Source organism: Camellia sinensis, chromosome 8 (genome assembly GCF_055761805.1).
Source record: "Camellia sinensis isolate YWXY chromosome 8, ASM5576180v1, whole genome shotgun sequence".
Classification (NCBI taxonomy): Eukaryota; Viridiplantae; Streptophyta; class Magnoliopsida; order Ericales; family Theaceae; genus Camellia; species Camellia sinensis.
Genome location: NC_138968.1, coordinates 179,488,444 through 179,560,532, shown reverse-complemented (window position 1 = coordinate 179,560,532; position 72,089 = coordinate 179,488,444). Strand labels below are relative to the sequence as shown.

Genomic DNA, 72,089 nt, shown 5'->3' with positions numbered 1-72,089 from the left:
CATTCAGAATAGGGTGGTATTAAACGGTTCCCTTGACTAGGAGTAGTCGTTAACCCCGTATTCTGTTTCTTGTTCACTGGGTTATGCTTGCCTTTCTTAAACTTGAAACCCTGTCTCTTACCACGCCATTCAGACGCTGGTGTTTCAGTTTTCAGTGCTTCGATGTTTGACTCAGTCATCAAAGCTCGGTCAAGGACATTCACATAATTCGGTAATTTCAAAACATTTATTCTGTCAAGAATTGCAACATTAAGGCCGCCTTCGAACTTTCTGGCCTTCTTGTAATCAGTGTCCACCATATGCGGTGCATATCTCGCAAGCTCGGTGAACTTTGTTTCATATTCAGTAACGGACATTGTGCCCTGTTTCAGCTGTTCAAACTCAGTCACCTTTCTATCCCTAACACACTGAGGGAAATACTTCTCGAAGAAGGCTCCCTTGAATTGAGCCCAAGTCATAACAGTATTTTCATTACGGATAAGCATCCACCACCTTCTAGCTTCTTCCTACAGAGTAAAGGTGGCCAATAGCACTTTATGTGCTTCAGAGCACGGAAAAACCTCAAACAATTTTTCAGTCTCAAGAACCCATGCTTCAGCCTTTAACGGTTCAAGGCCTCCCTGAAAGGATGGCGATTTCATTTTGCTGAAGTTGTGGGTGAGAGCAATTATGTCCCCATCATTAACATTAGCATTCTGCTCCGGCTGTACCGAAGGAGGAGGTGGGGGCTGTTGATTCTGTTGTTGGTCCAATCTTTCAGTTATTAGTTCCATCATTCTTTCCAGTCTTTCCATTCTTGCCTCAGAGGATGAGGTTTCAGATTCATTTGCAGTTCTCGTATTATCCATTTCACTATAGGCAGTTATAACAGTTATCAACATAGGCAGTCATTTATTTAAACAGATTAACACATTAGCATATATTCAGTCATATCATAGCCACACACTTATCATGCTCATGAAATGCCCTAATTGCTTTTCTAGGACATCCTATAACTCATTTGGACACGTGTGTGCGGTATAACTCGTGGTAAGTATCGCTCTGATACCACTCTGTCACAGCCCAAACCCGCCCCTATGGGTTTAGCACCGTAACCGGCCAGTAATCCGAGATTACCGAAGGCCTGCTTAACAGTAATACAGTAATACAAAGTACAGGGGCTGACGGAAGCCAATACAGTAAATAAACAATGTCCAATGAGCTGTGACAGTCTGTATGCAAAAAGACTTTTCATTCAAATATATACGGTCAGACAAAACAGTATGTACATATATACAATCATTTGGTCAGGGACCTATTCCCTATTAAATAGTACAGTACAGTACACAAATAGTTATAGAGACAGAAGGGGGAACTAAAACACCCCTAAGCCAAAACTTGACAGGCTCGAAACCTCACATTGAGGCACATAGGTTGGCTCGACAAAACTGGAGTTCACCCCGGCGCTCCTAGCTGCGGTCTGGTGCCTGTACACCTACATATATATATGAACAGTGAGCTAAAGCCCAGTGAATAACACAATGCGTAAAGGGGTTAAGAATGAATGTCCTTACAGTAATGAAAACAGTTCATTAAATCAGTAATTCAGTCGTTCAATCAGTACAGTCATATGTGGTACATCCACTAGCATAACAGTACAGTAAACAGTAGGTCTTAAAAGACCGAGCAGTAAATGATGGCCATCAGTCAGTAACAGTAGTGGTTCCAACGAGAGAACCGACAGAGATCTCTGTAACAGTAACAGTAAACAGTAATTGCTAAGGATGCCACAATACAGTTCAGAATATAGGACATACATTCATTCAATTAACAGTAACAGTTCAGAAAGCAGTACAGTTCAATTGTTCAGAAGATAATCATTTTGAACATATCTTTACACAGTTGTTACTCACAGAGTTCTGGGCTATAGTAAAGCTAGAGCGCGTCCCCAGTCGCCAACCCTACACAGTTACAGATTGAACACACACTAAGCTACACAGTTGGGAAAATAATAACTTAATCCCTAATTTGCCTCGATATGGTTCTACATCTATATCCTCATTAAGATGCCTTAAACTAGGACTAAGAATGCCTAGGATGAGATAAGGATGCAAAGATGCATTTTTAAAAGCATTTTCAGACTTTCAGAAAACAGGGGTCACGCTCGAGCGTAGGTTAAACCGCTCGAGCGGACATGCAGACAAAGGTTTCCGCTCGAGCGTAGACTTACCCGCTCGAGCGTTCTGCAAAACAGTCAAAAGTGCTGGATAGGCGAAAATCACGCTCGATTGGGCGCTCGACACGCGCTCGAGCATGAGACACAATGTCCCGCTCGAGCGTCAATTATTCCGCTCGAGCGGACTTCAAAACAGAACAAAATGCTGGGAGCACGATTTCCACGCTCGAGCGCCAGTCACCCCGCTCGAGCGTGAGTCCAAATTCTGGAAATTCCAGATTTGCACCTCAAGCTCAAAACCAAATTTTAAACCATAAATTTCGATCCTCTTGGGCCAATTTTCCAGAAAACACACTCAAAACTCATACTTAATATGATTCAAAGCTCAATTTGTAAAATCAAGGCCCAAAGGTGTTTCAAATAAATCCAATTCAAACCAATTTCCATGAATATGAGGAACATACAAACATGCATGAATCTAACCAATTCAAAGCTTTAAATACAAGCTCAAATGAGCTAACTCTTACAAAAACATGATGAAAACATGGACTTAACATAACCATGAGCATGCATGTGACAATTCTCCATGGAATCAACTCAAAATTCAATAGTATAGGCATGCATGCATGAATTAAGCTAAAATTCAACAATTAAGAGCCATAACTTGGCTCTAGACTTCAACTTGCTCAAAACCATGCAAGAATCAATTCAAAACATACACAAGAGGCAATGAATCTACCTTAGGTCTTGTAGTTCAAGATGTACAAGCTCAATTTTGCAAAGAACTCCTCAATTTACTTCAATCCTCTTAATTTCCAAGCAAGACCAAGCAAAATGAGATGAAATCCAACTCTCTCCCTTATCTCCCTCTCTCTAGTCGGCAAAGGCAAGGAATGAGTTGAGCAAAAGTGTGCCTAGGTGTATACTAAGGCTCAAATGTTGATCATGTAGTGGGCCACTCATGTGGTAAAATGGTAAACAAGGCCAACTTTGCAATTCAACTCATTTTAATCTAATTTAATCATACCTAATCAGTTTTCAGGTAATTACACCATAAAATCACACAAATCACGATGATCCTAAAACACTAATCGGTTTTCGGTTCGGCCGCCAATAAGGCCTTCAATTCGCAATTTAACCATAAAAACACGAACATATAATCAAATAACCAAACAGATAGAATTACAATTAAACAGGTATACTCAGTCAATTCAGTTTCAATTTCAATCAGTCAGTTCAGTATTTCAATCAGTTCAATTACCATTCATAATCAGTCTCAGTTTAACGTTAATCAGTGGTTATTCGGTAAACAGTGACGAGGGTTGTTACAATTTTCTTAGCCGAGATAGTAATAAAGTTTTTTTAGCCTGATTTTTTAAAGAATTTGAAAATTTGTGTGATTGGATTGACCAGTCCTTTGGCGATGTTTCTGATTGAAACATGACGAATAACTTAGACTTATTATATGGCAAAGTTGAATTGTACTTGCATATAATAGAGTTGAACTAAGTTAGCGATATTTCTGATTGAAACATGACGAATAACTTAGACTTATTGTATGGAAGAGTTGAATTATACTTGCATATAATAGAGTTGAACTAAGTTGAAGATGTTTCTTTTTGAAACATGACAAATAACTTAGACTCATTATATGATAAAGATGAAATTATACTTGCCTATAATGGAGTTGGTTTAACATAGCCTTTACATGTCGGCAAAATTAAGCTTAGAATGAAACTAAGTGCATTTCAGTTAGATTAACAAAGAAACCAAGGTCGAGGACCTCGGCTAGTCTTTGTTTGAATCTGACTTCGACAAAAACTATACGTACTTAATGTGGACATAAGTGAAACTTAAGTTTACATTAGGGGGTCAAGAGCTGGAGAATGATAAGTAAAAGTTTAAAGTACTTGGGAGTTGGAACTTTATAGAAAATTTACAAGCTAGAGTTGGCTTAACACTTGTTGAAATTTTTAGAAAAATTTACAAGTTAAAGTTAAATAGAGGTAATATTGCAAGAAGTACATACGTACTTTTCGAGATGACCAGGTTGCCAAACTTGGGAAGTATAGAAAACAACAGTCTTGATAAGTGAGAGTGAAGGGGCAAGTTTAAAACAACACTTGTGAAAATATTTTTATAATGTTTTTAAGTGTAAAGCCAAGGCCAAGATAAACAATTAGAAGTTATGTTCGAGGTATTTTACTCCGAGGAGATTATACAGCTAAAGGTATAAATTGAAGACATAGCAAATTATTCTAAGTATGAAAGTGGTAAACATACATAAGAGAAAAGAAGACATTCAAACACTTAGAAGAAATGAGGAAACTTGCTTTCAGAAAAAGATTACTTGTTCAGATTACAAAAGTGGCACATCGGCCAAATATGAAACTAAACATAGTTCAGGCAAAACAAAATACAAGCAAAGGAAGAAAAAGAATAAAGGGAAAAGATGAAATATCCTAAGTACTAGGATTGGCTTGATCGGCTGGTGGTGTTGCATTCTTGTCGGCCTCTATTTCAATATCTATTTCTTGCAATGTCTGATCCAGACTCTTTTCAGCGCATTGAACCTCGGCCTCAGATGTGGTTGGTTTGGGGGAGATGTCTTTGGAAGCCAAGTCATCCTCCTTATCTTGAGTCAGGTCTATTGCTCATTGAGAGGGGGAGACTTGGCATCAGTGGTAGCCTCCTTCTCCACTTCGTTGGTTTCATTGTCCTCGGCGTCATCTTAGGGCTCTGGTGGGAAGGGCACCTCAAGCTGGTTAATGTCTCGAAGGTCAGAGTCCATGGAAACAACCAATTTGTTGAGGGCCATCGCCTAACCGAGGTAATAACCTCGGTTGCAAGCCAAGTTGACTTGCTGTTTGTATTGATCACGGACGACGGCCTGCCCCTCTTTGAACGCTTTTTCATTGGCCGCCTTTACCTCAGCCTCCTTGGAGGCAAGGGCCTTCTGAAAGTTGGCCTCCAAGTTAGCTGCCTTGGCTTTGACAGCTTCAAGGTCAGCTCTTGCTGCCTCGGCTTCGTCATTGGCCGTTTTGGGCTTTTCCTTGGCCAGACTTTGAGCAGCTTTGGCATCTTTAGCGTAGTCCATTAGAGCTCGATTGCTGTCCTCGGCCTTGTTGAGTGAGGATAGGAGTTTGGCTTCTTCTTTGGTGTTTTTCGCCAACTCCTTTCTCATCATCACAATTTTTACAGCATATGAATGAGCATGCTGAATAGCTTGCAAGAAGTAAAACAAATTAGTGAGATTTTTTCTAAGTATAGAAAGAACTGTGAAGACATGAGTATAAGAGGATTACCAAAATCGAGTGTTGCATCATGAGAGCAAAGTTCTCATACTCATGTTACTCGGCCATGCGGTTCATGTCTTCGGGCAGAAGAACAATCGTGGACAGGGCCGCGCAGAATTCAAGATTTATCGCACTGTCATCGGCCGTAAGAGGTCTGTCGTCGAGCATGATCTCGGGCGCCCAGGTCATGCTTTGGGAGTAGTTGCTGCCTTTTTGGTAGTCGGATCTTGGTTTTTTGGCTGGTAGGACATCGGATGCTAGGGCCTCAGTTGGACGTTTATCAGTGGAAGGGGCACTCTTCTTGACCTCGGCAAGTTTTCAGATAGGCATAGTGTCCTCAGAATCGATATGAGTCATTGTGGCCTTTGTTTTGGCCTTCTTCATTCGTTTTGGCTTTGGAGTTGGTTGGGAAGAGGAGGATGAGGATTGAACTATCACCACCCCGGGGATATTAGTGGGCAGGTTTTCAACAACTATTGGTTTGCGCCCCATCTCTTCAGTAGTGGCGGCTACAGTTACTTGGGTGCCACGGCAGATAGCTAGAAACGCAGTAGGTAGGTTTTCTGGGTCGTAGGCCAATGACTCAGAAAGTCGGCGTTTTCAACTGCGGGTTCTGCCGGTAGAAGCAGAAATTGGAACTCGGCGATGACGTTGACGCTGGGCAGGAGGAATCAATTGTGGAGCTTTAGACACCCCATTTTTGACCGTCCTCAAGACTTAGATGTTCTTACAGGTACATCCAGTGATAAGTTTGATTGCTCGTCGAGTACTCGACTTCTGCGACGGAATGCTCCAGGTTTGATCTTTCCAAACTCTATTTCCATTCTGTCTCATACTTGGACCATGTGTTGGTCCTTTTGGCATGTTGCTTTTGGAGCATTGCCGGCCATGATAGGGCTCTGTCGGCCATGCATTTTGGTCTGCTGGCCATTGATGAGGCCTGCCGGCCATCAATGAGGCACTATCGGCCACCACTGATGGCCGGCCGGTCACCACTGATGGCCGGCCGGTCACCATTGTTTTAGTAGATATTTTGACAGCTGTTTGCACAAATGAGCTCATCTGCACCCACGTGGATGGCTGGATCTCTTCAAGGCTCTTTTGTATCTTCTATATATAAAGCTCATCTATATGTATGCAAAAGGTTACAAAAATTGAGCTGAGCTATATTTCTCTGTCTCTCTCTAGAATCATCTCTCTCTATATTTTGTGCTTGAAAGTGTGTTTTCTCTTCACCTTTGCACTAGCACCCTTAGCTAAACACCTTCACCTTAGTGTTGAGGATCTTGGAGGCCTTATTTGAGCTCCTTGGAGTGGTTTTGGTGTGGTTTTGGCTCAAAAGTTTGCTAATTTGTTGCTGTGCTTCAACGGTAAGAACCTATCTCTTTTAAACTTTGTTTTAGTTCATAGCTTGGCCATCTTTGTATGTTACTTTGAAGCTGGTTTTAGTCTAAAAAAAGTTCTGTTTTTTAAGGCTCAAAAATGTTGGATTGAGCCTTGTGTGGTTAGAGGGTGGTTCCCCTTCTTTGCTCTTTAGCTTGTAAAGCCCTTTGAGCCATCTTTGGTAGCTTTTGAAATAACCTTTGCTTGGCCTTATAACCACTGAAACTTAGAGGAATTTCAGTGGTAGAAAGTTGATTTTGAGGCTCAAAATAGGAGGGGTGATCCCCTCTCCTTGTATCTTGTTTACTTGTGTTGATGGCCTCATACTTGAGCATGCTTTTCTACTCTTTTGTGACTTAGTTCAAACATGTTTTTGGCTTTGTTTTGACGTGCTATAACTCTGTTTTGGGCTAGTTGGAGCACCTCTTGCTTGCTTTTGGTATTTGTGGTGCAATCATGCTTGTTGGCCCAACATGCTTCATGTTTTAGCCTATTATTCTAGCATGTGTTGGCTCCACTCCAGCATGTTTTTGGCTCTGATTTAGCATGCTTTAACTCTGTTTTGAGTGGTCTTGATCATATGAGGCTTGCTTTGTATAGCTATAGTGTAAATACCCTTGACTAGCTTTGAGTTTTAAGGTCTTTAACATGCTATGCTTGAGTTGTTTGCATGTTATGGCATCATTTAGTATGTAATTTGAGAGCATATACCTTTGTCATACTCTCACATACTTCACTTCTTCATTGCTTTTGAGGGTCGTGTATTGTGCCTTGCTTATGGGGTAACATGTGTGCAAGTTCTCTTAGCCTTTTGAGCTTCTATCTCAGCACATTTTAACCACTGTTTTGGCATGTTTGAGGTCTTTCCATAGTTGGTTTGGCCATTTGGGTTTAATATTGCATGCCTCTAGTGTAAGGCTCCTCACTAGTCTTAATGATTATGGCTTTTGAACATATCTTGCATGCTTTGCTTGCATGGTTTAGTGTCTTTAGCATGCCATTTCAGCACTAAAAATCTATCACCTCCCTCATTTCTCCACTTTTGATTTGTTTTGAGGGTTGGTTAGTCTTAAGTTGTGCTTAAGCTTTGGGATTGAGGCTTATGCTTAAATGGCTTTAACCCTCTCTTGAGGGTTCCTCTTAGTCAAAGGCATGGTCTCTCCCATGTCTTAAGTCATCTTTTGATTAACTTTCCTCTCATTAGAGGACTTTCACATTGAACCAAACCGGTTAATGAATGGCTTGGTAAATGCTAAAATGTATAAACAAGAATTGAATCAAGTAAAACATGCCAAGATAAGCATGTTATGTGTGCATTGCATTGTGTTCAATCGGACGTTATATTGAACACAAGGTGGATTGGCCCATTTCATACTCAAAGTGATGAAAATGAGCCAATCCCATTTGTCTCCATTGCCTTTGATTATCCATGATAAGGTAGTGGTTCCTAGAGTCTTGTTTGTTGTGCATTTATTGAAAGTGTACAAGTTGGATCCTTGGCCATCATGCATTGAAATGCTTGATTGGTGGCTTTAGACGCAATGGTGCCACTTATTTGATGTTTTGAGATAATAAGGAGTGGCATGGTACAAACATGTCCCTGGAAGAACCTCTATTTTTCTCTATTTTGTGCTCTGTTGCAATTTGGTGTCACAGCACACCAGTGGCCAGCAGTTTTTCATTGTTGGCCGGCAGCCACCATTCATAGCAGGCAGGCCACTGGTGCACTCCCCAGCATTATTTTGGTAAGATTCAGCATAAAGTTCTTGAAGACACCCTACAAACAGAGCCTCTAAAGAGCAAACTGGAGAGCTTTTCGGGACGAAAACCGAGGCATGCATGTTCAACTTCTTCAAACAGAGCTGAGGCAGTATAAGTTTAGAGCTTTACTTGTTAGTTAGCTTGAATTTGTAATTTAATTAGCTAGTTTGTTAATTAATTAAAGTGTTGTAATAATTAGTAAGTAGTTTACTAGTTATTCGATTGGTTGTGTAATAATTAGTCTAATTAGTTTAATTAGGTTAGTTAACTTAGCTTAGCTTAGATTAGCTTAGCTTATTTATTCGGACCCTCCTGCGAGAGAACGCAATGTTGTAATAAGGGTGCGTGTGTGTGTACATGTCTTCCAACTCCACTTCTTTCTCCCTTTTATTTAACCGCTTTCGATGGTTAGTTTTAGGGCATTTTTCAATTAGCATACCTTATGCTTTATATGTTTGCATCATTCATTTGTCTTGCATGCACCGAGTTCGGCGCATCATTCAAACTGCATTGTATTTTAATACTTACTTGAATACGTGTATCAAATTGTTGCATTCATATGCCATCTTAGATAGTCGAGCCTATTTAATTGCATTTTGCATGTGTTGCATTAGGCATTGTTAACATAGTTAGGATCATGTATGATTTCTAACTAGTTTTCTGTTTTGCCTCGGAGTACACTGTAAGTGTTTACGCTTTAGTATCCTTGCATGAGTATGAGTGCTGCCATGATAGCATGCTTGCCATGAGGCTATTTGCTTAAATGATTAATTGCATGAATGCTTATGGGTGAAGGCTTGATTGCCTGAATTAGAACAACTCGATAAATGCGAGTTTTAAGCCCACTTTGCGAAGTGACAAAATCATGTTTTCAAGCCCACTTAAGGATGGCAAATCCGCGCTTTAGCCTACTTGCGAGTAGCACTTTCAAACCATTTTAAAAAACAAACATGAGTTATTTTGTTCCAATTCTCGCGATTTTTAGTCTATACTTGTATACTACGCGCATCACATAGTAAAGTTAGATAATAACCGGATAAGAACACATAAGGTTTATAAAACAACATATCATGCTTAGTAGAGGCCGATCCTTTGATCGGGTGAGCGGGGGTGTTCATTTCAGGACCTTCCCCTCTCATAACTAAGTTCCCGAGCCGATGCAACTTTGGTGATGACGGACACGTGGCCTTCGGCACGAGTCAGGGTTTCTTAAATTTCTCAAAAATAAAACATTTAGGTGGCGAGTCTGTAATCTGGCAAAGCAGTCCATGTTTGGCGCTTTTTATTCAAAATTAATTTTTCAAAACCAATTGCCAGATTTAAACTCTTTGGTGTTTATCAATCTCACATTGCACTTTGTGAGATTAGATTCAGAACTGTGACAGGAGTCCGAATTATAGTAAGACAAATTCGCACCCCCTCCGAAAGGGGGGCGCGCGAAGAAAGTCGGGTCTACAGGAGCAGATGTTGATGGCTGTTCCGCTGGATCAGAAGTTGAGGCTTGGTCAAGCTGTGGTGATGAAGTGGTAGAAAGAGTTGTTACTGAAGGTGGAGACTTGCTCTTTTTGGGGACGTCGGGCAACGCGGATTTGTAGGTTGGAATGTAGTTGAGCAGTAGAGGGGCTTTGCGCTGGTCAACTGGCAAGCCCAATAGCTTCTTATAGTCCTTGCTGGGGTAGAAGGTTTTACGGAAGTCTTTTGATGGCTGAGGAAGAGCTACAAGTACAAAAATCAGACATTAGAACATATAAAGGGAATAAAGTAATAAAGACTTAAAAGCATGTAAAGTGACACTTGGTTCTTACCATTATCCTCTTTAAACACTGTTCGGCTTAAAGGATAGAAGTGGAGGTTGTCATCAGGTAAGAACTCCCAGTTGTCCGAGACGATGAAATAATCATCTCTAGCACCTTTGTTGGAGTCTGGGAGGTCGGCTATGCGTTTGTACTCAGTGAATCTCAGCCTGAGGTAATAGACATGGCCTTTTTCGAATTTCAGGCCATACATGGTATAACAGTATTGGATATCAGCTAGTGTTATCCTAGCATTTTCTTGGCTAGCTAGAGTGATGATACCATTAATGACTCTATAGGAGTTAATGGCCTGTTGCATCGGGTTGAGCTTGTGGTAATGAAGGACTTGTTGGAAAAGGATATTTAGAGGGAACTTAAGTCCACACTCTATGAAAGCCACTACGGAGAAAGGCATAGAGTCCCCATCAAGCATGATGGAGTCCTCCCTCCCTGTCAGCCTAAGGTGAACATCGGCTAGGATGGAGAACTCTTTCCTAAAGTACTCTAGCTTGGAAAGGGTGTCGACTCTCCACCTGAACATGCACATTATCTCGGCCAAAGTGGGTCCAATTTTAGGTTTTTTGGTAAGAGGTTTGGAAAATGGCAAATTATCTCGGCTAAACCCTAAAGAGCATTGAAGTATAAGTTTCCAAGAATCTAAGGGGGTTTTGGTTCGGTTTTCTTTAAAAACAGAGTTATAGATCAAATCCCAAACCTAAATCTATGCAGATATAGGAATCAAAGGCAAGAATCTGAAAATAAAGCAAGAAAAACAGAAAAGAACAATGATTCAGACTCAAGAAAACAAATATAAATTCAAGAACATTGAATAAAGTGTGTACAGACGTGCAAAAGCCAAGGACAGTGGCAAATTACAAAAACATCAAGTGTATGAGCAATTCGTATGTGCATGTGTAGACCTAAAAAAAGATTGGACAAACACAAAATCGCAAACAAACATGCTCAACACACGAATGATGAAATTTAAAACACAAACGAAGATTCAAGAACACGAATGGATTCACAATGGTAACAAATAACGCAATAAAATTTTGAAATAAATTGAAGACTAAAAATGGGGAAAACAGTGACTTACCAAAGAGAATGATGCCGGTATGAGGTACGCCAGAGTCAAACGGTGACAGCAGGTGGAGCAGGTCAGTGGATGCTTCGCGGGAGGAGGTGATCGGAGCAAGTTGCAGAGCTTGAAAACTTAAAGCAATGACAGTTTTTTAGGAGAGAGAAAGCTTGAGCAAAATTGAAGATGTGAAGTGAAAAGACAGAAAGAGAGAGTATTTTTGTTAAAACACGAAAAGGCAGCAAAACCACAATGAATGTGCCTTGGACGAAGTGCTTGTCAGGCAGCGCACGTAGAAGTGACGTGACTTGATAGCGCATGTCAGGTACGAATCAATGAGAAAAGGACGCGCAGCGGAAACGGTTGACAAAACTGTGCGTGACAGCTCATGCACAGATAAAACTCTTGGAGTTCTTGATTTAATAGAGCGAGAACCTCGGCTAGAGAGACGATCAGTTAAGGGACTTGAAGAATTCGGTTCTCAATTCTTGGTCATTGATAAAGTAGACTGTAGAGTCTTGGTCATGAGAGGCCGGCGTGTGATGATTTTGGTCATAAAGGATAGAGTAAGTCTTAGTCGACATGCTATATGGACAAACGGTATAGGTTCCATCACCTTAGGATGCTGAGGTAATAGAACCTAGGGGGCAGTTGTGGGGACATATTTTGTGAATAACAACACGTGGCCAAGGTGACACCGGAGTGTCAGCTGAGGTGCCGCGTGTCTTGGTCATGTTGTCGAGGTGATCTCGGCTAAGCCGAGGTTATCGGTGGAGATACCGAAATTCGAGATGAGCGGATAGGGGGCAAGAGTCCTAGAATGGGGGAGGACCTCAATCTGGATAAAGATAAGGCTTTTGGAAAATTTATCTCTATCTGGCTGGGAGTCCAGGATGAGCATTGAGCCTGAGTCCATTGAAGCTAGGCTTCTACAGGGATCAGGTTAGTGCTGACTATAAAAGTAAGACACCCTCGTGGGTTTAAGGTACGCTTTTTGTATTCTGGCTTGTGAGTTAAGCACTATTTGCAATCTTTACGAGATAACTGAGTATTAACTTGATTGTCGGAGTGCCCCCGGGTGGATGAACCACCGCCAGAGTCTTATCTTTCTATGATAGGTTGTTTAGGCGTAATCTATTCTGTCTGTGCTCTTCTGCTGAGTTCCTGTTTGGCAGTGTGGTCGGAAATCAGCACCCACAGATTATATACAAATTATATATATATGCATTTACAGGTTTTGTTAGAAATGGTTTTGGAAAAATAAATTTTTTCTCAATTTTGGTCTATTTTTTAGGTGGGATCCATGTGCCAAAGTTGGCGGGTCTAAGTGGTAACGCGTTCTATGCAGCGTTGTGATTCACGTAGTATATTTGGTTGCTCAAAACCATTATCAGGTGAATGGGAAATTGAAGCCAAAGTGAGCTCCATGGAAATAGAGTTTTCGGTGGAAATTCTTTAAGATTTGAATTAAAGGCTTGTCCTACATTGGTTTGGTGGGAAAATTTTTATGGGTTTATAAGGCTTGAGTTTGCAACTTAGGAAGGGCCTCAAGGGGCACCCCAAGTTTGTAGAAGGGAGAGATTATGGACAAAGTGGGCTAACCCATTAGATCCAAAAATAAACACGTGCCGCCGCTGTCGCCCCCCCGCCCATCTGGGGGGGCTGGGCATGGGTGCGCGGTAGAAGGGGCACCCCAGGGCAAAGTGAGCTAGACCCATTAGACCCAAAAATAAACACGCGCGCCGCCGCCGCTCGCTTGTTTGAACGGGCTGGGCTTGGGCTTAGGCTTGGACGCGTGGTGTGAGGTTGGGTTAGGCTCGTCCAGCCCAATACAAATTCTTTTTGGGCCAAAAAAATTTAAATTTTATTTTATTTTTTGGTAAAATAAAATTTGTCCAGTTTTAATTTTAATTTTTAATTGGAAAAAATTCAAATTTGTTTGCACCTCTTCAGAATTTCGGTACAGGTTCCAAACATATTTATATCTGTTTAAATTCTGTCTGAACAGATTCAAATATGTTTAAATTCAAAACCCAAATAGTGCCATATCTGTTGGATTCAAACCGAACAGGTCTTGTACTTGTTCAAACAGGTTTGGTACCTGTTTAATTCAAACCGAACAACCACATTTCCATCTATAAATAGGCAATCCCTCATTTGGATTTAGCATTCAATTTTTGTTCTTCTCTGCTGCCATTAATCTCTGCATTTTACTACATTAATTTTCTGTGAGAAAGAGTGTAAACAAATAATGTGTTTGCTATGTGAATAGTTTGTAGTGCTGCTACTATTCACTGTTGATCATTTTATCCTAGGAGATAGACATCCACAATCTAAAAACACCGTGGAGATGACGAATCTGTCTTAAGGATAAACACTGGACTTGATCAAAAATTTGTTCGACAAATAAATAAGGCTAGTATTTAATTTATTTCAATTTATTTATTTATATTATATTTTGATTTTGTTTTTGTAATAAAATAAAAATCTATTTTATTTTATTTTATCTTTTATACTGTTTTGATTTTTGTAATCAAACAGTCTCTCTCATCTCTTTAATTCTTTAACTACAGTGAAGATTGTCTAATAAGTTTGGCCCAAGAATATATATATATATATATATATATACAGATTGTATATATGTTACTCTTGATGAAAAGTTTGTATGGTTTAGTGGTTTAGGGTGGGGAGGTGGGTTTGGCAAGGTATAGGGAAGAGGAAAGGGACATTGGTATGGGGGAGGTAAAGGGGAGTGTATAAAAAGAAGTAGTAGAGAAAAAAAAAAGAAGATGAATGGTATTTTTGTAAATTTGAAGGTGAATGAGGGGTCATTTAGTCATAAAAATTCACTTACTCTCCCTCTAGATGCGTGAGCCTTACATTCCGTTAACTTGGATAGAAAAGTTGACGATGTACTTTGGTCCAAAACCATATAGGGGTTATGTGATTATTTTCAAATGTCAGAGGGTAAACCACACTTGACTCAAACTACAGGGATAAAGTAAAGTTTATCCTAAAATTTATCAAAAGCAATTACAAGAAAAGCCTCTATAGAGACCAACAATTGTAAAGATAGATGAACATTTTCTGTTCTGTCTAAACACGTTGTCCATCTTCTTCATAAGCTAACCTACATGTTAGGTTTTATTCTTGGCAATCTCGTTTGACCAAACTCCTTTCAGTTGTACTTGTTTTCACTTTTTTATTTCAGTGAGGCTATAAGTTTTTAGATGCGAATCTAACCCGAATTGTGTCTTACAGAGAAGTTTGTGGTGCTAATTCTTTCATGATTGCCACTTCGCTGACTATGATGGGGATTAAGCTGCTCGGTCAGCTCGCGGGGGTCCAAGGGGCAGCATCCTTTGGTGGGTCAGGGGCAGCGCCACGGCGGGTTGAGGGGCAGCGCCCCCGAAACAAAATGCAAAAGTGCATTCAAAGTTGCCTGCCCGCTCGAGCAGCCATTTGTACGCTCGAGCGGAGAACCCTTGGTTCCAAAAGTTTGATCGCCTACAAAAATATTAGCAGTTGCATTTTTCCGCTTGAGTGGAAATTCCTGCGCTCGAGCGTCGGTCCGCTCGAGCGGCCATTCTGGCGCTTGAGCGAAGATCGTGGAACAAATTGTTATAAATATGTGTTTCAGTCAGATTTTAGGGTTATGCTTCCAGATCTTCTTCTTGGATATTAAGGTTTATATCTGAGGCTATTTTGCTAGTTTTCTTTGATATTTTATTGAGTATTCAACTATGGTTTAAGAAATATACATCAAAGGATTGTTTGTTTATTCTATACAAAAAAGAGAGTTATCTTCGGTGGATTCTGGAGAATTCGAACCTGAAGCTTTGGTAGATTCTAGAGTGGCTCATCGTCGTGATTCGACATCGGCGTTGTGGGTTCAACGTTAGGCAAGAGAATTCTGAGGTGAAGACGAGGCTGGAAGAAGCACATAGGGGTTGGTTCAATTTGGGCGTTGATTCGTTAAATAATTGAGAGTGTACCTGTGTAATTCATTTATGTCTTTTTAGTGAATTATTTTGTGACTTTTGTCCGTGGTTTTGTTTTATTACAATTGGAGGCGCTTCAATTGTGATTTTTTCACGTAAAATCGTTGTGTTGATTTGTCTTTAATTGTTTGATTGAAATTATTATTTACTAATTAAAATTGATACATAATCACAAATCAATATCTAAAAAATTTCTAGATTTTTGACTACATAAATCATGTGCAACAGAATTACCTTTCCTAAACACATGACTCACAAAAAAAAAAAAAAAAAAAAAAAAAAAAAGCTTGAAAGGAACGAAACAATCATGAATAGATATTAATAATAAATTTTCAAACATGGACTAAGCTGAAATTCTCCTTTTATTATGTCTACTGTTTTTTAATTATTACTCATTAATTTTTCCATTTTTTTTCTTATTCATATATTTTCAGAAAAAAAATAATTTACATTGGACCGTGTAGTACACAGCTTCCTTCGGTGGCATTGCCACATATTATGCCCACAAAAGACCTAAAATGCGCCAAAAGGAACGTTCACCTATTGGTCGGCTCAAGTGTTCAATAATTATAGATGGAAAGAAGAAAAAATTTATAGAATATGTAAGATGTAAGTAATTTTGTAATAAGATATTAGTGAAATATTATACAGGTATAAATCACACACCTCATTACATTTGTGTAAAAAAAAAAATTAATATAAATCACACACCTCTTTATAGTTGTCTAAAAAAAAAATAAGGAACTTACCAATAAGTCTTATATATAAAATTTAAGATCCATCTAATCATCAAATAAAATAATTACACTAATTAGTCCTATACATTTTTAATTGTTACCAAAAAAATTTATTTTATTTTTTAAAAAAAATTTACAGACACTGTTACACTTTACTACCGTCGGACTTCCGTAAAACGGTCACCAGAGACTCGTCCGAATGTTTAACATCACCGGAAAGTCGCCGGAGTATCACCGAGAAGTCGTCGGAGTATCGCCGGAAGTTCACCGAAGTGTTAAGAATGTTAATGGAAGTCACCATAATGTTCAGAACGTTCATTGAACGTTAAGAATATCACTGAAGACTCACCGGAATGTTTAGACTATTGCTGAAAAAAAAAGAATAAATGGAGAAATTAGAGCGAACAAACATAGCAAAATGTGTTAAATATTGATAAACTAAAAGAAAAAAAATAAGACAGAAAACAACAACAATGGAAAAAACATACTATTTTTCAATTTTTGTAGAGTTTAAGCAAATAATCTCTAATATTGATCAAACTGAAAAGTAAGTTTTAAAACTGTAAAATGTTTCAGTTTCAAAGCAAAAATCTATTAAGCATTTATCCTTATTAATCAAACTGAAAGACATGTTATGAAACTGTAAAATTTTGCAGTTCTAAATTTTACAGTTCTAAAGAATATTATGAAACTACAAATTTTTACAGTTCTAAAGAAAATAATGAAACTGCAAAATTTTACAGTTTTATACCATGATTTATTCCAGCACCAAAAAAACTTGAAACTGCAAAATTTTACGGTTTTAAACTATGATTCATTCCAGCACCAAAAAAATTTGAAATTTGAAATTTTACAGTTTTCACCACCTGTAACTAAAACTCGAAAACAACTTGTTTAGAACTTGAAAATTTTCTCCATTAGAACAGAAAAAGAGAAGTGCATAGCAGAGAAAATGTAGAAAAAAAAATAAGAGATCGAAGGAGAAAGGCGGATATAGAGAGAGAATTGTACTTCGACAATTATTTTTTATTTAGATCTACATCAAATCTGATGTAGATCTACATCAAATCTAAGTAGATCTACTCATCTTCTTCGTCGGAAACATATCTTCTTTACCATCGACAATGGTGAAGTAAAGAGTCGGCGGTCGGTGGTTGCCGGTGAATCCCAATCAATGGTAGTCATCGGTCGCTGGTGACTATATATTGAAAAGAGAAAGAGAAGAAGTAAGATAAGCTTACCTATTAACGATCGCCGAAAATCACAAAGAACAAAAGAGGTAAAGAAAAAAAGAGGCAGAGAAGAAAAATAACGTTATAAGACGTTTGGGCATCAATAAAAAATTATGGGACTAAATAGGCTACACGTTTTTCAAAAAAAACTTCTCGGTAATTTTTTCAAAAAAAAAATTAATATAAATCACACACCTTTCAATTCATCATCTAAATTGGAGGATCTAGTCCGGCTCATTGAGTCTATTTTTGAACCCCTTTTCGATAATCTAAGCTGCACATATTTTAAGATTTGTTGAGGACATTATCTCTGTAAAAAATCACGTCGATGAATAACAGAATCATTTTTTTATGAATCGTTAATTTTTTAACTATCTATTTTTTTTAGATAAAAGTGATTGAATATATAGTATTTGTTATTCAATCGACGTATTTTTTATAAGAATAATATCCCTAACAAACTCTAAAACATGAATAATTCGAATTATTAAAAAAAAATCAAAAGTAAATTCAATGGACCGAACTAAACCGGATTGTCCTAGATGGATACAGTCCGGATCCATTTGTGTAAACCATTACATCTCAGTGTCATTATTGTAATTTTAATTTTGTTTCTATTTTTAAATTTCAATAGTCTTTGTTTTCACCTTCGGCAATGCGCCTATGGCCACCAAAACCATCCCTATAAATACCTAGCTGCAGCTTCTTTTCTCTCTCCTCTCTCGTTTTGCTTCCTTCTCTTGGAAGCAGAGAGAGTGTGAGAGAGAGAGAAAGGGGGACTGAGCCCTATCCCTTCCTTTGATATTTCAATGTCCAAGTAAGCTAATTATTGATTGCATCGATCGTTCAATATCTGAATTGCTTATTTGCTTAAAACCCTATGCTATGGAGCTCAATTGAAATCACAAACTTGATAGTCTCATAGATCAAAATCCATTTTCATTACTCATTTCATTGCTTCTTGATTCAAAATATGCATTGTGTATCTGTTTGATCATATGCGCGATTCTCTCTCTCTCTCTCTCTCTCTCTCTCTCTCTCTCACACACACACACACACACACACACACACTCATATGAGAGTGCTTCATCGTAGATTTTGTTTATCTTTGATCTGATGTGTGGGATTTGTTTTTGAGTTCACATTGTTGCAAGACGCCTCCGCAATCACATATTTTTTTTTTTCTGTATTGTATTGATGGGACTTTAAGGCTTGGTTTGGGTTGGTTTGGTTTGATGGAAACAAATTTAGTGGTAGTTGAGTAACTAGCACTGTATTCAATGTTAGTGCTTTCTGAAAGTTTTGCAATTAAATGTTATTTTTATTTTGATTTCAGATAGAATCAGAGCTTTGGAAATATGGAGACTCTTTTTAACTTTTGTTTGTGGAATTCAATACATACAGTTCCCGTTGTAATTCGGATGTATGCCTGTTTATTTACTGTGTAAAGTCATTCTTATTCAATTTTTTGAGTTTTGTTTCTTCTATAAATACAATAGCTTTGCTCATTTTTATGATTTACGTAAAACCTATAAGATCTGCATCTTCATCACTCTTACTACATTCCTTTAATTTATGCTTAATCTGTATGATGTGTACATTTTATGATAGAATAACTACGCTGAATGATTCTCAAATCCTATATTATGTCTCTCTTATGTTGTGAAGGGTGAAAATGGAAGCACCTACCTCAAGTATTTCAGATTGTGATGATGACAAAAGGGATTTGGAGCTGTTGCTTGATGCCTTTGGTTCAATGGTATCTCTTGAGGACATAGCCTCTGCTTATTGTCAAGCAGGCCGCAACATATGTGATGCTGGTGAAATACTATGTAATCTCCAGGGAAGCACATCTAGTGCTTCTACTTATGCCTCCAAGGACGAATCGAAGGGTCTAAGTTTGTCTTCGGAATTGTCAGACGACATTTTGTTAGATGAGTCAAATTTCCCAGAAAGAAATTCCATTGCATCAAAGCAGAAAAAATGTTCAGTATCAATGGGTACGGTTTCAAGTGTGATTGGAAAAGAGTATGCTCAGTCCAGGCCCTCAAGAAGTGTATCTTGTAGAGTGAACAAAGCATTGAAATTGAATTCAGGGGAATTGCCCATCTCTGAGATTTGTGAAGAGAAAGTTCCACCAAATATGACAACGATCAAAAGTATGCACAAGGATATTGAGGAGTTTCTGTTTAAAATGCTTGGAGATGGCTTTCAACTTGACATGAAGATTATCCAAGAAGTTCTTGGTATGCATCATTAGTTCATGTGCCATCTAAATTTACTAGTGATTTTATTTAAGACTTTACCTGTCCACTAGTATATTTTGGGCTATAAAAATAATGTCATCATTTTCCATGTCAAGTTTATTGTTTAGGTTGATATTATATGTGACATGGTGTTTATTGAACTTGCAGGCCGTTGTGGGTATGATGTAGAAAGGGTAAGTTCACCTTCACTTTAATGTCTAATTTGTTTTGTTCAAAACTTATGTTTTCTAATGAAGTTTTTGCACTCTCTCATATGTTTTCTAGGCTTTGAGAAATTATATTTGATTGTTAATTGAGTTTTGCATGCGAAAATCAATGTGTAAGAGATTTTCTAAATTAAGCTGTCTTTCAATTATACTGTGTTGGAAGTATTTTGGTTTTCGTATAAAGTTGTGCATTTCTTATGTTTCTAAACTTCATACATTATTAATTTGGTTCATATGCTTTCTTGTTATGATGCCTTCTGTTTTGAGTTCCATATATGTATAGAATCTTGTATATACAAGCGGAAAAGGGCATTACTTAATGTTGTTTTCTGTTACTTGAGGGTGGGTGCTGAGAGAGGGTGAGATTGGTTATAAAGCTAACCTTTGCGTCATTCTCTCAAGGTGGCTGCTTTTATACCATTAAACTTGCCCCCCCCCCCCCCCCCCCCCCCCCAGTGTTGAAAGTTATTTAGTCTACACTTATGGGATGTAATTCTTTATTTTGGATATGTGTAAAGTTCCCTACCCAACCTTGAATGAATAATACTTCCTAATTATTGGACATGAATTTGGGGAAAGAATTTGTGCCCATTCTATTTTGTATGCTTATTTTCTCCAATTGACTAGAAGTTTGATACTTGAAAAAAAGAGAAGAGGAAAAAACAGATTATAAGTTTGTTTTATCTTTCACATTTTTAAAATATATCAATACCCACCACACAGACACACACACATATATACATGCATATGAATGAAAGTTTGAGTATCTTAACATTTGTTAATTGAAAGGAGCTCATTCTGGCATAGAACTATAGTACACATAGTAAATCATCTATATTATGCTGGAAGGTGTGAATATCATTATGAGAGATATATTGGCATCCTGGTCAAATTTTCCCTATCTTTAAATTGTTGGGAATATACACTTTAAATTGTTGGGAATATACACTCCAAAATAAATTTCCTTTGGTAGATTTAATACACTAAATATGTATTAGTATTAATCTGTGTGATACGACCGTTTTTTAAACCCAATTACCTTTTGATATCATGTAGATGCTTTCTGGAGTTGGCAATGTTTATTTTAAATGTTTATCTCACAGGTTAGCCTCTAGATATTAAAAAAAAAAGAAAAAAGAAAAAAAGATCACTTTTTTCTTTTTCCTACCTAGTTCATGCATAGATAATTTAATGACATTCTTTTTTGACTCACATGTTTGAATCATGGATCAGCCTCTGAATATTGTTTGCTTTGATTTTCATCCTCAACAGTGGACATGTTTCGTCAATTTTTCATTTATGTTCCCAACTGATGGTTGTTTTTTACTTTCTGGTGTTTTTGCAGAGCATGGAGAAACTTCTGGATCTTTCAGCATCCACTTTGGAGAAGAGTGATGATGTTTCTGGCATTCTTGTTCAAAAAGTAAAACTTTTTGAGTCTTGAATAATACAAGTACCAATAACTTTAATTTATGTTCTTTTTGTAGATTGGAACGAATTTGAACAACATAATAGTGATGAGATGATTCTTGTCATTATCTTAGTCCACTGCATAACTCATGTCTTTCTTCATTTCTACGGTGAAGCAACTCAATTTGAGGCCAAAAATGTAGAGATCAATTTGGGGAACTGATCATTTATAGTTGTTATTTATCTGATAGCCATGCTGATTGCTGATCATTTATAGTAGTTTATATGTTGCTATGAACAATTTTAAGTAATGGATAGTAACTAATAACTTAAGCTTTTGGGATTATGTGAAACGACAATCATGTTCACTTGATTCACATGACACCCCCTTGGCATCCTTTTTATATAATTTTTATGTATTAAAATAAATCTTATGTGAGCTATTTTAACAGCCTATGGAGAAATATTCAGACACAGAATCTATTTCATGCCAAGAAAAACTACAATGCATAGATTCTGCCAGAAGGTATGTTATTTTCTTTTGTGGTGGACTACTAACTCAATTTTGGGATCTATGTTTAGCCAAAAGAAAAAAGGTTTCATGAAGATCAATTATTTGAAATTCAGGCATATTTTCATGCTGTGTAAAATGTCAGTTTTAATTATTTTTAAACTTTGCAGTGGTAAAGCTAAATTTATTTCTAGAAATGAATCAACCAAAAGCCACAAAGACAGATATGATCTCCAGAGGGAGGTGTTAGAAGCATTGTTTAATGTTCCTGAAAGATTTGAAGAAGAACCAAAAAGAAATTTCCCAGTGAAAGACGATAGAAGATCAAGGGGATTTGGTCGTGTTGTAGTTGAACCTTTAAGAGACACTACAACTGAACATAAGACTGCCATTGCAAAACTACTTGTTAATGAGGAGGATGGTAAGCACTTTTATATGTATCTTACTATAATATGAGAGGATATGTTTATCCTTGTAGTTATTTCTGTAGAGGTTTCAGAAAATACAGAGGACATTATCATTATCTGCTTATTCTTTGTCTTTTCTAAATGTCTTGTTGGAATCTTGATATATCTAGTTGAAAGCATCAAGTTTCATTCACATGTTGCTTGACCAAATTTGTGAAACAATTTCCAAAGTCTTCTTTTTCTTTTTGTAAACATATAAAAAAAAACTTATAGCAATCAAAATTTGAAAGACAAGTCTTGCAGGGTTTATTCTATGGTAAGGTCAAAATTTGTAAGGAAAGCTTTATGAAAACCACAACCAGGTTTTATAATTGGATTCCGAGTTATTTTGTTTAAACTGGTAATATGTTTCACGTGTGTTAAGCAATGGATATGCATGTCCCCCAAGTGTCTAAATCATGTTTGGGTCTAAAAAATTTAAAAGATAATAGGACAAGTTTGGACGTATGTTCAACACGTGTTGGGGAAGTGTCCAACAAGTGTCGATGTCTGACACGCCGCCTTCTTAGGAGTGTCCTTGGTTCTTAGACCATGAGTATATCAGGTGCATCACCCCTTCAAAAACTAGCCCCTTTTGGATGTGGTGTTTGTATTTTTCTTCATTGGCTCTACCATGTGATTCCCCCCCTCCCCATGTGCATAATTTAGTGAAAAACTAACTTAGTAATTTGATCAAGTCATGTCAGATGGACCCCTTGTTGCTGAATGATCACATTTGCCTGCATTGCTAATATTCGAGACATGACTCTGGAAGAGACTGTTTCTGTTTAAGCTTTGCATCCTTAATAGGGTTGTAAATTAAGTTTGTGTTATGTTTTATCTTCCCCTGCTCTTTGATTCCTTAACCTCTAATATTAATGCTTTCTGGTGTGTACATGCACTTTTGTGAATAGAAAATGAAGAGGATGAGGATAGCTATCAGGTCCTACGCAAAGCTGTAAAGGAGCATTGGATAACAATGAAAGAATACTATAAAGCTGTAAGTCCTTAATTCAGAATTCTTTGGCATGAGCATATTGTAATATTCAATACTTTCAGTATAGTTATCCACTTCCCCTCTATATATTGGTCCTTTTTATAAAAATCATCCTTGGGCATTACATGATTAGAAATTTGACAGTTTTGAGTTCCTTGGCAGTCTGTCGATGCATTTGCTAAGGGGGATCCTGTGCGTGCATACAAACTTCTAGAAGAGGTATGTAGTTTCTATGCATTTTTTAGTGGTGGTATTAATGCCCAGAGTTGGAGCAATTTCACAATTTTTTTTTCTTGTCTTTTTTCCTGTTTATCAGTCGATCTTTATTAGCGTGGCCACCGTTTAGCTGAAATTTGGTATCCGTCCCTTGGTGGGCTTGAGTTACTATTCTGAAGATACTCATTTTCTTCTCCTGGGTTACTGACTTCTGGAGTAGATGTCAAGTGGATTATTTGGTGAGCATGAGATATCATATAAATTATACAGAGGAGTTTGGCACCTTTTACAGTTGTCATTGGCTATATAACAATTATGTGACTATTTAAGCCCTCTCTTTTTGCTATGTACTGGCAGTCTGGCAGTTGTATTTGCATAGCCTTTAGATTTATTAATATTCTCATGTTAAAGAGCTCTTGTCTTTTTCATTGACGACCCTGTCATGGCATTTGGTGCATCATTTTTTGCGGCATGGCACAATATTTGGCTGAATTGAATTCTTGTAGTATAGAACTAGGGGAATTGGAATAGTGCTGCTTGATGTTGTAGAATGGAAAGGGTTGGTATTTGCTTGATGTAGAATGTGATGGGTCTCTGGAATTGCATAAAATAGTTGATAAAAATTTCTGGAAACACTCAATTAGGGTTAATGATTGGGTTCAGAGGACAAAGATAGAGAAAGAGTATAGGAATTCCTGAATTTTCTCTGAAGGCAAGGTTACTTCAAGCATCACATGAACCTTAAAAAATTCCTCATTATATCACATAACCAACCCTATTGAATTAAAAGGTTGTATGCATTTTTTTTATGGTTCTTGTGTTATCTCCCAACTCTACTAGGAATTAAATGTCAACACTTGAAACTAGGAAACTTGCACTAATTAGAATATCCCGAGGCCAAATATATATTGAATATACAACCCAAAAAACATGACCTTTACTATGGACCCGTACTATGATTTTTGTGCAATTAAACTACAGTTTACAGAACTACCTCTAATTTATGAATGTAATGAAACATAGGTACTGGTACACCTGCATCAAGTAACTTATAAATATTAGCAAGACTTAAATTAAGATACAATTAGATGAGGCCGTAGGTGCTGCCTATGCAAAATTCCAAGTTTCCCTCTCATATGCATGATCTATATATTCCGTTTATTTTTACAAAAGTTAATCAGTGTGTTTGGTTTTAGTTTTCTAGAAATTGAGTTTTTTGTATTTTGTTTTTCGTGTTTTTTTTTTTAGTGAATATTTTTTAAATTTTAAGCAATTTTTTTACTTTTTTAGATGCACCTTACGTAGATGTATCTAAATAGTAAAATATTTGTGAAAAAATATTTTAAAAAATTAATAAATATACAAAAATATGAATAATATACTGAATTTTTTTATTTTTATTTTTTGTATTTTTGGTATTTAATGACTTTTAAAAGATATTTTTTTCACAAATATTACATTTTTTAAGTGTATTTATGTTAGGTGTGTCTAAAAATTAAAAAAATTACTTAAAATATTAAAAAAATACGAAAAACAAAAAAGTAGAATTTATTAAAAAGTGTTTTCTAAAAACCAAAACCAAGCAAAGTGAATAGTTTTTACCTGACATCAGGTGTCAGTAGACAATACTAGAGAATTATGCATTTTCATGCCCCTAATTGTCCGTTCATAAATTCCAATGTAAATTGAAATCATTTGGTAATATACTATCCTTGAATTAAATAACTTGAAATCATACAGCTACCTTTCTTTCAAAGCGGGTTAATAAATAGTGGCATAGTGCATGTAGCCTCCCAAGTATTACTCGAAAAAAATGCTATGATAGCATTATAAATTCAAAGTGACTTATTTTAGCAATGCCCAACATGCTTTAGTTTTGTAAACCATTGACATGCTTTTTGTGCTGGATGTACTAGTTATCACTTGATTATATCTTCTTTCCGTGTATGTGTGTGGGGTGTCCAGGGAAATTTTTTCAAGGAGAAGGCCCGAGAGGCAGATGAAAAATCTGCACAGAAGTTTCTTGAAACTAGGTAAATGTAAAATGTAATTTTTTTTCCTCATTCTACTGTATTCATGGTTAATGATTGAGCTATATCTTCTGTGTATTGATTCATAAAATGACTAAACACTGAATTTCAGGAGGGAGGATGAAATGTCACTTGACCTGCATGAATATGATCCAAAAGAAGCGATACGTCTTTTGAGGGTTCATTTAACCTCTCTTTCTGGGATCTCATGTAGGTCATTTCCCTTCCACCCCCCCAATTTATATATTCTTCAACTGTGAAATAAAAATTATAAAATGACATGGTTTTACATGTTGCTTTTCATCAGCTATTCGATATCTTAAAGTCATAGTTGGTGCCGACACCGAGGATTCCAAAGAAGCGGCTCGAAAACGACTGGTATGTTTGGTTAAAAGGTTGATTAAAACTGAGATCCTTCTATTCCTTTTTTGATCCCATAGGGAATATTGTGTTCATTCTCTTGAACTGCAATCATTAATTGTTAAAAATTAGCTTGGTTCCAAAAAATAATGCAGCCTTGTTGAGCCTTCTAGATACTGCATAGCAGTGACTGTCTTACTTTTTGCAATGTCAAACACTCACACAGATATTAAGAAAATTCCTTTCCTTCTCTAACATGACTGTCTTGAAAAACAGGAATGAAAATGATCTAAAATTTAGAAGAATTTTGGAACAAAAAAAATATTTTTAGGCTATGTTTGGATCATAGATTTATGTAGGGATTTAGAAAGGGAAATGAAAAGGCGAGGGAAATGATTTATCAAATATTTTAAGCCAATGCCCTTCTCCCCGCTTATCTTCCCCATGTATGAAAAAACTGCATACAAATGAGTAAAGGGAATGAAACGTCACTTGCGAGAATTGGAAACGCATCATCCTAATAATTGCAACGGAGACGGGTATTATAAATTAAAATAATTTGAAACATTTTTTGATTCTCTTTGCTAAATTGTTGAATAGGAGTGTAATTATCTTGATTTTTTACTGGTTTACTACCCATGTCACTGAGGTCCTGGTGTTTCACCATGTGTTTACTGAATTAATTGGCACAGGGATCTTCTGAAGCATCAAACTCATGGCATGTTTAACATGAGTACCTTTCTCTCTCTCTCTCTCTCTCTGTGGCTTTGCTGTTGCATGGGTACATCACTAATTCATATATCTATGTAATAAAGATTCCTCTGTCCATGCTCAAAAAAAAACTACTAGTAACACTTCCAATATTAGGAGAATTTGACTCTTCTGATACCCACGCATTAACTTCACTCAATTTGAGTTTTGTGTAATACAGATTCATGTTACATATATGTAACCATCCCCACTTGTTCAGCCAGGGACAATGAAAATTTGATTGTTCTGAAATTTTTGGTTGCAGATTTTGAAGCTTTTGGAAAAAGAATCCATCAAATGGAGCGAGGAAGCGAATGGTCGAACAATTGTGATCCGCCTAGATGAGATTAACCCAAAACATTTAAGTTTTGCCAAAAATCAGTAACAAGCTATCAATGGAATAACTCAAAGTGGTAAATACGTTTTAGAATTTTTGCTATCCCTCGGCAACTTGGATTTTGGGGTGAGATGACCCTATCAAACATTGAGGTTAAAATGTTAGTAGCTGCAGAGTATTTTCCCATACCCCAAAATGATTGAACAAAATGTATGAAAGGAACAAAATTTGCAGTTGTCTTCAGTGATTGAAACGTTGTTACAACTTGGTTGTGTTAGTATAATTAATTTTCTTCATACATTTCTTCTTATTTTATGTAGTTTTTTTTTAAAAAAAAATCCTGTTATTTGCTTGGTAATCGACAAATTTGTTCAGAGCTCTGATTCACCCATGTTGGATTGAATTCTACTTTGAAAAATGCTTGGGAGCACTAATTAGTGCTCCCACTAATTAGGTGGCAGTGGGTCCCGCCATTAATGATGTGATGTTTTGGTCTTGGAGTTGTATTTTTTTTTTTTTTTACTTTTTTAATGCATTAGTGCTATTAGTGATGATGTTTTTAATGGGATAAATCATTGTTGTTCTATTTTACTGGAGGTTGAAGTTGTCTTTGACAGTACAATTCCAAATAGTCCAGGATAGAAAAATTGGAATTTGTGCTGTGTGAATACAATTTTTTGGTGTTTTATAAAATAGTTGTTTCTGAAATTATTTTTTTTTTTGTTAATTTGCTAACAAGGTTTTCCCAGACAGAACAAGTGCCTCCAAAACTTCTTGGAAAAGCCATCATGCTAAGCCCTGATTTGGCTATCATTTTGGGGCTAAAAAAGCACAAGATGACAAAATAAGCTAAACAAGCTAATAAGACAAAATATCACATTTAATCTATAATCATTATAATTTTTTCTCCTACAAAAGTCAAAAAAAACCAAACCAAACGAGACTAAAAAAGCTAAGCTAAAAAAGTCTCAATACAAAAAAATTAGCTATGTCAACCAATGCCAAACAAAGCTTATAATTATTTTTACATATTCACAACCACTATAAGATTTGATCAATGGGTCACCAAAATTTCAAAATTTTCAAGCATAAAATAAAAACTTAGAAACTGCAGAACTAGAAAACATTTTAATGTTTCTAGCATAATATAAACAAAAGGGCAATCAAACAATTCAAAAAGGGGTAAGAATTAAACAAGTAAACTACTTGTGATCAAGAAATTGAAGATGAGCTCAGACCACAGCAACAAATAATATTACAATATCTCTAAGTTCCCTATAGCTAATATAAGAAAGGAAAAACAAGCAATGGCAGGTTTCGAGGGTTATTGTGTAAGTCTTCGCATCTCATTTTCGTCATTGAGAGTCTCAATGAGAAGGGGAGGGGCATATTGAGCGGTCCCTTGGTGCTCGTCCGAATCTTGGCAGAATGAGAGAATGATGGTTTCAATTGACATCTCCACAACAGCAAAGAAAAGGGTAGCGACAACATAACCCAAGCCCCAGCATACCTGCATTAACACCGATGTGATTCCATCACAAGTCTTAATTCTCATAGCACGGTAGAAGATTATATTTGTGCACTGGTAGAAAAACATAAACATTTTCCTTACAAATATATTCATGCATTTTTATTCAAGGTGTCTGAATGTAATCTCAACTAAAAAAAGGTTAAAATCAAAGGCAAGCACACTTTTATGCAGAATGTGCAATATTTTTAGGTGTTCTAAAAGGCACAAGTTAACAAAATCCTTAAATATTTGGTTGACATCAAGACTACTAAAAGCACGTTTATCTCACGGGTTGTAGACTTGGGTTTAAAGGTAGCTCATGTCTTCACATGAGAAACTGTTTCCAAAACAAATTTCTACAGCATCGGAAGAGAAAATAAAATCCTGTTTGATGACTTTTTTCTTCACTTGGAAGTTACTGGCTAGAAATCGATCTAAAAGACTATTAAGTTTGAAAATACCTGTTAACACTCGTATATAGCATAATCTCATAACATTGCATGGTCTTTAGACATGGATTAGAATCATCTAGAACTCATCTAAATAACATCAAGAAAGTGGTATATGAAAACTACATTATAACACTTACTTGGTTTCAACAATTGCTCAGTTATGTAATATTTTTTCAACTCAAATTTATAGCATAAATCTAAGCATCACATCAAGAGACTCTTTTTGCTCCTCTATAATGCTTATTTTCTTTAACTTTTATCTCCACATCCGCTTTCATAACCTTCTTAATTTGGTTTTAAACAGTTAGTCATCAATCCACCATTTGTATGTTTTTTTCTAGTTACTTTTTTCGGTTCATCATGGTGTAGAAACTAAATGATAAGAGGCATACCAGTACAGGAAATAAGGGCGAGGAGATCTTGTTGTGGGCAGAATTGTATTTGTGAGTATTCAACATAAGGAAAGCAAAAACTGCACTTGAAAGGCTCACACACAACTTCCCAAGAAAGAGAATAACATCACCAATCACATTCACTTTCCCTATCCGAAGGATGTTACTGATGATCAGTTCTGTTGCGATCTCAGAAGCCTTAAAGAAGCTTTTGCCCGTTATAGCAATCTGAAAGAGTCAAAAGCATGCATTTAAGAATGAAGCAGATATACAACTGAGAAGCACGGACCAGAAAATATCCGAAATGTATACAACATGTCATAAAAGTACATGTATTGGCATTAAAGGTTTCATTCCAGATGTAATACAGGTTACAAAGGCACAATATTGAAGGGAGGAAAAAGGAAAAATAAATAAATAAATAAAATAAAATAAAAAATTTGCCAAATGCTTAACTTTCATTTTTCTTCGACTCTCACAGGTAACTGGCTCAGGTGGTCAGGTTTCCTCATTACCATGGTTTAAACTGTCTCATGAAACATGCATTGCTTGGCCAAAAAGAAATGAAAATTGCCTTCCTTGGGGCTGTGTTTGGATCACAAATTTGGGTATAGATTTGGAAAGGGAAAGAAAAAGGAGAAAAAATTTAGCTTATATTTCAATCACATTTCTTTCACTTTTCCTTTTCAAATCACTACCAAAATTCATGATCCAAACACAGCCTAAAAATTTCCAAAGTAAGGGAAACAACAATGGCATTCACAGTCCACTGAGTGCAAACTAATGATATCATAGTAATATATAATATCCTTTTAATCTTTTTAGGAATATGTATTTCCATATGAGAATCAATTCCTCATATTAGCCTCCACAGGAAAGTGCACTTTCCTCTCCTATGCCAGCTAGACTATTTATCCACGTGGAAGAACAATCATCGTGTGGCATATGAACTCATAGAAATACATAACAAAAACATGATGAAAAGAAAAGACGCATACTCCTGGAAAATGATTTCACTAAATTACCATAATATAGGCATTGCGGTTCACGGATTTGACAGTCCACTCAATACTCCGTCGGAAAAACTGAGAAGAATGAAATGCCACTCTTCCAATCCGGCTTTCAGGTACTGTATTAGCAACTTTTAATCTGCGACGAATTGCCTCAAGTACAAATCGGATGGACTCAACAAATGATACGATTAGAGAGCCAAGAGCTACAGACCCAAGGCTGTAACGCATAAGCCGCTTCATCGAGGAGACAACTAGAAGAAATGGAATCTCTGGCTGCACTTACAAAAACTACTACCAATCAGAGGAAAGAGATGGACAAGGAGTTCTATATTTATTATATACAAGAACATTTCATTCAAAGATAACAAAAATTTACAACATAACATGAATTTCTAATGTTTGGGAGGATAAATTAATAGGTACAAATCGGTATTGTTTTCTTTTGTAATTTGATCCTAACTAAGTTATTAGGTTCAAACTTGCAATGTGTTTCATGTGTCTAAATGATGAACACATCTATCCCCCAAGTGTTCAAAGCGTTTGCAGGTTCAAAAAATAAAATTAAAAAAACAATAGGACACATTTGAACGTGTTCAACACGTGTTGCAAAGTGTTTGACGAGTGTTGATGTCCAACAGACACACTACCTTCTTAGAAGTGTATTTGCCTCTTAGCACATAAGGGTAAAATTAATACCCAAGGGAGTATTTTTAATAGAAACTTCTAAGTAATAGTATTTTCCAATTTTCTAATTTTAAAGCATTAGGGCAGATTTACTTAGTGCCAAAATTAACAACAAATTCTGCAAATGTCACTGTTGTGGATAACTGTGTAGCCATGTCAATAATATTGACATGTCACAACAACCCCACCTCCCACCCACCCCACAAAGAGAAAAAAAATTCTATTCGCAAGTAATTCCTCAATGACTCTAAGGTATCATATAGGATACATGACTACAGTTTGCTGATTCATACACATGATTGAATAGCTTACCGATGTTTCACTACGAGCCCAATAATAGGAAGCAACTGAACCCGCAATCACCGTTGAAGAACATGCTATAAAAAACTGTGTAGCCCAATAACACCCAAACAGGTGGAAAAGGATTGCAGCACCGATATGAGAAGTATAATGAATTCTATAACCACAGCAACGATCACAGCTCACCCGTTTCAACCCAAGCTCATAGGCACAGCAGTTGGAGTTGCAGTCATTCTCCAGAACTTGACCAGAACTGAAAAGATTGAGAGCAGCCGAAAACCAGAACATGTAAAAAATTGCAAGGATAGAGTAAGGTATAACTGGAAAGATTATAAGCGCCTGAGCTTCTCCAATGACCTTGGCAGCGACCTGCGTACATATTTGGTAATAATTACATTACAATAAGATAAATCGTCAACAGAACCCAATCAAATGGCTTGCGTGTAGAGCATAAAACAAAGAAACACACCAAGTTAAAAGGAGGTGTTGATGTTGCCCAAGAGAGCAAAATGCCCTGTCATGGAGTTTAAATTGGATGCTTGAAGTAGAACTGTAGAAGGGAACTTAAGGGTGACTAAAATTCGAAGGATAATCATTCTATTTTAGCCCTGTAAGATCCTTGACCATTCGAAAGACTACAATATTTTCATTACACATTTAGGCATAAAACAGTATTGAAGCTATGAGGAAGAAACACACAAAGTATGTACATTAATTCTACATAATTTCGTACTCCAAAAAATTCACATTAATGTTCACAAATTACCACATTTGCATGGTGGCAGAGTTTAATCCAAAATCAATATTTAAGGTCTTGTAGAAGTTAAATTAATATTGAGGTGTTAGATGCCCCAATGTTGGTATACTTAAATTAGTTCATGACTTCCGAAGTTATCAGCCTTTGACTTATTTATTCAGTTACCTAGGCAAATTAAAATATTGTTTGGTTGTTATCCTATTGTTTATAAAAGACAATACACCATGTTACCTTGAGAACAGATGTTGCCATAAGGATGCGACGGACAATGGCAATAGATGAAAGGATGGAGATAATCATCAAGACTGTCATGAGAACAGCAACAGCTCGAAGATGACTAAGCTCCTGAAAGATGAAAATACTTTTGAGTAAATAACAAAACAATGATAACAGCTTCGAGTTTCAAAGGATTTGGTCATTACTAACCCACCCTTGCAGATGCGTGATAATATGGATCATGATCACCAATGATGGGGGAGATGGCACTGTTTCCAATCCATCCAGCTAAAGCAAAGGGAAATAAAATAAGGTCATCATTATATTCCATCAACAGTAAGTAAATATTTCAGTATAAAACTCGTTTTCATCCGAATACATTGAATAATAATCAAGCAAAGAAATTCAGAGGGACATTAACTGACAGCATATTCGATGACTCAGAAGAATAAAAATGTTGAAGAATCTACCATCCAAAGGGTTTAGTGTGAGATTCAATATTCCAAAACATTTCCAGCAAGTCACAGTAATCAACCATTAAATTGAGATTTAATGCCCCACAGCATGTAAGCCATATGTATTACTTCAGTGATTCAATAATCAATGATATTCTTAAGGACTTCGAGCATCCACATCAGTCTCAACAAATTTTGAGTCAAATTATAACTAAAAAGTTACTTTTCTATTTTAGCTAGGATTTTTTGTATGTACACACTACATCAAACTCTCTATTCTAAAATTAAATGTTATAAAATATTCATTTTGTATTGTTAAAAAGCAGCCAAGGTAGTATAGGAAAAGTTGCTAATTTTGTATTGCTAGTATATAGTTTCATATTCCTAGAAAAAACAAAAAATTGTGCCAGCAGCGGTTGTCCGGCCGGACATCCAAGGATTTGTATTGTTATTTATATATATGCAGTTTCATATTCCTTCAAAAAAAAATAATAAATAAAATTGTGCAGCAGTCGGTCATCCGGCAAGATGTCCGGTCACTCTTGAGAATAAATAATAAAATATTATATAATCTGTGCCCAGTGTATCACTACATGTAGCAATGTACTGTAGCAAAGTTAACCAAAAGCTAGTTTAGAAATAATTTGATGGAGCAAGAATTTTATGATTTGTTAGCTATATTTAACCAAAAACTACATTTGTTGAGTCTGATACGGATGCTCTTAGATCACAAAATTGCAATTTAAAATTACTTTTACATAAGGCTTTTATAGCTATAATATGTTAGTTTGCCAACTTATATGATCCTACATAAATATAACACAAAATTTTAAAGAGTATGGTCGGTGATTGATTAAATAATTTTTTTTTTATATATATTTATTAATAAGTAACTGACAGACTATGTTAATAATTCATTTGATATTTTCTGCACAGAAATATTTCAACTTCAACAGGCTAGCTATAGGAGAATTGAAACAAACATTTGCTTTTCTAAACAGCCTCTAATGAAAAATAGCAGTAGGAAATGTCTAACCTTTTAAATAGTATAACATTGTAAATGATATTATCAGGACATTAAAGAGGATGACTGTTATCCATGGCATCCCAGCAACAAAATGTCTAATCATCAAAAGCCACATCACCGATAGAAATAATGGCAAGATTCCTCCACAAACAATTAATACACCCCAAGACTTGCCAACATCAGCAACATATCTCTGCAAAACAACAGGCAAGGCTTAATCAAGATATACTCCACAAAGACAAATTCATCTAAGCCTTTATAGCATACGGAACAAGAAATTCTGATCTGATCATGAAGACTTTGTTTTGCACACCTATCAAACAAGAGAACTAAATAATCATTGGGTCAAGATTCAGGGTAGCCACCTATAACGTCTCATCAACAACTCTAATTGTTGGGATGGTTTACTTAGGTGAGCAGCTAGGACCAGTAAATGACTAAATGCACATATCTCGAAAACCGTGACTCGCCGTCTCTACAAGTCTATGACTAAACAACAGCACCTCATCTAATTTAAATTTTCAAGTTGAGTTTTGAAATCCCCCACAAAAGCATTGATTGTTGCAGAACACAAGTCTGTTCTGCAAGACTGCACCACCAATGCATGGATAAACATCATTTTATAATAAGAACTGAATTGGGGAACCACTCACCCTCAGGGGAAAGGAAACAAAACTTTTCAAGCTTTAAAAGGCTGACAACTACATAAGCTGCTGGCAGAGAGTTTTTCAAGCTTCCCATGTTACATTCATGGAGAACATTCTACCGCATGGAACCAGTCACTCTCTTACCCAAGTACATAAGAAACAGCTTCTGATGTCAACACAAAAATTAGTTGCCTTTCTAAGAGGGACAAACTGAATTGGGATGTGGAGTTTAGATAAATGAAGACGAGACTTCTCTCAAAATTTAACACAGAATGCAGAATTGTGATGAAGACAAGATAATCCTCAAAATTTCTACAAGCATGAACCCAAATAGTCAGGATTAAGATTTAATGTTAAGTATTTAGAGCATCACCACTGTAAAGGAGAGACACAGACAAAAAGGCTACTCAACCTTTAAGACGGATGATCGTGAATTGATGGACTTGTGAATGGATTTGTCTATGAGCATGTCTTCAACAATGCTAACTCCACCCATCTGCTGCCAATGACGCAAAGATACATTTGATACACGGGCAATAAATTGGCAGTTCCAGTAAACTGAAAAAAGAAAAATGGTAAGTAACGCACTCATAAATTTAAGTCATAGATTTAACAAAAGTTCAACCCACATTTTTTTTTTTGGATAAGTAATAAAAGTTCAACCCAGATAATATAGGTTTTATCCCAACAACAGAGATTGAATTGAGAAACCTCAACTCCAAATAACTTACCATTTACGCTTGGTAATATAACGGGGTAACAGGGACCTTGCAGTTGAAGAGAGGTGTTCCTTAAGTCTGGAGTAAGGTCTGCAAAGTAATCATAATTCCTATCGATCCACTCTTTAATCGAGAGATGGATATCTCCCTCTGGATAGTCACACACCCAATTGAGTGAATCTTCCGACGGGATAGGGCAATCCATTAAGCAGATACTCCGGGCATTATCAAGTGTGAATTGGCTGTCCTTTAAACCACTCTGGTAAACCTGGTTGGGGTTCAACCAATATCTGAGTTCCAATTCGTGAAGGTCAGGAGTCGCATGCCTATCACCGCACACATTTCCTTTATAGTCCAGCCCATAGTTAAGCCTAATGATTCATGGCACAACATATCACAATCACGAAATAAAGGAAAGAAAAGAAGGGGGAAAAAAGTCATGTAAGTACATTAAGTAAGAACAAAGAGAATGAATAACCATGCACACAACATAGACTAGTTTTTTTTTCAAATTTATACAAGTTACACTTCAAGGGGTTTATGCCCTTACCAACAAGTGACAACTTGTATTTTACCAAGATGAAAAACATCCCAGTTGAGAACTTTTTCTTCTCATGCACCTTGATTTTACTGGTCCATATCACCAGAATCATGTGAAGCAGAATGTAATTTTTTCATAATCTAAAATTTATATATATATATATATATATAAGGGCAAACTTCACTTTAACCCCCTATGGTTTTGGCCATTTGCGGATTACTCTCCTGACGTTCAAATATCACCACATAACCCCCATGTGGTTGATGGACTAAAACGCACACTAACTTCTGTTAACAGAAGTTGTAAATTGACAATAATACCCTCATCTTCATTTTGTTCTTCTCTCTCTCTCCATTTCAGAAGAAACTCAATTCTCTCTCTCTCTCCATCTTCATCTTCTTCTTTTCTCTCTCTCTCCAACTTCATCAGCAACCTGTGACTCTAATCTTCTATTATTATTTTTTTTTGGTCAATAATAATCATCTCTGAATCAACGTAGAAAACATGAAAGAAATCAAACGCTAATCAAAATAATGTTAATTTGAAAGAAATCATGAAAAAAACCCCAAATCAAAAGCCTAATTTTTCACTCAAAAATAGATTTGAATAAATCAAGAATAGAGGGCTCTGAAGTGGCGGGGGTTATAGATGAAGTTCTCCACTTCGTTGGAGATCGACATGCCATACAGAAGGAATTTCAGTTCTCTTCAATCAAAAAAAAAATAAAAAAATTAAAATGAGTTTGGATTTGTATATGTATACAAATATATATATATTTATATATATATATATATATATGTGTATGTGTATATGTATATGTATGGGAGGAATTTTAGTTCTCTTCAATCAAAAAATAAATAAAAGTTAAAATAGATTTGGATTTGTATATGTATATGTATATGTATATGTATATGTATGGGAGGAATTTCAGTTCTCTTCAATCAAAAAATAAAATAAAATAAGTTTGGATTTGTATATGTATACAAATATATATATATATATGTATATGTATGGGAGGAATTTGAGTTATCTCCAATCAAAAAAAAAAAAAAAAAAATTAAAATGGGTTTGGATTTGTATATCTATATATATATATATATATATATGTATATGTATGAGAGGAATTTCAGTTCTCTTCAAAGACGTGTTTGTTCAATTGATCAGAGATGTGTTCGTTCATCCTGTGAGAGAGGATGGCTATGGGTGGTGGTTTGAGGGGAGGAGAAAGAGAGAGAGAGAGAGAGAGAAGAGATGAAGAAAAAGAAGGTTGAAAATAGAATGACATCTTTTGTAAATTTGAAGAGGCAGAAAGGGTATTTTCGTCATAAAAACGGACTCTCTCTATAGGGGCGCGTGACTTTCACATTCTGTTATCTTAGACAGAAAAGCTAATTGGCGTTTTAGTCCATCAACCACGGGAGGGTTATGTGGTGATTTCCAAATGTCAGGGGATAAACTGCACCCAACCCAAACCACAGGGGGGCAAAGTGAAGTTTGCCCTATATATAATTTACAGAATTTTCAAACATGCTTATGGATGGAAAATTAGGTCATGTTTAAAGAAAAATAAGGAAATAACACCATGATGGAATAAAGCCAACCAAGGAGAGGAACCACCACCCAATGGTGCTTTTACGAAAGTATGGTCACTGGTGGTGGCTAATACCTACGGCGGGGACAACATAAGTCAGCAAATATGTGTAAGCCCAGTCAAACATGACTGTTCAAATGGTGTTGGTCCTCCCTGGTAAGGTCTAATTGTTTATCTGCAAGTCTTTAGACACAATACATTGTCTCACTCTCAAAGGTGCCCCTTGAGTTGATTTGCTTTTGGTTTAATATGGTATCGATAGCAATAGTTATTTTTCTAGTTTGTCAGTCCCCAATTATAAGTTCTCGTTGATGGCGACCTCTGATCAAATCTTATTGAAATCCCATGATCCAACACCAATAAGATTTTTTGTTTATTATTTAGAAAAAAAAAAAAGAGAGTCAAAGGGCTACTTCTATTTCCTAGTATAGGACCATTCATCTTACTTTGACATTCCACAATCCTGAACACTAGCATTTTACCCCATTAAGAATAATTATAGTTAATTCATTCAATAGCACAATTCCAGTTACAACCTTCCCATGCCCTTGATGAAGGAACAGAAAACAATGAGATCAGGAACTTGTTTCAAGTCAGCCTGTTAAAATTACTCAAGACTCTGTCTCCAAGATCCTAGTAGTGGAAACTTACAAATCAACAACAGGCTACAGCAAATAAAATGAACAAACCTAATGAGCAGTTAATCTGAGACCTGCAGGCATAATTTGCAAGAAAACTAGGCACTTCAAAGACTGATGATTTGGAAGTGTCCTATATCCCAAAAGCAGAACACTTGGAAGATGCCAATCAACAGCTCACTCACAAACTCCATAAGAAAAACAAAAAACAACCCAAATTTTGGAAGCATTATGTACAGACATAAACACAAGATTTTGGCAGATACTAACCATCTGCGACTTTTAACAGTCCTAAAACATGGAATCATCTACCATTATTTAACAGTTCTCTTTTTTTCTTTTTTTTTACAGAATCACATGACAAGAAAAACCAATCAATAATATAACATTGGGAATATGAGTGAATCAGAAGTTGTTCTGACCAAAGCAAAAAGGAACAGATTTGAGAAACAGTGACAAAGTAAAAAGACCCAATTGGAGTAAGAAAAAGGCAAAAAAAGTACACCTCAATGGGTTTCCCTGGTTGAATCCAAAGCTGGAGTTAACAATCATTCCGACCCAGAAGAGAATGAAGATGATAAGGAACGCCACATCTCTGCATTTTCTGTTGTGGCTTATGATTCCTCTACCCATTTGGGTATTTCCATCGCTTGAAGGGTACCTTCCTATGACTGCCCCCAAAGGACCTCTCATGTTTGACTAGACAGAGAAACAGAGAATTTAGAGAGAGAAAGATGTGAGTGAGAGAGTAGAGTAGAGTAGAGTAGAAAAGAAAACAAGAGGGGTGTGTGCGATTGTGAAGCAGTGAAAGGGGTTTTAGGGAATATTTTGGCAAGTTATATATATATATATATATATATACACACTATAGATGTAGATATTGATATTCTTTTGCAAAGACAAAGATAGTATTGATTATATTGATTATATAATATTATAGATTTAGAAGGCCAGATGGCTTAGCTCGTATTCTGAGTTGGCTCGGCTCATACACATTCCCTAGGTTGTTTAATTATTAAAATTTATAAGATTTGATTTGATTTTTTTTTTTTTTTTTACAAAAAAGACAACTTGAATTGTAATTGTTTTTTAAAAATTTCTTCTCAAAAATTTGAAAGAAAATGAAAATGAAAAGGCAAATGTCAAATAAATAAAAAATAATTGAAAATGTTTTACTGATATCTAAAAAAAACTTGCTAAATACAAAAAAAAATATATTTTATTAAAATTTCTTCACAAATTTTTTACATTTTAAATGTATTTAGATTAGGTGAATCAAAAAAATAAATTAAAATATTAAAAAAATTATTACAAATAAAAAAAATTCAAAAATAAGTTTTGAGTTTGAATTTCAAAACCAAACAAAGCAATTGTGTTTGGTTTCATTATTCCTACTAACAAAGCGCAAGAATTATTTTATGTTATGTACTAATTTTAGGGTTTTTTGGGAAAATTTAGTCAAAATTTCTCATTGGACCTTTATTATGTAAAAATGACAATCCAATTTATTTTATTTCATAAACTCCCTATGGAGGAGGCATATAATGACAAAATATATATATTTTTTTTCTTGGACATTATTGCCCATGCATATATATATATATATATATATCACGAAACTCTTTTGGCAATGAACACTTTTATTTTATTTTAGGCAAGTTTAAAAATCTTATGTATGTGTATTTTTTATTGGTTCATCTAGTATGTACTCTATTTTTTGTAACAATAAAATATTACTATGAATCAGAATAATATGTTACTGTCAAATAGAACATGTTACTATTACGTCAATTTCAACAATATTTTTTTATTTTTTATTTTTTAAATAATTTCACAATCAATATGAATCTTATTTGATAGATCTTAGTAAGAGAATTTTAAAAATTCTAATTTTATTAAAAAACTGACATCTAAATCAAAAGTTATATTATTTTTAAATTTAAAATATTAAATTACTCATTAAATATATCTTAGTAATAGTGATGTGTTAGATTTTTCAAGAAGGGTATGGCTTCTGTCCAGTCCGGGATCAGACTGGACCGTGCTGTTGGGCCCGTGAGGGCCCACCACGGGTCCCATTTTGATAATCTGAACCGTTCAATATGTAGAAATCGTCGATTACTATATGCCTATAAAAAATCACGTTGATCAGATATCGATAGCTATGTGATCAAAACACTTTTTTGTCAACCGTTAATTTGTTCACCGTCTAATTTTTTTTATACGAAACTGATTTGATCATATAGCTATCGATATCCGATCAACGTGATTTTTTATAAGCATATAGTACTCGACGAGTTCTACATATTGAACGGTTCAGATTATCAAAACGAGACCCTTAGTGGGCTTCCACGGGCCCAATAGCACGGTCCAGTCCGATCCCGGACTGGACATAAGCCATACCCTTTCAAGAATTTTTATCTATTTATTTATTTTTTATACTTGTCCTTAATGTTTTATTATAAGGAGGTTTTGACAAAATCCACATTTTTTTTTTGTGTCTGTATGATTAAATTTCTCTCAACTATTTAGATCATAAATTTAGATAAGAATTTAAAAAGAAATAAAAAATGTGAGAAATATTTGAAATGCTACTTAATATATTTTGTTAAAACAATAGCTGGAATTTGTTTTCTTTCTTTCTTGTTTATTTAAAAAAAAAAAAGAAATATTATACTTTTGTCAAAATTTAGAAATAAGCTGTGCTTCAACAGCATGAGCGACTCACTATCCGGCTTTCAACCGAGCTGTTAAAAAAATACTACCAACATATTAGCCTATTATTCTATTTTTTATTGTTCCAAAAATTAAGAAATAAAATAATATAAATTTATTATTTTGTCCTTTTTTAAAATTCATTAATAACATAAAAAGTACAATTATAAGAATTGATATTTCTAAACAAATATACTATAAAAGGATAGTTTTAAAAAAATTAATATTTTAAAAATATAATAACTGTAAAAAAAGTTAAATTCCTCAAAATGATTATTATTTTGGAACAAATGGAGTAATTTAAATTCTTATGATGGGGATATTGGTTTGGGGTACACTAAATAACATAAAAAGTCAAAAAGTCACTATCCTATTTAAGTCACACCATCTTATTTAAATCACATCATCTCTCTAACATATCACATCAAACCCAACCCAAACCCAACCCATATAAGTCAATAACATATCACCACCACCACCACCAAAATATGGTGTGGGATTCCAGTACCCATAATCTTCTTCTACAATCATAGCTTGATTGGCACGAAATTCGAGGTGTTGACGTCCCAAAATCACCCAACGGGATCGGATTGGTACGAAACTTGGCACACATGACCGCCTAGGCACAAGAGACTTGTGGGAGAAGACGGGACTCCAATCGGGTTCCTGGATCAGGAGTTAGAGACGGATTTTACTCTAAGCAAACTAGTTCTTTAAGAAACTTGAATTCGAAGTGTTAACGTCCCAAAATTACCAAAAGGGGTCGGTTTAGCACGAAACTTGGCACACACGACCACCTAGGCACGAGAGACTTGTGGGAGAAGACGGAACTCCAATCAGGTTCCCGGTTTGGGAGTTAGAGCCGTATTTCGGTTTAGGCAAACTAGTTCCTTAAGAAACTTAAATTCGAGATGTTGACGTCCCAAAATCACCCAACGGGGTCGGATTGACACGAAACTTGGCACACACGACCGTCTAGGCACAAGAGACTTGTGGGAGAAGACGGGACTCCAATCGGGTTCCTGGATCAGGAGTTAGAGACGGATTTTACTCTAAGCAAACTAGTTCTTTAAGAAACTTGAATTCGAAGTGTTAACGTCCCAAAATTACCAAAAGGGGTCGGTTTAGCACGGAACTTGGCACACACGACCACCTAGGCACGAGAGACTTGTGGGAGAAGACGGAACTCCAATCAGGTTCCTAGTTTGGGAGTTAGAGCCGTATTTCGGTTTAGGCAAACTAGTTCCTTAAGAAACTTAAATTCGAGGTGTTGACTCCCCAAAATCACCAATTGGGGTCGGATTGGCACGAAACTTGGCACACACGACCGTCTAGGCACGAGAAACTTGTGGGAGAAGACGAGACTCCAATCGGGTTCCCGAATTAGGAGTTAGAGACGAATTTTACTCTAGGCAAACTAGTTCTTTAAGAAACTTGAATTCGAGGTGTTAACACCTCAAAATCACCAAAAGGGGTCGGTTTAGCACGAAAACTGGCACACATGACCGCCTAGGCACGAGAGACTTGTGGGAGAAGACATGATTCGAATCGGGTTCCCGGTTTGGGAGTTAGAGCCATATTTCGGTTTAGGCAAACTAGTTCCTTAATAAACTTGAATTCGAGGTGTTGACGGCCCAAAATCACCAAACGGGGTCAGATTAATACGAAATTTAGCACACACGACCGCCTAGGCACGAGAGACTTGTGGGAGAAGACGGGACTCGAATCGGGTTCCCGGTTTGGGAGTTAGAGCCATATTTCGGTTTAGGCAAACTAGTTCCTTAAGAAACTTAAATTCGAGGTGTTGACGCCCCAAAATCACCAAACGGGGTCGGATTGGCACGAAACTTGGCACACACGACCGCCTAGGCACGAGAGACTTGTGGAAGAAGACGGGACTCCAATCGGTTTCCCGGTTTGGGAGTTACAACCATATTTCGGTTTAGGCAAACTAGTTCCTTAAGAAACTTAAATTCGAGGTGTTGACACCCCAAAATCACCAAATGGAGTCGGATTGGCACGAAACTTGGCACACACGACCGCCTAGCCACGAGAGACTTGTGGAAGAAGACGGGACTCCAATCGGGTTCCCGGTTTGGGAATTAGAGCCATATTTCGGTTTAGGCAAACTAGTTCTTTAAGAAACCTAAATTCGAGGTGTTGACACCCCAAAATCACCAAATGGGGTCGGATTGGCACGAAACTTGGCACACACGACCGCCTAGGCACGAGAGACTTGTGGGAGAAGACGGGACTCCAATCGGTTTCCCGGTTTGGGAGTTACAGCCATATTTCGGTTTAGGCAAACTAGTTCTTTAAGAAACTTAAATTCGAGGTGTTGACACCCCAAAATTACCAAATGGGGTCGGATTAGCACGAAACTTGGCACACACGACCGCCTAGGCACGAGAGACTTGTGGGAGAAGACGGGACTCCAATCGGTTTCCCGGTTTGGGAGTTAGAGCCATATTTCGGTTTAGGCAAATTAGTTCCTTAAGAAACTTAAATTCGAGGTGTTGACACTCCAAAATCACCAAATGGGGTCAGATTGGCATGAAACTTGGCACACACGACCGCCTAAGCACGAGAGACTTGTGGGTGAAGACGGGACTCCAATCGGGTTCCCGGATTAGGAATTAGAGACGGATTTCACTCTAGGCAAACTAATCCCTTTAGAAACTTGAATTCGAAGTGTTAACGTTCCAAAATCACCAAACGGGGTCGGATTGGCACGGAACTTGGCACACATGACCGCCTAGGCACGAGAGACTTGTGGGAGAAGACGGGACTCTAATCGGTTTCTCGGTTTGGGAGTTAGAGCCGTATTTCGGTCTAGGCAAACTAGTTCCTTAAGAAACTTGAATTCGAGGTGTTGACGCTCCAAAATCACCAAAAGGGGTCGGTTTAGCACGAAACTTGGCACACATGATCGCCTAGGCACGAGAGAGTTGTGGGAGAAGATTAGACTCGAATCGGGTTTCTGGTTTGGGAGTTAGGGTCGAATTTCTATCTAGCCAAAATTATTTACTTAACTATCTTTGTAATTATATAATAAATAATTTTTAATGTTTTTTTTGTAATTAAAATATTAATACATAATTATATTGTCACTAATTATTTTTATTTTTTATTTTCAAATATTTCCTGAGTAGTAGTTTGCTTCTTGTGGAATGCAACCGTGTGAAGATTGCGACGGACTTTTGTTTATGAAGAAAACTTTTATTTTTGATTTACATTATTTAAATTTGTGAACAACATTATGTATGTATTTTGCAAAATTATGTGGTTGGATAATTTTGATGATGTGTTGTTATGAATGGAAGAATACTTTAATTAAGGATGAAATTTTATTTATATACAGGAATTTTTATATTATTATATAGTTATCGATTTTTTTTAGTTATTTTTATTTAATACAGGTAATTTGCATATTTTTAATAATTTTAAAACTGCATTTTTTGTTAGAAATAGGTTTTTGCGACGGTAGCATAGTCGTCGCCAATGATATTGGCAATATGAACAAAAGGCCTTTAGCGACGGTACTTTCACCGTCGCAAATAATATCTTTAGAGACGGCACACTTTTCTGTCGCAAATAATAGTATTAACGACGGTATTAAACCCGTCGCAAATAACCAGTTTTAGCGACGGTATTTTTTACCGTCTCAAATAAACCCTTTTGCGACGGTATTTTCCCGTCGCAAATAACCATATTAGCGACGGTATTTTAGTGCCGTCTCAAAAACTTCAGATTTTTACACATTAACAGCGACAGCATTTTGCCGTCGCTAAAAGGCATCTTTGTCGTCGCCAATGTTTTTGCGACGGCGTTTACCGTCACTAAAGACCTTTAGCTACCCCTTTTTTTGCGACCCCCCTACTACCGTCGCTAAAGGCTATTTACCGTCGCAAAAAAGCATTTGAGACGGCTTTTTTGGTATTGGCGACGATATTTTACCGTCGCAAAAAAGCGAATTTTTTGTAGTGTATATATATATATATTTATACATATACATATATATAACTCTATCTTTTTCTTCCTGTTTGAGTATAGTATGATATAATCAATTTAGTGTAGTGTGATATGATATAATCAATGTAGTGTAAAAAGTTTAATAGCGCACGCGATGTATTCTATTTATATTATATGCATTATATATATAATGTTCTAATAAAATATTTGCATACAGAAAAATCTCTTTAATAATATTTATAATGGATCTGAAAATATATGTCCTCTTTAAAATATTGTATATGTTGTAGAAATTTTAAACTAAATATATCCTACCACTACACATTTGGATATATCACTTTTGTCAAAAGAAGACAACTCATTAATATCATATTTGTCAAGATAATACAACCAATCAATCATTTTAATCAATTTTAATTTTGTCAAAAAGTGAATAGTGATCAGTCTAAATTTTCAAAAAGTGAATAGTAAAGTTTTCAAAAATATTATTATTAAAATATTTAACAAATATATATATATTTTTTAAAAAAATAATATTTTGTGTCAAATAATATGTATATTAAAAAAATCCAAATTGTTACAAATAATATTTTAGACATCATCAAAATTAAATAATATGATTAACAATCTCCCCCTTTTTTATGATGGCAATATTTGTATGAATTTGACACAAAATAAAATTGACAAAATATTTGATAATCCTGCAACATATAATTTTCAAACATATAATTTTCAAAATCATATAATTTTCAAACATATAATTTTCAAAATCATATTTTTTCTCCCCCTTTGACATCATCAAAATAAAGATGAAGATAAGAAACAAGCACATTTGATACAATAATCTAAGTGGCCAAAAATAAAATAATAGGCCGTCTGTCTTGTCGGAATCATTATGGGGATTTTGGAGCATCTCGAGCGCAGAAAATATTGACAAACAAAATATTTGAGCAGATATAGCAGATATGCATCGAGTAATGGATCAATGAAGTGTATAAAAAGTGACACAGATCAGAGGCACAGATACGAAATCATCAAGTGTTTGAGAGAAAAAAAATTTGTTTTAGCTTCTTTTGTAATCATGTCATTCCTTACCTTGTCTATTAATGAGTCGGACCTACATGAGGTGCCTGTAATGCAGGCAAATGAGAGAGTACCAGTGACGCAGGCACATGCTATGCCTGTAAATGAGGGTTCTAGTGGTATTGGCAATCGAAATGATTTCGATGCTATTAATAACACTATGGCTCTTAGTACACAAGCCATGACTGCAGTTTCCAATATGGCGCGACGATTACAAGCAAAAGTTCAAGAAAATCAGCAATGGAGAGATGAGGTGTACTTGTTAAAACAACAAGTAGTGAATATGTGTAAGGAGAAGAAAGAGCTAAAAAGGAAAAATGCACAGTTGGAAAATGCAGTGCATTATTATACAACGGTGATAATGCCAAGACTCACAGAAATCGAAAATAGAGAGAGACATGTAAAAGAGGCTCATGAAAAGTTGTTGAGAGAAGTGAAAAAGAAAAAATCTGTGAAGTCTTCTGAAAATTTACATGTAATTAAGTAATATTTTCTTTTTTGAAATAAAATTTCGAGCATTTCTTTCTTATTTATTTATTTATTTTTATTATTATTATTATTTTTTTAATTCTGTCTTTGCACAAAAAAAAAATTTGTTTGTTGGTGCAGATAAGGAGTATGGCAGATAAGGAGTAAAAAATATATATATGTATATATACTCCCCCTAAAATTATGCACAGAATATACACACGCCATTTTATATATATATATATATATATATATTTATAATGATTGTTAATCTCAAAATTTATGAGTCTCCCCCTGAATTAATGCACTAAAATTTACATAAATTTGAAGAAACAAATTACCAATCTATAATACCAAGGGCCATTAAGATCCGGCCATAAACAATTACACCAAGTGCACTAGCATAAAAAGAGAAAATAAAAATAAAAATAAAAATAATTTCTTCAGACAAGGTAGAAGCAACCATTATTAAATCCAAGAGAATTTGGAACACATATAACAAGTAAAAAAATATAACACAATGCAACAAGAATTTTGACATGTTGATCGGTGATGACCTTGATGATCGGAAGAAATGGAGAAGATTGGGTAGATCGGTGGCGAATTTGTGTAGATCGGCAATGGATCTTGATGGATCAGTCACGGATCTTGATGGATCGGTGATGGAACTTGATGAATCAGTAAAGATGGTGATGCAGATTTCGGGTGGAGAAGTGATGGAGTTTGGAAGATTGGTGAGGGATTTGGGTGGATAGTGATAGTGATGAAAGTGATGAATGATTTTGTGGATGATGGAAGGTGGAGTTGGTTGTAGGCTATGGTGAGGGTGGAGATGGAGTCGGCTGAGGGCATGAGGAAGAAGGGGAGAGCGAGACAGCAAGAGAAAGAGAAAAAGAGAGAGTAAAGGAGAGAGCGAGTGAGAGACGGAGCGGAGAGAGAGAGAAAATATATGTACATAATTTTATTATTATTATTATTATTTATAATTATTATTAGAAATATTTTATTTGATTATTTATTGTTATTAAATTATTATTATTATTATTATTATTTTAAAAAAAATTTTAATATAAGCACTATATTGGAGTATTCATCATACCAAGTTCAGTTCTAATATAACAAAATTGTTCTTCATTTAGAGGCTTGGTAAAAATGTCAGCTAATTGACGATTTGTAGGCACAAATTTGAGTTCAATGTCACCTTTAAGTACATGATCTCTCAAAAAATGATGCCTTATTTCAATGTATTTAGTGCGAGAGTGCTGAATAGGATTTTTTGAAAGGTTAATGGCACTTGTGTTGTCACATTTTATAGGAATATGATCATAGTGAAATCCAAAATCTTGAAGTTGTTGTTTCATCCAAAGCAATTGTGCACAACACCCAACGGCGGCAATGTATACTGCTTCAGCAGTTGACAAAGCCACTGAGTTTTGTTTTTTGCAAAACCAAGAAGTGAGTGAGTGTCCAAGAAAATGACAAGTGCCACTAGTGCTTTTTCAGTCAAGTTTACATCTCGCAAAATCGGCATCTGAGTAACCAAAAAGTTCAAAGGTGGTTCCCTTAGGATACCATAATCCCAAATTTGGAGTGCCGACAAGATATCTGAAAATGCGTTTGACTGCGGTGATATGTGACTCTTTCGGTGTGGATTGAGAACGTGCACACATACAAACACTAAACATTACGTCGGGCCTACTTGCAGTAAGATAGAGTAAAGAACCAATCATATCTCGATATTTCTTTTCATCTACAGGTTTACATTGCTCATCTTTGTCGATTTTTATCGATGTGCTCATTGGAGTTGCTGCAGGCTTTGAAGATTCCATTTCAAACCTTTTGAGTAGATCTTTGATATATTTCGTTTGATTTAAATGGATTCCATCATTAGTTTGTTTAATTTGTAGACCAATAAAGTAATTTAATTCCCCCATCATATTCATTTCAAACTCACCCTGCATGTCTTTAGCAAACTCTTTGCACAAATTTTCATTAGTAGCACCAAAAATAATATCATCAACATAAATTTGAACAATTAGCCTATCTTCCTTTTTGATTTTTATAAAAAGTGTTGTATCAATTTTTCCTCTACAAAAATCTTTGTCAAGTTGAAAATTACTCAATCTTTCATACCATGCTCTAGGAGCTTGTTTCAAGCTGTATAAAGCTTTTGAAAGTTTGAAAACATGATCCGGGTATTTATGATTTTCAAAACCGGGAGGTTGTTCAACATAGACTTCCTCTGAAATATATCCATTCAAAAAAGTACTTTCAACATCCATATGATACAATTTAAAATTTTTAAAACACGCAAAAGCAAGTAACATTCTAATAGCTTCAATTCTAGCAACTGGTGCAAAAGTTTCATCAAAATCAATTCCCTCTTCTTGATTATAGCCTTGAGCTACTAATCTAGCTTTATTTCTAATAACAACTCCAGATTCGTCCATTTTATTTCGAAAAACCCATTTTGTACCAATAACGGGATGATCCTTAGGTCGAGGGATCAAAAACCAAACTTCATTTCTTTCAAATTGATTTAATTCTTTTTGCATTGCTAAAATCCAATTTTCATCATTTTCAGCTTCTAAAAATGATTTTGGTTCAATTTGTGAAACAAATGCTAAGTTACCATAAATATTTCTAACAGAGGAACGAGTTTTTATACCTTCCGCCGCATCACCTATGATGAGGTCTTTGGGGTGGCCATGAGCATACTTCCATTCTTTTGGTAGATTTGAGTCATTTTCTGGAAGAGCATATATTTCTTGAAGTTTCTCCATTATCATTTCTTCGTCATGTTCGCGTAATGGATTTTCTTCATTTTCCTTTTTGTAAATACTTTCCATGCTTGGTTGATTTTCTACAATATCATTACTTACAAGATTCTTGGAAATAATATCGTTAGATTCATCAAAAACAACATGCACAGATTCTTCAACAAGTAGAGTTCTTTTATTGAATACTCTATAAGCTTTACTAGACATAGAATAACCAAGAAATATAGCTTCATCCGATTTAGCATCAAATTTTCCTAAGTTATCTTTATTGTTATTTAATACAAAGCATTTACAACCAAAAGCACGCAAGTGACTAATATTAGGTTTTCTACCTTTCCAAAGTTCGTAAGGAGTTTTCTTAAGAATAGGTCTAATCATAGCACGGTTTATAACATAGCATGCAGTGTTTACAGCTTCCGCCCAAAAATATTTAGGCAAATTATTTTCACAAAGCATAGTACGGGCCATTTCTTCAAGAGTTCTATTTTTTCTTTCAACCACACCGTTTTGTTGAGGAGTCCTAGGGGTTGAGAAATTATGATCTATTCCTAAATCATCACAAAACATAATAAAATCCTCATTTTCAAATTCTCTACCATGGTTACTTCTAATACTACAAATATTAAGATTTTTCTCATTTTGAATTTTTTTACAAAGTTTTGAAAAATTATAAAAAGTTTCATTTTTGTGTGCTAAAAATAATACCCATGTATATCTAGTATAATCATCAACACAAACAAGGGCATAAGATTTTCCTCCTAAACTTAATGATCTAGATGGTCCGAATAGATCAATATGCAAGAGTTGAAGCGGTCTAGTAGTTGAAACGATATTTTTAGATTTAAAAGAAATTCTAGTTTGTTTTCCAAATTGACATGCATCACAAAGTTTATCTTTTTCAAAAATAATTTTTGGTAAACCTATGACTAATTCATTTTTTGAAAGTTTAGAAATTAAATCAAAATGAGCATGTCCTAATCTTCTATGCCAAAGCCAACCATTATCATTTATAGCAGATAAACATTTAATGTTAAAATGAGAAGATAAATCATACAAATCAAACACATATACATTCTCATGTCTATAACCTATAAATAAAGTTTTGTTTTCTAGGGTGTTTTCAATAGTGCAATGAGTTTTCTCAAAAATAACTCTATAACCTTTATCACATAATTGACTAATACTAAGCAAGTTATGTTTTAAACCTTCAACAAATAAAACATTTTCAATAATAGGAGAGGGGTTTTTACCAATACTTCCTACACCAATGATTTTACCCTTGCTATTGTCGCCAAAAGTCACATATCCTCCATCCTTTGGTTGGAATGTGGCGAACATAGCTTTATTTCCAGTCATGTGCCTCGAACATGCACTGTCGAGATACCATCTATCGTTACTGGATTTTGTCTTGAAACATACCTACAAAAATTTAATTTCTCTATTGGTACCCATTTTTTCTTAGGTCCATAAAAGTTAGAATTTGACACTCTTGAGATGTCCTTAGGGACCCATATCTTTTTCATCTTAGCAAAAGGATTTCTTTTAATAGGACATGAAGGTGAAATATGACCTTTTGTTCCACAAAAATGACATATGAGATGAGAGTGATTAGAAGATGCATACACAAAGTCATTTTTGACATTTTTTACTTTTGAAAAAAGTTTATATCCAATTCCGGCTCTACCAAAAGTACGGTTTTGATTTTTAAGGATTTTATCTAAAGTCTCTCTACCACTACAAGAATTAACACTTTTGGCAACAAAAAAATTGGTCGCTAAAAGTCTATTTTTGGTCGGCAAAAGTTATCCGCGACCAAATTTTTTGGTCGCTACTTTGGTCGCCAATTGAGGGTCGGCAAAAGTAATTCGCGACCAAAATTTTGGTTGGTCGGCAAAAGTCGGATTTGCCGACTAAATTTTTGGTCGCGAAATATATCATTACCGCGACTAATTCATTTAGTCGCTAAAACACTTTGGTCGCGAAAAGTGATATTTTCCCGACCAAAAAGTTTGGTCGCCAATTATCACATTCAACGACCAAAAAGTTTAGTGGCCAATTGTGACATTCCGCGACCAAAAAGGAGGGTCGCCAATTGTGACATTCCACGACCAAAAAAGGTTTTGGTCGCCATTTGTTACTTTTCGCGACCAAAACTTTTGGTCGGCAAAAGTGAGTTTCCACGACCAAGAGCTATTTTGGTCGGCAATAGATGTATTTTTTGCGACCAAAACTCTTGGTCGGCAATTGTCATTTTTTGCGAAAAAAAATTATTTATTTGTCGCGACTAATAAATTGGTCGCCAAAGCAGGAAAACAATACACTTGTAATTCCTAATAATTTATTCAATCCATAATAAACCTATAATTTTAAAGCATCACTCAAATTAACTGAATCATTAACATTCGACACAATACATAATTCATTAACATTCGATTTATTAAATTTCTGTCAAACAACCAGACATCCCCACCATGGTGTTCCACCAGACATTGTTCACACAAAATAATGACAACCAAAGAATCCAACAACACCTTTCTAAACTGTCAAACAACCTACTTCCAAAATTTCTTAAATTTCCCAAAACACTAGTGTACATTATATACATCCTATTTATAGAACTACATTCCAATTCAAACTGAAACACCCTAGTTTTAGCAAGAACAAAAAGAAACAATTCTACGAGTAAATAATATGTGGAAGATTTGACTAAAACAAGAACTCTGTGTCAAAAACTTCGAGGACATTGTGGACGCCAATAGGGTTCACACCTGGCCGAAAAGCATTTCCTTCAATATACCTGTGACAACATTTAATCAATTAGCATTTCACCTAGTGTTGGGTAATTGCAATTTGCTTGTACTGATTGAAGACAGAAACTCACATTTCTTTCAAGAAAGTGTGCTTATAGAATGCATCCGGGATTCTCCCAGTAAATTGATTATGATCCAGGTACCTACAATGAAAGCAAGCTTAAGATGTTATCACAGAGAGATTATCTGCAATGAGATACAAATAGTAAAGCATACAAATACTGTAGGGAATAGAACATGAAATTTACAAATGTCCGAGTTGTTGCAGAGTGCCCAATTCTGGTGGAATTCGCCCAATAAAACGATTTTCATGTAGATAGAGGTAACGTAGCAAAGGAAGATTAGCTAATTCTTTGGAGATTTCTCCTTTGAAATTATTGAAACTCAAGTATCTGCATAAGATTCATTATAACACATTAATAGTATATAGAATAAATAATATGAGAAAATTCCAACAAAACTAATACCCTCAAAGATGATGAAATTACTCACAGATGGGTTAGACTCTTTAGTTCACCTATTTCAGGAGGAATGACATCTTGCAACTTATTCCACCTCAAATTGCTGGAAAGAAATAAGAAAGAAACATACTGTAAGTAAACAGAAAATTAGAAAACAAAAAAGATCAGAGCAAGTGGGCTAGAGTTCTCAAAATTGGAGAAAATGTTTTCCACATGAAGTGGTTGGAAAAAAAAAATTTCAATACAGACAACTTGTTAGTGTATTTGAATACAGACAACTTGTTAGTTAATAATAGGGTTTAAATTATACATCAGCAATTTCAATCCTCAAAGAATGTATTTGACTGGAGCAACTCATTTGATCATCTGACATCATACACTCCATTCACACAGACACTGTTTTATAAAATAGGAAATATTTAAATTGCTCAGCCATTTACTTCATTCCACCCTAATGTGACATGCTCTCCTCCAGATAGTCCAGACCCAGAGAAATCAAGGGTGAAAACAGTAATGTTTGAAGGCAACAATCTGTACTCATCCACATTTATTTTGGAAACAACAGTAAAATTAACACCACCACAAAACTCTTTTGGAAACATAGTAACACTTTTTCCTTACTAATAACAAACAATGCTATGCTTCCTATAACAAAGATCTCATCCGTATGCTGTAGTATGCTAACAGTTTTTCATCAACAACAAATGAGTATATTTGCAGGTACATTAATAGGATTTTAATCAAATAATCGAAGTATTTGGTTGGTTACTACCCTTGCATTGAATGCAACAATGTATTGCATCTTCAAACAATCATTTTGAGGACATTTACCCAACCTGGTTTTGCAGTAAAGCTTCATCATTAAGCAAGAAATGGTTTGAATGTCATCAACACCCCGATTACTTCGATTACATTCAGGTGGAAGAAAACCATCTGGTCACCTGCATTCAGATGAACAAATACAACTAAATATAGATTTTAGAAGCAATAAAATTGAAAGTATTGCATTTTTTTTAAAAGCCATACACATTAGTTTAAAATACATTGATAGCAAAGGAAAAAAATGCAATACATTGATATGGCAGTACTTGTGAAATTAGAAATCAATTTATTTATAATGACGTGAACTACTATATGTCATGAATTATTATATGTCATTTCTCAAAACCCAACCTACCGCCAATGCCATATCAATATGAATTAATTTCAAAGTTATATTATAAAATTTTCTTCACATTTTTTATGTTGATACTTTGAAGTGATCACTTTAGTATAGGCGTAAATTAAGCAATGACCAGTCACTTTATAAAGTGTACCATTCTTTTTAGGACCTTTGAGTAGCTTTTAGCCAATACATCTTCATCTTCGTGATGATATCATCAAGGAAGAAAGACAGCATCAATGGTTTTATGAACCAATTGATTACTGAATTGGTTTCTCCATATCTGTCAAGAAATTAGATTCATTCACATGGACTCCACTGTCCACTCAAAGAACTAAATACATGGGTGTCCATTGATGCTTTGAAGCTTCTCTCAAAGAAATCAAAATTACCATGGACCAAAAAACATGTAACGTGACCTTTTTCAAAGTTTGACAGAATCACTACACCATTCCTTTTAGACTGAATAAAATATATGATCTATGGAGCAAGCACTTCTAAGTGCACAGAAAATAGGTAAAACTTTATTTTCTCTATGATATGATATGATTAATGCAACTTCACAGACATAGGTTGATAATGAATAAGCCATTGGTATAAATGTTGTAACATTATTCCCCGTAGCAACAGCATCCTTTGCTATAAATCACTAGGCAATAATTTTGTTAATGATAGTTTTAACACTTCATATTTGAAGCTAAAGGAAAAAAAAATTACGTCATATTTTAAACTACTGTGTATGCCTTTTAAAAAAAATGCAATACTTTCAATTTTAAATGCAATACATTGATATGGCAGTACTTGTGAAATTAGAAACCAGTGTTTGTAGAGACTTGAGAGCCTGACACCATTTTGTGCATCCGAAATCATACCCATGTCATGATCTGTAACTCAATTCAACAAATCTTAAAGGAGGACGACCCAATGCACGAAGTTTCCACTAAAGCAGGGTCTGGGAAGCATAAGATGTAAGCAGCCTTACCCCCACTGGGGACGCTAACAGCAATTCTTATCATGGGGGCAAGCCTCTCTTTGAATTGAACACTAGACATATGTTTTGTTCATCATGTATAAAAGCACAAAGGGCACTAACATGATTGCCAACAACACGGCCTAACCCTAGCCTTGCCATTAACGAAGTCGACTTTCCCAATCAGTGAACCTACAGTACTACCGGATGCTTCTCTCTCTCTCTTTTGCTCTCTTGTGTGAAATGTGAAGTGCTTATGGGCAATAACAGCAACATACCTAAGGTTATATATAAGGGTTGTCTTAATGAATAGAAATTAATCTCAATTTCACACGTCTCGACTATATATATGTGTGTGTGTGTACTGATTGGACTTGTCCAGTGAAAACCAGTTTCATCAAAAATCAAAACTAGTGGCAATTTCGACCAAATTTGAAGTATCATACACCATTGTTGCTGACTAAGGAGGAGGGATGAGTAAAGGATCATTTGGTTTGGAAGTCCCATGTAGGGTTGCTTGGCTTTTAGCTTTTGGATGCAGTGAACACCATCTAAAAAGCAGAAACACTTCTAAAAAGGTGTTGTTTCCATGTTCAACGTTGGACACAGACACTTGTTAGACACACACCCACACATATCGGACACATGACCAAGCATGTCCTATTATTTATTAAAAATGCAGTCATTATCATTTTCATGTTATAAATCTTTTTAAAAGTTGTCAAAGTGCTCGTATCGTGTCATATCTGTGTCCATGCTCCAACATTCTTTAGTAGCCATAAAGGCAACTATCATTCATGGAAGTAGTTATAACCTTATTTGGTAGCTGTGAAGGATGGATCCAATCATCTAGATGATAAGCACATAGTGGCTGTTCAGCAGTAGCAATCAAATATTTGTCATCTCATTCACCAGTTACCTGTACAAAAATAACTAAATCAGGCATCCTCTTGTTATGGTGAACTTTATAAAGCGTACCAACAATTTGTTAAGCAAAAAATGCTAAATACACGAACGAATTTAAAAAAAATTGGATTAAAGTTTCCTGTGTGTTACAAAACTACAGCAAGAGCCTGGTAATCAGAGAAGTACTGCAGCCACATAATATACCGATATATCTAAATACTTTTTGATATACCCAGAGGAAATATATCACATGATTGTGGATATTAAATACCTTTGCCCTACAACTGACTGCATCTTCGAGTTTTCCCTCTTCTAAAGCTGTTTTTGATTGTCTGTCGTCCATCTTCAGATGAGCACGCTGCATGCTGCCGCAAAGAAACGGAGAATACAGAAGTTATACAGAGCACTGACCAATTCAGTGTCATTATTCTACCAAGCAAGTAACATGGTGTATTGCATTGCACTAACACTAATAATAATGTCTACTTTCCCGACATTTCTAAAACACTGTTAAACTGTGAAAAAAATACCGGTATGCAATGTTTTCGCCAACTATGCTGCCGTCATCTTAGGTTTCCGGAATCTTTTTATTTAAATCAAGAAACACAAAGAAAATAAACTATTTAAAAGCAGTTAAAACCTCTGGGATATGCAAGCTTTTGTACAAATAATAAAAGAGTTGCTGATCTCCTACTACTTAACTGCATAGAAATTAAATATTTAAAACCATTAAATGGCTCTCCAAAGAAGATTATAAAAGTATAGGCAGATTAGTCCCCGTTAATGGGGGTCTTGGAAGGGTGGCCTACGTAACATTTGAACATTATGTACCAAGTGGTTTCCCTCAACCACAAGGCTATTGGACTGATTTTTAACCAATAAACTAGTGACCCCTAGTTTTCTCCAAGCAAGATTTTAAGCAAACAAATACAACCATAGGTCTTATGCACGAGTATAATTTAGCCTAAAATTTCGCTATCAGAAAAATTTTGAAAAAAAATATATGGGAAGGAGAGTGAATGACTAGGGAAATTTCATGTCAGTGAAGGATGGATTTTTTGGACTTGCAGCGGTCTATAAACAGGGTGAGGATTTGGCAATTTAATTAGGCCAGAAAAGAGAAACTTTTGCCATCATAACAATATCATGAAAATAAGGAGGTTAACAAGGCTTGCCATCCAAATTTAAAGACCTAAAAAGCAGAAGACTAGGGAGTGGAGGGCAAGAAAAGCGAAAATATCGTACGAATCACTCCTAGATTGCCTTAGGCATTACATCTACTCAAAAGTACATTATTCTTTATTAAATTGTAAGAAGACAGAAATATTACACAAACCAACCTCATATTACAAGAATAGGGTATGGAATTTGGAAGTGGCTAGTGAACACACAAATATTGCACAAACCAACCTAATATAACAAGAATAGAGTACAGAATTTGGAACTGGCAAGTAAGACAAATCTGAAGACTACTAAACTCCATAAACACAAACCTAACAAAAAAGACATGAAAGAAAATAAGATCCATATCTCATCAGCCTTACCGACTACCTAAAAATTAAAATTTAAGTGAAAGGTCACTGGCTAACAAAAAAGACATTGCCACCAGAGCCACACTGTTGAACCTTTTCTTGTGATTGCTTTTCAAGAAGAGAGATCAGTCTATGAAGGTCACTGGCTGCTTGTTCGTAGTCTCTAATTGTTTCATGAAAGGTGGCTCTTCTAGAAACTGCCTGCATTGAATTAGGGAAGCAAACACTTGGTGGCTTTGCAAATTGCAATTGATGGAGAAGCTAACTCCAAAAAATGTTAATCTAACAACTAACTTTCGCCGATCAAAAAATAAAATAAAATATTGACAATTATCAAAATTTAAAAGGTGATAGAGCAAACCATTTGAATTTATTTTATTTATTTATTTTGGTTAAACAGACTATTGGATATGCTTTGAGTAGGCAAAAAGCTTCTGCAATCTCCCGACTTGTGGAACACAGAAATTTCAATTATTAGGATTCAGTTATCCATATAGAGAGACAATTTCATGCAAACATTGTACACTAAAATTAGAAGAATAAATGTTTTAGCATAAGTTTGTATGTTAAGTAAATCAGTATGAACAATGTAGGTTTTGGTACTTGTTATTTCGGCAACTAAGTGAAGCTGCCGAAATGAGAAATTACCAATTCAGCAATCCACAAGTCAAATAAAGGAAACTGGGGGATTAAGAATGCACAAATTGGAACGAAAGCATAATCAAACATCATCTGCATCACTTCCGCCCACATGTGCTTCATGGCTGGCCCAGTAGTTGCTTCCATCGGGGCCTGAAATCTTATACCTGTTCAATGGAAAAAAGAAAAAATAAAAAAAATAAAAATTCTCTCAAACAAAACTTACATATAATAGTAGAAATAGTGCCTCATTTATTTCCATATGAAAGTTTTAAAAAAATATTTTTCTTTTTCCCAGCCCCATAACATAGTTATCTACTAACCGCTCAAGAACAGACTTTCCTTCCTTGTACTTCTGGCCCTTCTCATGGCAGTCTCCTGAAAATCAAAATGTAAAAGTAACTAACAAGCACAATTGACAAAACTATGTAGATATTTCCATCCCCCGTGCTCTTACATATTTCCATCCCACAATTGATCCGCACCCTAAGCAGAAAATGTCAGCAACAGTGTGCAATCCAGTTGTCATCATTCTTTCTTCCGTCTCACCAACAGTGACATTCACTCTGTCAGATATAAGAGGCATATAAAACATAATTACATTGACATGTCTATGAACAATATCAAAGACGAGGGGATGTTTGGTGCAACTTATGGATCAGCTTTTATTTTAAAAATATGTGCAGCTTCTGCTAACAACTTGTGATGCAGAAATAACTTAAATAAGTTGATTATTGGGTAGCAGGGGAAGAAGTGCTTTTGGCTTATGCTTTTTTATTATTAGCTTTCAACTTGGTAGAAGTTGCACCAAACAGACCCTTAGTATGTCCAAAAGAGCACAAATTTTGGCAAGACAATCCAATGCATCCTCAACTCTCCAATTCCTCATTTTGTTACAGAATTTAGATAACCGGATTTGCCCAATCATATTCTTCTCTGCTGTTATGTTCATATGCATTTGAACATACAAGAAATGAAGAATGGGACTGACAGGCGAATGCTTTTAGACAGTTAAAAGGCAACATACTTTGTCACATAATAAGCAATTAAAGATTTAAAATAGCAGCATTCTAAAACAATAAAAGAGTAAATTCCTTGGCGCCAAACCACACCGGTAAGTATTTATCTTTGAATGGAAGCATAGACTGCAAGCTAAGGAATCACATCCCACAGCTGCAAAAATGTTAATATTCAGTGATATTTGAGAGGAATGCTAAGGTTTTACAAAAAAATTTGGGTAAATTACACTCACACCCCTTGAGGTTTAACTTTAATACAAATACCCCCTCATGTTCTAGAAATCACATTCCCCTCCTAGAGATTTAAAGTAACATTACAAATTACCCCCTATATTTGTTGACTGTTAGTTGACCTAATTGAAGTTATTTTGTCGGCTGTTAATTTTTCTTAAATACTAATTTTAACCTCACTTTATTTCATTTCTCTTACTGTATTTAATTATTTTTTTCTCTCTCAAGGAAGACACCCGGCAACTACCATGCCCTCCTTCCATCTTCCTTCCCTCCTCCACTATAACTACACTTCCTGCGTTTCACCATTACTACCCCATCGAGATGGGAATACACAGCTTCTATACATATGAACATATATATGTATATGTATATATAACTTTATTAGGATTTAGGAAATGAAAAAAAAAAAATATATATATATATATATATAAGATTATCAAGCTCCCAACACCTCAAAGATTATATGAAGTATATATATATTTATATAATATTATCAAGCTCCCAGCTTCAACTCATCTAAAGCATTTACAATAATTCTCATTCAGGGACTGCACAACCATGGCAAACCCAAATCACAAACCTAGAATTCAATGCTCATCCATTATTAACAAAAAAAAAAAAAAAAAAGAAGACAAACTTAGATCCAATTTTGCAGACAAACACAGAACCATTTGTGATCAAGACAAATTAATTCTTTGAAGCAATGAACCAAGCATGTTACATGCATAATTTGCTACAGTCTTCAAGCCACCTCATGGAAACCACTCGCAACAAACCAAAAAAATTACAACCACCCACCATTACAGCCCCACGCCCACACAAAAAATAAAACCCATGTCCACCACCACTAACCCCTCCACTTTGTACAGCAACCCAGCTAAAAATCAAACCCACACAGACCAGACCAACAACAAACAAGAGTAGAGAGATGTGTGAGTGTGAGTGTGAGTGTGAGTGAGAGTGAGAAAGAGATAAAGAGTTGTGATAGTAGAGGGAGTGGTGGTGCTGTGGCGGCTGAAAAAATGAACCCCATTGTTACTGTCAGTGAACATGGAGTGGCATTGGGATGAAGGACTTGATGAGGAATGTAAGGGAGACTGTGTATGTTCCCAATTGTTGAGTAATGGTTGTGGTGGCCGGAATTAATGGAGAAGAAGGAGAGATCGCTGACTGTGGAACTGGGCAGAGGGTATAGGGAGTTCAGAGGGTTGGGGGTGGACATCTTGTATGGTGGAGAGTTTGGAGATGATGAGAAAGTGTTTGGGGTTGCAATGTTTGGGTACATTGAGAGGGTAATACAGTAAATTCAAACCCTTGAAGTCTTTATAATTTTTTTTTTTTTGTAACTTCTGTTCACAGACAATTTCTGACAAGGGGATCAGTGCAATTCTTGAAATGACAAGGAGGGAATTGTATTAAAATCAAACCTTAGGGGGTGTTAGTGTAATTTACCCAACAAAATTTAACAGCACATGAAATTGATGAAAGGAGCTTATTCTCATTTTCTGTACAAGTATTCTTGTAGAGATGTTTGGAGATGTCGGATTATGCATTAAAAAGTTAAGCTAGTGATGGAGTCAAACTTCCACATCCACCATGCATTTGACAAAGCAAATTTAGATACAAACAGCCTGGTCAAGCAAGGAACTACCATCACCAATTCAAAGCTCTAGAATCCATTTTAACTAGATTGTAATATCAAGGTTGATACACAAGCATTTCAATATTTCCAAATTGGAATTTATTCTCCCAATTCTTTGCCAGAACTTCTTCCTGTCTTTATTATGTAGCCTGGTTGCAATTCCAAAAGGAAGAACAAAGAAAGGTGTATGAACAGTAAATTTTCCGGTTGTTGACATAATATATATGGCATCTCATGGCTTCAATAAGTGTTGAAATTGCACATCGAAAACAAAGTTTACGAAGAAGTGTTTGGTACTAAGAGAATTTTTTAAAACATCCCAATCCAAGTATACATTGAACTGTGCTTGTGTGTGTATGTGATGTATAATGTATGGTTGAGAATAAAATCGAAGAGAAAACATAAATATAATATCATACTGAAGATGGGCAGGTTTGCCACATTGAGCACAGGATAAGGTATCTGATCCACCAACCATCACTGCACAAATCAATTCATATCACAGAACAACGTTATTATATCACAGCACAAATCAATTCATATCACAGAATTGATTAATTATTGACCAGTCATGAAAAAAAGGAACAGCTGAGCCAGTGCATATATTTTGCGAGAGTTCCTAACACCTTAATGAAAATCAAAATCAAAGAGAGATGAGAGAGGAGAGAGGAGAATCAACCAAAAAAAGGGAGCTAGTATAAACAAAATTTCTTACGTCAATAGCAGAATAAGTAGAGGTCCAACTTATCAACATTAGGTAAGTTCAGTCACCCTTATCTAAAACTTACAACAGCATATCCTATCAGAAAGGGCATTGCTTCATGTCTCAAACCACTCTTCGAGTAACCATTTCTCGAAAACCCCACATTATCTGATCGAAATTGTTATTTCTGTGAATGTAAAGCCAAAAAGTTCCTACTATCACCCCAATATATAATTAGGATATCCTTAGTTCATCATTAGAGGAAAAGATGGTTTTCATTGCTTGAATGGCTGGACAAATGACAGAATATTGGTGATTGAATATGGCTTTCCTAAATGTGATTCAGCTCCAAAGGTCAAAAGAAAATCAATGATAAACATTTGGAAAACCAAAATATTGGAAGCACATAGTAAATGAAGTTATGGACAAATTCTAACCCCATGCTACTCAAATCAACAAAATAACAATCGGTCCAAACAGACAACAAACCTGTTTGGTGCAGCTTTTTTCAAGCAGAAAGTTAACAATTACAAACCATAAGTTAAAAGCATTTCCTCCTCAACTTCGTAATTGTCAGTTTTTTCAGCTAATTTAAGTTGTTTTTGCCTCACATGTTGTATAACCAAACACTCTACAACAGATTCACAATGTAAAGAGGAAAAAAAACAAAAAGCAACCCCAATAAGCTTCACCAGGGGGGGACAAAGCAATCCAAATGACTAAATTAAGGCCATTCTAGTATTAAGTTAAATGCATTATCCTCAAGAAAGAACCGAAAAAGAAAGCCACATTAATGCTAGACAAGAGGTAAAAACAAGGAAAGACAGACAGAAAATCATGGTAATTCTTTACTTTACCTTATCATTGACATTTGCATCTTTGAACCTCTGAGTGTAAATATACCGTCCAGGAAAAACAATATATTGCCAACCCCCAATCTACTCAAAATTACCAACAACAACATACCAGATCATAAGTTAAATAAACAAAAATCAAAATAATCACAAGGTTACTCAATTACAAAGGTAATAATACTAAAAACAGAAACATCCAAATAACATCAAAACAATCTAACTAGCATAGACAACAAGAATTGGTATCATATGGATAACCACAAAATTAACTCTGAAACACAAATTTCCAAAAATTTACATCTGGGTCATGACAAGATCACCCTAAAACTTACTCTAACGAGGTAATTAACAGTTTTAAAAATTGAGGCTCTATAGCACTTTAACGATTTTTTATACAAAATTAATAAATAGTTCGATTTTTTATTCAAAATTAATAAATAGTACACAGATAAACTTTATTCTCAGACTAAAGTTAAAACCAATCATATTTTTCTTGAAAAGTGTAACTTTTTTACTTGAATGTAAAAACTTAAGGGGAAACAAAGGTTTTATATGCTCAAAAGAACAAACAAAGGTTTTATATGCTCAAATGAATTATGAAAACCAGAGAAACTCACATTATCTAGATCAATTTCTGTGACCGTATCATCCAATTGAACATCACCTAGACCAAAGTCTATGCAAGCCTGTTGAAGCTCATCAATCGTTATATAACCACTACCATCCTTGTCAAAGAAAGAGAATGCTGCGAACAAATTCTCTTCTCTATCCATCTTATTTATGTGCAACGTAGCAGCAATAAATTCACCATAGTCAATTGTTCCACTGTTGTCAATATCTGCCTGTCAAAGTTCCTCATTTAATGGAAAATTTAACTAGACAATCAATTGAAAATGAAAAAAAATAAAACTATAAACTTCTGCACGATAAATCTATTTACTGCATTCATAAGGGCCTTGATCTCAGACTCCATTAGTTCGGAGCCTACTCTTTTCAAGCCTACTCTTAATGGAAAATTTAACCAGACAGTCAATAACCCAATAAATTGTCAAATTATAGAAACCCAATACATGGTAAACAATGAAAAATTAACCAAATGTAAGAAAAGGAAAGGAACCAAGACCACCCATTGCCAATAAGGTTATAAATCAAACAAGAACACAAGAAATTGCAAATTTACAAATCAAAATCAACAATGTCTAACCAAATGAAACAGAGCAAGAAAGTGAGAAGAACCCAAGAACCAACCAGGTTTATAGAAAATCGAGAGCCCAAAATCAGTGGCCTTGAGCTTGGTGCCCTCGTCAGGAGTATTGAACAAGAAATTCTCAGGCTTGAGATCTCTGTGCATTACCCCAAGAGAATGACAAGCCTCCACAACCCCAACAATGGTCTTGATCAATCCCGAGAGAGACTCCGAATGATTGATTCAATGTGCCTAGGGTTCGAATCGAACGCAAAGACGAGAGAGAGAGAGCGAGCGAGCGAGCGAGTGGTTCGTTGTTTGCTTGTTTCGCACCTATTTCAAGGAGAGATGAGAGAGGGAGCGCTTGAGTTACCACTCGTCGAGGGGCTTGACGGAGTGGTCTGCACAGTGGATAGTGAGGAGGAGCTTCATGCGGGGGCCTAGAGAGAGGTCGTTCTCGATTTCTAAGGTTTCGATCGGCCGGAGAGTCTCTGACGACAGTGGATTGGTCATCCCTCTTCTTCTGCTTCTGTTTCTAACTAAATTGGCGCTCTCTCTATTCGGCACTATGAGCTCTCTCTCAGCTTGTTTTGCTTTCACGGTGGTGAGGGACTTCGGTGAGCTAGAGAGAGTGGCCACCGATTGAGAGAGAGAACACAGAGAGAGGGAGAGGGCGGATCAACATATACAGAGACACAGAGAGCGAGCTGGAGACAGAGGAGAGACGGGGATTAGAAATGGTGACCAAATTTTATAAATGGCGACCAAATTTTGATTATGAGAGTGGGTACAAAACGACGTCGTTTTATAAATGACGACCAAATATTTTTTTGTCGCAAAAAATTTTCATTTCCCTCCTCCATGTTTCAAATTTCCCTCCCACACTTTTCGCGACCAAATGATCAGATTAGTCGCAGAAAAGGGACCTTCGCCGACAAACTTTTTTAGTCGCCAAATCTCAATCAACGGCGACTAAAATATTAGTCGCTAAAAATACTAATTTGGCGACTAATTTTTTTTGGCCGCCAAAATGTAACCTTCCGCGACTAAATTTGAAGTTGGTCGCCAAAAGCATACCAATTTCTGCGACTAACTCATTTTTGGTCGCCAAAATGTGACATTCTGCGACCAACTCATTTTGGTCGCCAAAAATAATGATCATTCGCGACTAATTAATATTTTGGTCAGCAAATGTCATTTTTTTGCGACTAAAATTTTTTTGGTCGGCAAAAGTGGTCGGCAAATATGTAAATTCTTGTAGTGTACCTTGGGTGAATTTTGAAATAGTAGTTTTGAAGTCTTCAATATTTTCTTTTAAAATAATTTGCTCATTTTTTAAAGACTCGTTTTCTTTTTGCAATACAACTAAATGTTTTTCAGAAATTGAAGACTCTTTTCGAGTTAAGATCTCATTTTCCTTTTTCATGGTTTCATTTTCTAAAACATTTATCTTGGAAGTCAATGATTCATTTTCTTTTGATAAACTTGAAATTACTTTCTTTTGACAATTATTTTTCAAACTAAATTTTTTAAATTCAGCATGTAATTCATCAAAAGCTAACTGTAATTCATCAAATGTAAATGATTCGTCATTTACCTCATTTTCGTTTCCAAGTGCCATTAAGCATAGGTTAGCAACCTCATTTTTGCAAACTTCGGTTTCTGTGTCGCTTTCATCACTATCTTCTCCCCATGCTGCAACCATAGCTTTCTTCTTGTCCTTCTTGAATTTTTTCTTAAGTTCTGGACATTCTGATTTGTAGTGTCCAGGTTTGTTGCATTCGTAGCAGGTTACTTCAGATTTTTTGTGATTTTCTCCTCTTTGAAAATCCCTGTTGTTGAAGTCTTTTCTGAAAAAATTTCGTACGCCTTGTTTCGTTCTCACAAACCTTTGGAACTTTCTAGTGATGAATGCATTTTCCTCATCGTCATCTGAATCATTTTCCTTATCCTCTTGATGTTTCGAGGTGGATTTGAAGGCTATTCCTTTCTTCTTCTTGTTGTCCTCCTCTTCCTTTCCTTCTTGCATTATGAGCTCATGAGTTAAGAGAGATCCCATTAACTCATCTAGACTTAGCTTTGATAAATCCTTGACTTCGGTAATGGCAATGACTTTTGTCTCCCAACTTTTTGGCAATGACCTAAGCACTTTTCTTACAATTTCAGCATTAGTATATATTTTGCCAAGAGAAGTTAAACCATTAATAATATCAGTAAAATGAGTAAACATTTGAGGAATAGTTTCATCAGGTTTCATTTTAAAGAGTTCATAATTATGGACTAGCAAACTGACTCTGAATTCTTTAACTTGTTCGGTTCCCTCATGAGTCATTATAAGCTTGTCCCAAATTTCTTTTGCGGTTTTACATGTAGAAATTCTGTTGAACTCGTTGGCATCTAAGGTGCAATACAACATGTTTGTAACTTTGACATTAATTTGAGCTATTCTAGTATCTGATTGATCCCACTCATCTTCAGGTTTTGGTACCCTAAGTCCATCTACAGTTTTGGTAGGAATTTTTGGACCATTGCAAATAATTTTCCAGCATTCATAATCATTAGATTGAACATGTATGGTCATCCTAGTTTTCCAATAACTAAAATTTGTACCGCTAAATAGTGGTGGCCTATTGGATGCTTGTCCCTCGGGTAAAGAATAACTAGGGGTTGCCATGATCTACTCTAAGATGGTTAGGTCACACAAACTAGAGTTTAGGCTCTGATACTAATTGTTATCCCAGTTAGGCAACCCAAGAGGGGGGTGAATTGGGTTATTAAAAATTTCACAATATTAAAAATAACACAATATTCAGAATTTGAATAAATAAAAAAAAAACAGAATAATAATTATCAATATAAAAGTAGGAGAGTTATGGAGAGAAAATCAAACACTGCGATTTATAGTGGTTTGACACGCCAGGCCTACGTCCACTCCCCAAGGAGCCTCCTTGAGAATTTCTTTACTATCAATTGAATAAATACACCACCAAGCTTGTGGATTTGGCACAGGACTTACTCTTATCTATTGAGTCTCACTCAACAATAAATGCCTTACCCTTACAAAATCTCTCACAAAAATAAGTAATAAGGCCTCGTTTGGGAACATGCTAATTTAGTAACTTTTTGGCTATTTGGCTAAAAAGGTAGGTAAAAAAAATTTGTATGTTTGGGATGACTTTTTGGCTAATTACGAAAAGATGTGCAAAAAGTAAAGAGAAAAGAGAATGTTTAACTTTTTAGTATGAGTTGTTGGCTTTTTGGCTAATTTAGTAACTTTTTGGCTAATTGACTAAAAAAGTAAGTCCCCAAACGGGGCCTAAGAATAAGTGGTACTTGAACCCACTTTTACAATAATTCTCTCACAAAAAGTAGATATGAAAGTGTAAGAACAAAGGCTAGACTTAGATCTGAAAGTTAAAGAACAGAATACTCAGAATTTTGGAGTTCACAGAAAATTTTTCTCTTCAAGTTCTTGATGCTTTTCTCCACACACAACACTTCTATTTATACACAAAAATATACTCGTTGGACGCTCCTTGCTGACGTCATGACTTACATAAGCACGCTCCTGACGTCATGACTTACATAAGCACGCTCCTGATGTCATGGCTTACATAAGCACACTCATTGATTTGAAATAGTCAACAAATGTTAATAATTAAAAAGACAAAAGTAAGACTAATTTTTTTTTCTTCCTTTTGTTATATTATTTTCAAACATGGAGCCACCGTTTTTGTAGACAATTTAATACAAAGTTCACAACTTTTAAATAAACAGATGATTTGCTACATCTATATATATATATATATATATTTATACATATACATATATATAACTCCATCTTTTTCTTCTTGTTTGAGTATAATATGATATAATCAATTTAGTGTAGTGTGATATGATATAATCAATGTAGTGTAAAAAGTTTAATAGCGCACGCGATGTATTCTATTTATATTATATGCATTATATATATAATGTTCTAATAAAATATTTGCATACAGAAAAATCTCTTTAATAATATTTATGATGGATCTGAAAATATATGCCCTCTTTAAAATATTGAATATGTTGTAGAAATTTTAAACTAAATATATTCTACCACTACACATTTGGATATATCACTTTTGTCAAAAGAAGACAACTCATTAATATCATATTTGTCAAGATAATACAACCAATCAATCATTTTAATCAATTTTAATTTTGTCAAAAAGTGAATAGTGATCAGCCTAAATTTTCAAAAAGTGAATAGTAAAGTTTTCAAAAATATTATTATTAAAATATTTAACAAATATATATATTTTTTTTAAAAAATAATATTTTGTGTCAAATAATATGTATATTAAAAAAATCCAAATTGTTACAAATAATATTTTAGACATCATCAAAATTAAATAATATGATTAACAAAGACTTTGTGTTTGTTGTATGGGTTCTATCACCACTTCCCTAATATATATATATATATATATATATGTCTATTACCTTAGGGTTTCAATCACAGATCTATTGTCTTCCTCATTCTCTCTGGTCTTCAACTGCTCCGAATCATATTGATGTTCTATAATACTGTTTCGATTCTTGAAGAACTCTTCCTGAGAAGCCCTGAGATTCTCATAAGCAACACATAGGCACTTGTGAGAAGCATAACCAGCCTTGACGTTTTTTTCTCCCAAGCTCTCTCCGCCATTTTTTGCTTCTCCGTCATCTCCGGCAACATCTCTCTTCGCTACCTACCTGTCTCCTTCAACCAAGCCATTGGCTCCACCACTCCTTTCTTCACTGCCATCTTCGCCTTCCTCATCACTTTCAAGAAAGAGTCCCCCCAGGTATTTCAATTGACAAATTGATCAAATCAGAGTTTTATAGTTCCAGAGAAAATTCAGAATTTCTCTAGGTTCAACTCTCTGGCTTGAACTGAAATTTCTCTGGGTTGATCTAGAGAAATTCTGTGGTTTGGATTGACCAAACAGATATGTATGGTCACTGAGATATGTATATAAACTCTTTTTGGCATAAATTTCAACTAAGAATGGAAAAGTAATGGCAAAACACAAACTCTGCAGCCTCAAATTTGAAATTTCTGTACCCTAGAGTTTGATCTCAAATATCATAAACTAAACAAATAAATAACAAAAGGAAAAAATAAAACTTCTTTCAAGTTGTTTCAATACGGGTAAAAAAAGATTAGTGCATTGCGTGCTGAATTTTCTCTGGGTTGAAACCAGATAAATTCTCTGGTTTTTAAGCTGAATTTTCTCTGGGTTGATTCAGAGAAATTCTTTGGTTTTTAAACTGAATTTTCCCGATTCAAGAATTTAAGTATTATGGAAATCCAGGTAGATTTCGGCAAATCATCACAAATCTCATGGGTAATTCAATCAAGGTAAGTATGCATCAGTTTCTCAAATTTCAGTCCAACAACCTAGAGAAAATTCAGACCAACCAAACCAGAGAAATTCTCTGGACCAACCCAAAGAAAGTCCAGAGAAAATTCAGTTCAGACCAAAGAAAATTCAGTCTAAACCAAAGAATTTCTCTGGACCATGTAAACAAACCCATGGTGGTAACGCTGCAAATTCAAACAGGTGAAGAAATTATGAAAATATTGAGGAATCTTCTCTGGACCAATTCTCTCTGGACCAACTTGAGGGACCTTAGATATTATGAAAATATTGAGTGTCTTTTATGCTGTAAAGTCTTAATACCAGGGACCTGAAAAAAAATTTTCCTTTACTTTTTTAGATGCATTTAACTTAGATGTATTTAAACAATAAATATTTGTGAAAAAATATTTAAAATAATAATAAATACAAAAAAATATACTGAATTTTTATATTTTTTTATAGGGGTATTTTTTTTAAGGTCCCTGATATTATGATTTTATAGTATAAAGGACATCAAATATTTTCATGATATCTAAGGTCCCTCAACATCAATTCAGAGAAAATTGGTCCAGAGAAAATTGATCCAGAGAAAATTCAAGTCAGAGAAAATTGGTCCAGAGAAATTTTGAATTTCTCTAGCCTCCTTAGCCTTTCATGGACACTGTCAAAGAAAATGTGTTTTCACCAAATTTCTCTGACTTCGAAATTTATCAACCATGAACCATTGCCTCCACTCCCACTCTCATTCACTGCCATACCCACTGAATTGATTATGACAATACCAGAGGAGCCTACAGGCTACACAGCAAATATATATTTGCAAACAAACACAAAACACAATCTTCATCTTGTTTAACAGCATCATCATCTACCAATAATAATGGTGATTTGATGTGGATGATTGATTTCCATCTCAGTGTCTTCTGATGTTGTTCTTCAATAGCATCTCACGCAACTCAGCCACATCTATATCGTCTGCGTGATTCTCCGGCCTGTAGTACCCTGTCTTCGGATCTGGAACCCATGACGATGTCTTCGTCACCTCTTCACCTCCTTTCTTCGCCATCGCCGCTCTTGCTCCTCCACTTCCACTCACAGCAACACCTTGCGACGCCCCCGCATATCCTCGCCTGCTTGCAGAAACGGAGATTCTATCGACGATGAAGGCAGAGAGAAGCTTAGCGTTGGAGAGAGAACGAGCCATTTTTTTTTCAAAATCAAAACAGGGAGAGAATTGAATGCTACTGCGAAAAGAGTCTTTCATCTTCTGTAGAAAAACCTAATCACAGCAGCGAACGAAACTCTCTTCTCAGCTCTGTGTGTGTCTCTCTCTCTCTCTCTCTGTGTTCGCTCTAGGGGTGAGGAACAAGAGTTGATCTGGACAGGTATGAGAATGGAGAAGTTTAGAGAGGGAGAGAGATGAGTTTTGATTTGGTAAGGTCAAATTTCTCTGTGATATGTTTAGGGACCTTAGACATTAAAAAATAATTTTGTGGATCTCTTCCATTATGAAAAGTGGGAGAGGGACCCTAGACCAATTTTCCCTATATTTATATCTGTAGTATTTAAAAATTTACAAATATTATACTTTTTAAGTATATTTATATTAAATGTGTCTAAAAATTAAAAAAAATTACTTAAAATATTTTAAAAATTCATAAAAAATATAAAAATATAAAAAATAATTTAAATTTTTTTAAAAAAAAATATTTTACAAAGATGAAAACTAAACAAACTGATTATTATTAATTTAAGTCCCGTTATTTTCAGGCAGGTGGGAGCAGTAGTCTTTGGCGAAAGGGACAGTAGCAAATGATTGGTCAGATTGCGTACTCTTGTCTCTCTCAACGCCGTCGATGCTCCGCGGAGTTTTTTTTGGGGGGGGGGGGGGGTTTTGTAAGTTACGTTAACAATAATATTAATAAGTTAAATAGATTATAAATATCAAATCAATCTAACTTTTTTGATAAATAATACGTAAAAAATTTTACAAAAATAATTTTTTTAAATTATCAAAATAAATTTCATATTAGACCCCACAAGCACGTACCGCATCCTCCAGTCCTTAATTAGCCTAGAGGGAAGTCCAGTCCGAAACATATATATGGGCATACCACAAACACTAGGCATCGTTTGGAAGATAAACTGACTTCTTAATTTTTTTTGATTATTTGAGATTATTTTGACAAATCGGCTAAAAATCACTTTTTTTTTTAATTTTTAACTTTTTTGAGTCACATTATTCTATTTTTTTATACATTTTTTCAAAAAAAATCAAAAAATCACAAAAATAAATTTTTAATCTACTTTTCAGAACAAGTCTTTAACCTAGGGTTAAAAACCTCATTTAGATTAGACTTTTTAACTTTTTTGACTGAAAAAAAAAATAATTATGATTAGATTTTATCTAATTAATTTTTTAACTTATTTTGTCTTTTTGTGATTATTTTAACCCCCAATTTCATTTTAGCCCCATGCCAAAAGAAGGTTAACAGTTCATCACAATAAATAAATAAAGTGCATCTTTATTGAAATGTTACTAATGTTAAACTAGGGAATGCAGCAATTTTATGTTGGGCACTGCAATTAATGATATTTCATGAATGATTTCCTAGGATGTTTAATCCCCTCATCACATCACAATATCAGATATGTTTGACCCCTCAAGGTTGCATACTCAGGGCTTTCAGAGTATTTGATGACAGCATCAGTAAATCACGACTCTTCAATAAAGCACAGACCCTTCTTAAAGTAATAATCAGTGTATAACAACATACATTCACATAATATTCCTATAGTTCTGCAAAAATGCAACACATAAAAATTGCCCAAATTAGAAAAACTCTGAACAGAAGTTGAATCTGGCAATTCATTCTCAACAAAACAAGTTTAAAAGATTATATCTAGAAGCCTGATTTGAATAGAGATCAGCGATTAGCACCTGCCAATCTCTGTGAGCTATATCCAATCGAAACCTCCTTACATAGCAACATCTGGGTCCAATCTTCTTTGAATTGCAGCCGCAGCCTATTAAATCGCAATGTGTCCACAATTCAGCAGATGTTGAATGCAATAGAAGAAAATGATATTTGTCCAATGAATACCACCGGGCTTTTTTATTTTTTAAAATATGACGGGTCCTATATGTACATATTACGTTCGTAAGAGGTGAAAAACCTGGTGAAATATATCCAGAGATTTATAGGAGTCCTCACAAAATATTATTGCGTTAAGGCAAAACAACATCCTGACCTCAAAATTGCCGAGCTTGTACTGGTAAGCCATTTCTTCTCTGAGCTGAGCTTGCTCTTTCATTGCTTGTGCCTACAAATTCAAATAAAAAAAAATGCATAAGAGAAGGAATAGTTCTGGCTTCATGGGTCAAAGAAAGTTTGTAGAACATTGGAGGACTGATGGTGCAAAACTGACCATTCCACTCTGCATTGAGCGCTTTAATGCGTCCACTTCTTTTTCCTTCTGTCTTTCACGTACTTCCAGCATTTCTTGCCTGTTGGCACAATACTTATTAGTGCCATATTTAGGGATATGGTTATCCTCTTTAAAAAATAGGGTGTTCCCCAAATCAGCAGGCTCAAATGTTTTAGGATCACAATTGAAAATGCTATGGATCATACACAGTAGTTCATCATAATTCACT

General features: G+C 35.4%; 4 protein-coding genes and 1 long non-coding RNA gene across 8 annotated transcripts in view; 1 reads left to right on the top strand and 4 right to left on the bottom strand.

The window, feature by feature from the left end:
* Positions 1 to 18,034: 18,034 nt before the first annotated feature.
* On the top strand, positions 18,035 to 27,262 carry SDE5 (silencing defective 5). 3 transcript variants are annotated; one of them, XR_014338777.1, is made up of 14 exons: positions 18,133 to 18,253; positions 18,773 to 18,859; positions 19,105 to 19,682; positions 19,851 to 19,876; positions 21,255 to 21,332; positions 21,772 to 21,845; positions 22,001 to 22,251; positions 23,191 to 23,276; positions 23,436 to 23,492; positions 23,590 to 23,728; positions 25,455 to 25,522; positions 25,632 to 25,729; positions 25,827 to 25,897; positions 26,895 to 27,262. XR_014338777.1 is itself a non-coding variant. In XM_028229522.2 (13 exons), the coding sequence occupies exons 2-13, from the start codon at positions 18,795 to 18,797 to the stop codon at positions 27,012 to 27,014; spliced, it is 1,572 nt and encodes a 523-aa protein (XP_028085323.2). In that variant the 5' UTR covers positions 18,140 to 18,253; positions 18,773 to 18,794; the 3' UTR covers positions 27,015 to 27,262. The 3 variants fall into 3 exon arrangements, 2 of the variants coding, with proteins under 2 accessions (XP_028085324.2, XP_028085323.2); XM_028229522.2 differs by lacking the exon at positions 23,590 to 23,728 and having other exon boundaries at positions 18,140 to 18,253; XM_028229523.2 differs by lacking the exons at positions 18,773 to 18,859; positions 23,590 to 23,728 and having other exon boundaries at positions 18,035 to 18,253.
* A 775-nt stretch (positions 27,263 to 28,037) lies between these two features.
* LOC114286358 (Plasma-membrane choline transporter family protein) lies at positions 28,038 to 38,803 on the bottom strand. Its single transcript, XM_028229521.2, has 10 exons — positions 38,414 to 38,803; positions 35,151 to 35,509; positions 34,832 to 34,977; positions 33,782 to 33,965; positions 32,505 to 32,578; positions 32,306 to 32,419; positions 31,330 to 31,686; positions 30,346 to 30,606; positions 29,321 to 29,548; positions 28,038 to 28,476 (listed from the first exon to the last, which is right to left on the bottom strand). Exons 1-10 carry the CDS (start codon positions 38,599 to 38,601, stop codon positions 28,291 to 28,293), a joined length of 2,097 nt encoding a protein of 698 aa, XP_028085322.2. The 5' UTR covers positions 38,602 to 38,803; the 3' UTR covers positions 28,038 to 28,290.
* Positions 38,804 to 51,711: 12,908 nt separating this feature from the next.
* On the bottom strand, positions 51,712 to 54,709 carry LOC145797347 (uncharacterized). The gene is made up of 4 exons (XM_082884241.1): positions 53,034 to 54,709; positions 52,229 to 52,300; positions 51,985 to 52,128; positions 51,712 to 51,879 (listed from the first exon to the last, which is right to left on the bottom strand). The coding sequence occupies exons 1-4, from the start codon at positions 53,057 to 53,059 to the stop codon at positions 51,804 to 51,806; spliced, it is 318 nt and encodes a 105-aa protein (XP_082740367.1). The 5' UTR covers positions 53,060 to 54,709; the 3' UTR covers positions 51,712 to 51,803.
* A 2,563-nt stretch (positions 54,710 to 57,272) lies between these two features.
* Positions 57,273 to 57,784, bottom strand: LOC145797348 (uncharacterized). Its single transcript, XR_014338776.1, has 2 exons — positions 57,730 to 57,784; positions 57,273 to 57,573 (listed from the first exon to the last, which is right to left on the bottom strand). It is a non-coding gene; the product is annotated as an uncharacterized LOC145797348 (long non-coding RNA).
* A 13,371-nt stretch (positions 57,785 to 71,155) lies between these two features.
* LOC114286360 (nucleic acid-binding protein) overlaps positions 71,156 to 72,089 on the bottom strand; it is a 4,788-nt gene continuing 3,854 nt past the window's right edge. The window contains exons 6-8 of one of the 2 annotated variants that reach the window (XM_028229524.2): positions 71,861 to 71,939; positions 71,647 to 71,755; positions 71,156 to 71,458 (exon numbers count right to left, since the gene is read on the bottom strand). In XM_028229524.2, the coding sequence (XP_028085325.2) occupies positions 71,307 to 71,458; positions 71,647 to 71,755; positions 71,861 to 71,939 (340 nt within the window). In that variant the 3' untranslated portion in view covers positions 71,156 to 71,306. The remainder of the gene's footprint in view (positions 71,459 to 71,646; positions 71,756 to 71,860; positions 71,940 to 72,089) is intronic. The other variant, XM_028229525.2, reaches the window with a different exon arrangement.

Bases quoted from the DNA above. Each gene is read 5' to 3' on its own strand.
- SDE5 (XM_028229522.2), top strand. From the start codon at position 18,795: ATGGAGACTCTTTTTAACTTTTGTTTGTGGAATTCAATACATACAGTT. The intron at 19,877-21,254 runs GTAAGTTCACCT...GTGTTTTTGCAG, and splicing joins GTGGGTATGATGTAGAAAGG to AGCATGGAGAAACTTCTGGA. The intron at 22,252-23,190 runs GTAAGCACTTTT...TTTTGTGAATAG, and splicing joins ACTTGTTAATGAGGAGGATG to AAAATGAAGAGGATGAGGAT.
- LOC145797347 (XM_082884241.1), bottom strand. From the start codon at position 53,059: ATGATGAAGCTTTACTGCAAAACCAG. The intron at 52,129-52,228 runs GTGAGTAATTTC...AATCTTATGCAG, and splicing joins CTAAAGAGTCTAACCCATCT to ATACTTGAGTTTCAATAATT. The intron at 51,880-51,984 runs GTAAATTTCATG...CTTTCATTGTAG, and splicing joins CTGCAACAACTCGGACATTT to GTACCTGGATCATAATCAAT.
- LOC114286358 (XM_028229521.2), bottom strand. From the start codon at position 38,601: ATGAGAGGTCCTTTGGGGGCAGTCATAGGAAGGTACCCTTCAAGCGAT. The intron at 32,420-32,504 runs GTGGGTTAGTAA...TTCATCTTTCAG, and splicing joins ATTATCACGCATCTGCAAGG to GAGCTTAGTCATCTTCGAGC. The intron at 28,477-29,320 runs GTATGCCTCTTA...GTGTTAATGCAG, and splicing joins CGCCCTTATTTCCTGTACTG to GTATGCTGGGGCTTGGGTTA.